We start from the raw sequence: 72,089 nt of genomic DNA on the forward strand, positions 1-72,089 counted from the left end.
GTTTTCATACCTTGGCACAGGACAAAGCTCTGGAGGGATGTTTGAGGGTTTATTAGGGGAGGTGGCAACTGGTACCAGGGGCAGGTGTAGCCATAGGGATCTTCTGGTCCAAGGGCCAGGCTTGCCAGGAGGCTGTGGCACTTAGGTCCTCTCCATCTTTTCTCTAACTGTCCCTTGTGTTAGGTAGAAACTCACTTGTGGAACTCAGATTTTCTGTTCAGCAAAATAAATTAATTTTAGCTCACCAACTGCCACTCTTCTGCTTATTATACTATTGATTTTAGTGCTGCTTCAATGCTTTGGGATCCTGAACAGCTTCCAAATCTATATTTGAAACTTGTCTCTTTGTTTGAGTAGTGTCCCAGGTAATGTGATCAATATAGTTAGCATTAAAGCTTGCTAAATGATGGCAGTGCCTTTTTGTAATGACTTGCGAGGTTTCAAATTCTGCTTCAGGAAATAAGACTCCTCAGACAATTTTGTAAAAATAGACTTTGGTTGAGACAGTTTGTCTTCAGATTTTTCAAAATCATTCCACTCTCTCCTCTGCCTTTTACCCTCACCTGTTTCTACTGCTTCAGGAATAACCAGAAAAATGGTGATTCTTGAAGAAATCTTCCAGGTGAAAAAAACTTATAAAAACAGTTACATCTGTGCAAAACATTTTGTCTTTGGTGGAGCAGGATATTTAAAAAAATGACATTTTGTCTAAACTCTTTTAACCAGCCTTCACTAACAAGCTTTCCACAGATAGGAAATGTATATCTTGGTTTTTCTTCATCAAGCTGGTACACTACATGCATTTTGCCAAGCCTCTTGGCAGCTAATATTTTTGTTAAATTGGCTAGTACATCTGTCAGCCCTGGGACAAAGCTAGGTTTCCCACCCTGAACCTTTCAAGCAGAACCTTTTGTAAAAGACAAAATGCTGTATCTACCTTGAAACATAAAGGATCCTCAGGGCATTGGAAACTAATGTGCTGCTTTAATGCAAACATCCCTTGTGAGGGCTCTCAGTCCTTGTATGCTCTGAACAGCAGGAGGAAGAATACATGAATATAAATGAGCTGCACAGCAGTATTCAGAAAATGGAGCTATAAGAGTTAATGAGATGGTGTCCTGCTGCTGGACGCTTGCATGTGAAAAATCCTGATGGTTTTATCCAGCAGCAAGTTTGAAAAACCCATGCAAAGCTAGTGATTGTGGAGCACCCGTGACTACGCAACGGTGCCTCTTTCCGTATGGCCTTGCTACAGGCAAAGAGGCTTTGATACATCTAAATCTAACAAGGGAGAAAGCAGAGGGATTACTAGAAATCATTGACCATGGAGGAACCAAGTAATTATTAATAGCATTATACACCAAACTGCACACGGCTGGTGTGTATATGACACTCTGTGTGTTTAGCTGCACACAGCAACTGGCACAGGACCGTGTAACTAAAAGCCATAGAAAATAGCACTTAGTTGTGTGTCTCTAAGACTCACTCTGAAGCAACTGAATTCAAAGTGGAGGTTCCCATTTAGGTCACCATTGGCCACAGAAGTGCTGCCCCGCTCCAGAGAGACAATTCAGTGCATCTCCTTCTTGCAACCAATAGTACTTTCACAAAAATAGACACCACCCTGTAAGAACTCCCTTTGAGCTACTGCTCAGTGTATGTCTATCACAGATCAGAATGGCTTACTGCTCCTGTGCTACCCTGTTAATTTACAGAATTAACAGGATACATTACAAGGCAGAAATACATTTTATGTGCAACGAGATGACTCTGTACACCACAGAGAGTCTCCTCTCATTGTGCTTGGGTGAGATTCAAAGCTGCTTGGCACAGGTGCTGGTGTGATGGATTTGCTCTGCACAGTCATGCACATCCCTACTCTTTCCAGGGTCTCCCAAACCCAAGAGAGTACTTTGCTCAGGTCATCCTCCTGTTCAGGAACACATGAGCAGTGAGAGTCATGTATGTGAATGCCCCAAGGAGTCTGACCCTGAAGATCTTAAGAAGAACTCTATGGTCTATGGTCATGCAGAATGTCCAAGTGCATTGCACAAGGTTTGACAGGGAGAGCGTTGCCTAAAGCAGTTTCACACTCTTGTTTGCCTACAGGAGCAATCTGGTCTATTAAACACTATTTTAAAAGCTTGGGGCCCATAACCAGCATCAGAGTGAAGATTAGCTAAGCATGGGGCTTGTTTATACATGTTCAGTGATTATCACCCAGCTGGTGCATTTTTCACTCTTGGTATTTGAGAATTAATAAACTTGCTGAGTGACAATTCCAACCTCATCTCTAATGAAATTAGCTTTCCTGGCAGGAAGTGATGAGCACAGTTTTGACGGGAGCTACCAGGTGTCACTGATATGTTTCTTGCAAGTTCTTTTTCTAAGGACTTGTTGACATGCAGGAATAGTCTAGAATAGTTATTAAAAAAAAAAAAAAAAAAAAAAAAAAAAAAAAAAACAACCAACCAAAACAAAACAAAACACCAAATCAACCCAAACAACAAAAAAAGAAAACCCACCAAACCAAACCAAACCAAAACCCTGTAGGGGTACTTTTCTTTTTTGAAAAAAATATGCCTATGCAGATACTAAAAGTCACATGCAGGCCAGGGTTTGCCAGCCATCTCTCCTGGGAGCACCTAAACTCAGCATGCTGTAAGTCTTCAACCACAGGTCCAATTGCTAGCTGAACACCAGGGTCTATGAAGAAACTTATAACATCATACTGTCACATATTCATGGAGCTCCTCTGTACAGTGCAGATGACAAACAGATACCCAACAGCTGCAACCTCGCGATTCTTTGTTTCTGCCACTCTGCAGTTTGTTTCTTGTTTCTGTTGTTAGAGACAGCCTGATTCTTAAATGGGACTCAGAGATCAAGCACTGAGACAAGTGGCGTCAGTGCAGGTTTTAAGATATTGTGCATTTCTTAGTGAAGAATAACAGTGTAAATTAGTATTTAATAGCTATTGGTCTTTAAATTTGTATGTTTGCTTATTTCATAATGGTTTCCCCATGGAGAAAAATCCTAAGGGTATAAGCTTGTTCAGTGTTGGAAGAAATGATATGTTGCAATTAGTTTTGAGATTTGAGTATTTTTCTTAGATGAGATCTGTAATCTTCCCAAACAGAAACATTCTGATAACATTCTGGCCAAAATGCCTGAAATAAATGATTATCTAAAATGTTGTTTGTGACTACTTTTTTTCAAAGACTGATTTCCCTTCTCAACAAGTCACCTGTCCCAGTGCAGTTCTAAATTGTGTACTATTTGGGAATCTCCACTTTTCTTGTTGGAGAGATTTGAGTGATGATGTGAATGTGATGATCAGCTTTCATAGTGGACTAAAGAAAAAATCAAAAGTTGTCAATATCAAATTCTTTCTAGCTGAAAGAATAGGCTTCCTATTTTTAATTTGAATCTAAAAAAAAAAAAAAAGTTTAAAGGAAAGTGTCTTGGACTTTAAGCAGCTTGTTGCATAGAAATTTCTTCAGGGAAGAAAGATTTTTGAGAGAAAAGGGATGGTGATTGTTTTAAAAGAAAAGTGCTCTTCTAATCAAAGAGCCAACAACACTCCCATGGCATGCAGGCACTCAAAGCCAGGAGCAGCAGGAAAGGTTGCTAGGCCAAGCAATGCTGACCAAATCCAACAGATGCAAGAGGAATAAGACTAGACTTTGGAGGCTGAGGTCAGAGTCTTGTAGTGCAGCAGGTTTGTTAAGAGTAAACTCTGCACAATTAAGACAGTTTCTTGCTAAACCTCTGCTCTTTGGGTTTGTTTTTTTTGTTGTTGTTGTTAGTGAAGAGGATAACTGGAGACCAGAGCTGCAGGAATCAGAGGAATGCTGTAGTGATGAGGCTCTGCAAGAGCTGTGGCACTGATTTAAGAGTCTGATGCACCTGGTTTATCAACTCTCATGCACTAAAGCACAGAGGGGTGCAAGTCAGTTGACTATATGCAGGCATTTTTTTAACATTTGATATATCATAGAATGATTCACCTTAGGCTGCCAGTCTAGAAGAGGGCGTGTCTTCTATGGGTCCTGTGTCATAACAGTCAGCATTGTTCAAATGCCAGATGTCCATCTGGAAAAAAAAGTAAAAAATGAAGAGAGAGAGGAAAGGGAGAGGGAGAGGGAGAGGGAGAGGGAGAGGGAGAGGGAGAGGGAGAGGGAGAGGGAGAGGGAGAGGGAGAGGGAGAGGGAGAGGGAGAGGGAGAGGGAGAGGGAGAGGAGAGGGTGAATGGACAAAAAGGGAGAAGGGAGAGGAAGGGCAAGATGAGGTGAGGAAAAAGCATCTCTTCCATAAAGTAGGACCCTGCCATACTTTGAATCCTACTCCGAAATCCACTGGAATTAATCTGTTTGCAGGTAAATGTATGTGAGCTAAACACTTCAGGTTCCCCTTATAGCCCACAGGGAGATGTAAGCAATGTCACCTGACTTCAAATGGCTAATGCAGGATGAGTTACTCCCCAAGAATACCTCTTTCCTTCCACTGAGTGAAAAGGGATTGCAGACACATCTGTCTGTGGAAAAAATGTTTGCATTTGGTGAAATGAAGTGCACCTACACTTCTAAAATAAGTATATATTCAGGCCCCAAACCACTGATTTCTTTTAGGGGGGGAAAAAAAAAAGAAAGACAAACCCAATCTCTTCCTTCCCAGATCAGTGGAAAGGTTCTATTTAACCAAACGAAAGCCCTACACATTTAAGACCAACAAAAGATCATGTTGTAAATCCAGAATATTCATTATACAGGAAAAACCCACCAATTAATATAGGTAAAAAAAAAGCATGTGGACAGGCTGGAGAGGGTCCAGACCACAAAGATGATCAAGGGACAGGGAAGCATGCCGTATGAGGAAAGATTGAGAGAATTGAGTTTGTTCAGTCTTGAGAAAAGAAGGCTTAGGGAGGACCTTATCACCATGTTCCAGTATTTAAAGGGTGGTTACAAAGAAGATGAAGACTTCCTTTTGTCAAGGAGTCACATGGAAAAGACAAGGGGTAATGTTAACAAGTTACTCCTGGGGATGTTCCGACTGGACACAAGAGGATAATTTTTCCCAATGAGAACTATCAGCCACTGGAATAATCTCCCCAGGGAAGTGGTGGATTCCCCAGAATTGGACACTTGTAAGATTCAGATGGACAGGGTGCTGGGCTATCTTGTCTAGACTGTGGTTTTGCCAGGAAAGGTTCTACCAGATGATCCTTGAGGTCCCTTCCCACCCGGTATTCTATGATTCTATGAAATGTAGTTACTTTAGATTTAGAATAGTGTTTCAACAGTGATTTCAGAGAACATAGCTATTCGGTTGAGAGCAAAAATAAGCATAAACTTATCTCCTCTGAACCTACGCTATTCTAGTGAAATCCAGCTAATGTGACTTAGTATTTGAGATTCAGCATTCAAAGTTGCTCACCCAGGTTTTAACATAGAAAAACAACCTGAAGAGTGTATTGAAAATGCAAGGATAGAAAGAGGTCATGAGAAGCAGCTCTAAATGGTGTGGTCCCTTTTTTTCTCAGTATGCCTTCTGTCAGCATGCAGGTAAGGAGGGGGAAACAGAACTAAGGGAAAATAAAATGTATGATTTTTTTTTTTTTTTTTTAGCCATTAGTTATTAAAAAAACCTCCAAAGCTTCAGACAAATTAAAGGAAAAAAAGATTAATTTTGAAAAATCTTCAAACACAAAAATTATTTAGTGGTTTTGGTGGTTAAAAGGGGGATTCAATTAATTGAGAGTGTTACATGACAAGGACAGAGGCGTAACTTATACACCAAACTGTCCTGGTTTCATCGGAGATAGAGTTAATTTTCTTCCTAGTAGCTGATATAGTGCTGTGGTTTTGATTTAGGATGAGAATAATGTTGATAACACACTGATGTTTTAGTTGTTGCTGAGTTGTGCTTCCACTAAGTCAAAGACTTTCCAGCTTCTCACGATGTCCCATCAGCGAATAGGCTGGGGCTGCACAAGAAGTTGGGAGGGGACACAGCCAGGACAGCTGACCCCAACTGGCCCCAGGGATACCCCACACCATATGATGTCATGCTGAACAATAAAACTGGAGGAGTTGGCTGGGGGAGGTGGCAGCCTGCTGCTTGAGTACTGGCTGGGCATCGGTCTGTGGGTGGTGAGCAACTGCATTGTGCATCACTTGTTTAGTATATTCTTTTATCATCATTATTATTTTTCCTTCCTCTTCTATCCTATTAAACTGTCTTTATCTCAACCCACACGTTTTACCTTTTTTTCTGTTCTCTCCCTCATCCCACTCAGGGGGAGTGAACAAATGGCTGTGGTGTTCAGCTGCCTGCTGGGTTAAACCACAACAGAAGCCAAAAAAAGTGATAAAAGATTAGGCCATTTCAAATTGTTTCAAGTAAGAGCTGTAATGATGACATCAAGAAAAGAAAAAATGTCACATTTAAAATCACAAATTTCCAAGGATAGAAGTCTATTAAAAGGAACAGTCTTCAAAGAGATACAGAACACATTATTTGGAACCAAAATTAGATTATGAACTTTAAAAATATTATCTAAATACATCTTTTGTGAATAACTACACTGCAATGTAGGAGATCAAATTCACACAATAATTTTTTTTTTTTTTTTTTGCTCATTGATATTCAGACCTCTGCACAGGAAACCTTCTGCCTTATGAATCTCAGACATTTCAGGTATGAAGACTAGTCCAAAAATTCTTACTGGAATTATATTATCTGTAGTTTGCTTTTCAGTCATCTGGATCAGAGAACAATATCAATTTGTCCTTTATATTAAGTAAATATGTATATGACAAATATATAGTAGCAAGGGAAAATTGATGAACAAGTCATCGTTTTCAAAGAAATTCATCTAAACTATTCAACAAGCAACCATCTGAGATGAGGAGCCCTAAGAGCAGTTCACAAATGAGATCTCCAAACTGCTGAGTAGCTTTACAGCTGGCATTGGCTTAGTTCTGACCAGCACTATCATGATCTGACACAAGTTTACTGCAGGTTGGCACAACTGGGCTTGGTAAGATTGTACCCATTAGAGCTCCCCTTAGCACAACAGATCCAGAATCTCTGCCACTGCCAGGAGCAGGTAGATAGAGGGGAGTGAGAGGGGTGATAATACATGACGTGTCCTGCTCAGACTCACCGATGGGATATTGAAAAGGAAAGAGGCTAAAGGGAGTCCTCAGGACACAGTCTCCTCTCTGGAGTTTCTAGAGGTTGTGCTGGGCTCATGCTGCCCTTTTCTTATTGCTGGGTGTCAGCTCTTCCCTGATAATTATGTATTAACTTCTGATCAGAAGGATTTAAAATTAAGCACTGGAACATATAAATGTGATACCAGAAGAGGATAAAGACCTTGTCATCTTGGAGCCTTGATATCTTTGTTATCTAAGGCACATTATTTTCAGCTGCTTTGCTTGTCTAAGAAAAAACACATGAGCCAGGCAATCTTTGTCACTCATGCCCTCTGAAGACAAGACTGTCTTTTAACGTGTAATATCCAGGGCAATGACAAAAGTAGCACTGAGATAAAGAAGATTTATTTCATTTTTATAGCTCTTGATTAAGTTTAAAAGCAGAAAATAAGAAGAAAGAGGAAGGTGGGCCAGTGTCCTACAAGCAGTCAGATATTCACAAAGCAGAGCCAGTGCTCTGCAAACTGGTCATGCTGTTTCGAGAACAACCATGGCAGCAGTCGTCCCTCTCAGACAGCTTTGGATGTACAAAAGTTTTCAATAATGGGTCCCTGTACTTTCCAATCCAAGCAAAAACATTTTTCCTATGTTTCAGACACCTTTCTCAGGGAAAAATTAATTGTATCTGGAAGTGCCTAATTCTCTCCCTTACCTGTGAAGAGACCGAGGGGTGTTTTGCCTCATTTCCTTCTCCCCTCCCCCAAATAAAGAAAAATCAGATTATTCTCATTCAGGAACCAAAATCAGGTAAAATTAATCCAATCTCTGTGAACTGATGATTTAAAAACATTATTTATGCCAGTCTTTCTAACGAGGCATGGCGTAGTCAGAGGCAAATGTATTCCAACTCTATCTGAACATTTTTGATTATTTTAATTAAAAAATTTATTTTCAAAAAAAACCAATATTTTGTTGAAAAAAGGTTTTGGTGATGCAAATTCTGTTTATAAATCTAGCAAGGAGTCAGTGCCCTCTGCCTTGATACATTATAGTCTAGTAGAAAGAATGTTTGCTAGGCATGCTGAACAGAGTGGATGTAATTACTGCTCTGAGTCAGAGAACTGAACTTGATCCTTTCTCATAATAAAACAGATTTTTGTAAAAGAATATACATACTACTTCATGTGACTCAAGATCCTTTGTTTTATTTAAAATATTTTTAAGAATACTAATTCAGACTGTAACAAGTTTTTATCTTCAGACAAAAACTTTATTTGCCAGAAATTGTGCACACAAAGACCTTTTCATGACAACCTGAACTAAAACACTCTTGTATGTTTTTTTCAAAACTCATGCCTGAGAATCAATCCTTGCTTTTTCTAATGTATGTTGTATTATAGCAGTTCTTTTCAGAGTGATGGCCTAAATTCATAATGTAATTAACTCACAAAGAATAGTAAGATTCGAGTAAGGGAAAGTACAAAAGACATCCCCCTGTCCCTTCAGTCCTACTGATAATTTTTGTCTCTCACTGTGTGGTTACTTTCATTAGAAGAAAGCATCGTGTTCATAATACACCTTGAATTAAAACAACTGTAAGTAGAAAATAATAATGTGCTAGACTAGCAAAAAAACCCGACCCTTTTTTCAGCAGTAATATTCACCTTCTGGTGTAGCAGATTATATGGACAGCACGTGGACGATAGATGTAGAACATGTGCTACTTCTGTATCTTCCATTAGCCTAACAGCACTGTCACAGCAGAACAAATTTCAAGAGTTCTTGAGAACAAAGTTGAGTAAAAGCAACAGAAAACTACTTTTCCTGCTGCTAGAAAATTTTCTTGGTGTTCCAGATACTCCAGTCCAAAAGATGCACAAACATTATGCTGCCCATCTTTTCAAACACGGTGACAACTGAGATGAAGCATACCTGCTGTTTCAGCAGAGTGCAGCAGACATCCTTTTTAAGTGCCCATGGGGCATAAGAGTCAGAAGATATTCGAGGTATTAAGAAAACTTTTTTTTTTATTTTATTATTATTTTATTATTGTTACCTGCAAGGGAGACTTATAAAACATTATATATATATATTTCTAATAAATCATTGGAAACAGTTGCTAATGAAACATAATATGCAGAATTAATTCAGATTTGCTTGGATATGAACCCTGCCTCCTGGATGTGAAACATGGTTTAGAGCAGTCATCATACTACTGATAAGCAGTAGTAATGTGTTGAAATGAAAGCAAGAGGGCTGCTGGCCTGCCTGGAGATACTGGCATTAGGATCTGTCTTGTTTTGTCATATTCATTAAGAATAGAAAGGAGAATGACTAAATGGACCTCAATGGGATTCTCATATTTCAGAAGGATTGATAGAGTGGGGCCAGCTATGAGAAATGTATATAACCTGTGTAATGAAGGATTACTCTGACATCACTGAGACATGAGCTCTGCTCCCCTCTCTGGCTGTGAGAGTCTAGGTCCATCAGTAATTACTGGAAGATTGGTTCCCCCCGTCCCTGCACCCTGGGGGTTGGCTCCTGTGACTGAGTGTAAGGACACAGAAAAGGACTTTTTTCAGAAAGTTAGTTTTCATCAGAACTGATTTTTAATTATCAAAAATAATTATTAACAAGGAAAATAAGATAACAGATATCTATATTATTTAATTGTTTTAATTTTCTGTGTAGAATTAACATACAATTTAAGACTACAGTGTTTTATTAAAAATTTTTGGGCAGGTTCCACAGATCTAGAGAGGACTCCTGGGTAGGCCTAGAAGTGAGCATAAAACCCAGATACCTTCATCATTTAGATAATGGTGGCTACATATAAGCATCTAGATGAATACCAAATTTACCTAAATTTTTGAATTCCTACTTCAATTATGAATCTTTCACTGAATTAGTTTATGGGTTTGGTAGTTGCTTGTCAGCTGATATTTTGCTCCCTTAAACCTTCAGACATATATAATTCATGAATATATTTTCACCATTTATATTCACATTGCATACATGTAAATTGCTAGCTCTGGTAAGATCTATTGTAAAATAATGGCTTAGGTTTCACTTTCTATACCTGCAAAGTGGAACCATTAATTTTAATATAAAAGAAGGTATGATTGTTCACTAAATAATACATACAAATCTCTTGATGTTTCTTAAATAGTTTTTAATGGGAAAGACGCATTGTTTACATCCTCTCCACAAATACAAAGTAGCAGAACAATTTAATTTAAATATTTCAAGTACATCAACATGAGATAAAAAGTCTCGGTGAGTGAAAAACAGTATATGTAATTTAGAATTATTTTTTAGTGGTAAGCTGTCCTTTCTATTCAGAGGAAAAGTGTTTACTGAGAAATTAAAATAATATTGCTCTCATAAAACTGCAAACTTCCACTTTTGACATCTACCATAAATCCAAGTTTGAGACTGATGCCAAGAAAAGTAGTGTTTGTCTTGATCAAATGGAAATGATCAAAATATCACATCCGATTCTGAATCTTCATAAAATGATCATAAAAATCTCATTTCAACTCATGAAATCGAGGCTGGCAATTTCATACTGTTCAGCAACCCCAGTACAGCAAGGTGAATGCTCAGGTACCCAACTTAAAACATTTCAAGATATTTAAGCAGGTGTATGCTTTAACAGAAATAAAGCCAGGGACTCTGTGTCGTATTACTACAAAGAACTCTGGTGCAGATGAGCTTCCACGGTTATTGATAGTTGATGGCCAGGCGCTGACTTTGCAGGTCCCTCTGGCAGAATTGAGCTACAGACAATTCTTTCTCCGTGACCAAGCCCCCGGGGGGGGCTCAGTGTGAAGCCAGGGAGCACCAAGGTAATGCCGCTTTGCACACCGGCGCGGTGTCCTGGGAGAACACGCGCTGGTTTACACACCGACAGGGAATTCCTGCTGGCTTAAATCCTCTCCGCAGCATTAGTGACTAGCTATGCAGAAACTGCCAACCGAGGCCCTATATATCAAGCTATCCATTCTGACAGCCAGGTTAGGTTAATCATTAAAACTCTGCCTCTCTCTCTCTGAGAGTCTCCAGGGCTTTGTTTAATGCAGCAGACAGATGGCACTGAGGAAATTCAGGTGGTGCGTGATGAGATTTGGGGTTTTTTAATGCGGTTGCTAGAATTTTTCAAATAGATTAAGTTCAATTGTAAATCACTCCTGTTCCCAGGGTTGGAGTCTTTATTAGCCCCCCAGTGCTTGCACCAAAGAATTGATCCTTCAGCAGCAAGCATGTTTGATGGGGGAAGGTAACAATTTTTGTTCTTACAGCACTGTACACCATCTGTTAATGCCCCATTAGAAGGAGGCAATACAGTCAAGTGTAACTAGCTATTTACCTAACAAAATCTAACAGTTCATTTCACCACCCATATATAAATTCTTCAGTTTCTCTTGATTTTCATTAATCAAGGACATAACCCACATCGTTACTGCTCACCACCATGGCTGCTTAAGTCTTAAAAGCCATCCTGGCCTATCTGGATCTCTTCACCTAGCTTTGTTTCTTTTTTTCCCTCTGATAGTCAGGCATTTCTGTTGGTCTATGATTCTGATACTCTACCAAATTAAACATAATTTTAAAACAGAATAAAAGACAAGAAACAGAATATGAGTTCTCTCTTCTCCTACTCATTGTGTGAAGGACGGGTTCCTCCACTCTAGTCCAAAAGGGACAAGAAATACAAAATGCATCCTACAGGTACAAATCCTTCCTGCAGCTTCCAGCTCTTGTCATAGATGAATCCCTGCTGCCACTCATCAGCCTGTCACAGCATGGCTATTTACACTGACTGAGGCAGACAACTTTGTTTTAGGAGTTAGATGCAACAGTAAATTAATTCCATGGAGAAAACCTGGCAGAAAAGTTGTTCTCAAAGAACAAGATAAAAAGTAACCTATTATGGGGAATAAAAAATTAAGTGTGAACATGAGCAAGTGTTATTTACAGACCAAAGGTGCCCTGAAAAGTCAAGAGAAAATGATGAACTAGAAGATTTCTGAGATAAAAATTAATTCCCTCCCAAAGACACCAGATGAAACAAGATTTCATCCCTCCATGTGAACAAGGTCTTGTTTTCGGAAGAATTTTACTGATCAGTGACGTCACATTACGTGGATGGTTTAAAAATTTCTATTCTCATTTTAAAAGTAATTTATAACCTTTTGCATTTGTGCAAATAATGTCTCTGTTTCAAATCACAATAATTCAATCTAAACCACACCATATCAGTGTAAAATAAGCCTCATCAGTGTATTGCATCTGAGTAAGTGCATTTATAAGAGAAAACCAGTGGCTAAAATCCCAATGTAGAACTAAAGTTCACTATGGGCAAGCACTATTAGAAATTCCATTTGAGTTGAACAGCTCAATGACAATAAAAATAGTGTTTGTTTTCTGGGCAGGCTAGTTTCTTCAGGGAAGTGTTAGAGACAGATATTAGCTTCTGTAATGTATGTTTTGAATTTCAGTATGCCTTTTTTTTTTTTTTTCCTGGTGTGAAGTTTATATCCAAGTTACCAGCTTCTTCAGTGTATGTTTTAACTCCAGGATACCATATTACACAGAGCAGTTTTAACTATAGGGCAAATTTTAGATTTGAAACTGGTTGTTTTGGATATTACACGGTTGGATTGTGTCCTTCATTACCTTTTATATTTTAAACTCTCCTTTCATGTTCCTATTTTCTCCTGTAGGTATTTGCAAGATATATTCCTATTTTCTGTCTTTGATGACATCCTGAGAAAAAGGAAAACAAAATTTAAATTTGTGCCATTTGAGGTTTTCTTACATAGCCTAAGGAAAACTGTCTTCTCCAGAAAGATTTTTGTGCTTTTTATGTTTTTTCTTTATTTTCACTTTTTAAAAGAAAAGCATAATTATCAATGTAGTTGTTACCAACTGACTGAGAAATATCTAATTATTTCTGAAAAAATACATTTTTTCTGTAAAGATATAAAGATACAGCAGCCTGTATCTTTACAACATGGAAAGAGATACAGGGTTATCATCTACCTTATTTATTCAAGTTTAGTGAACTTTAGACCTTTGTAGGTTTTAGATAAAGATTCTGCACTCTCTTTAAGAACCTTATGTGTAATGAGTATTTCTTCCTCAGTTCCTGACTAATTCCACTGCTATTTTTTTTTCTGTCTTCCTCATCCCTTTGCCTCTGTTTCAGTATTGTTAAAAGGCTGGCAATTTATTGGAGGAATTTATGTATCTTGAGAATAAACAAGTTTAACAAACCTAAGGGAAGACATGCAAACAGCCTTCAAACACATAGAAGCCTGATGGGAATAAAAAAGGAAGGAATTAACCTCTCTTCAAACACAGAGCAAACAGGACAAGAGGTATTAGGAATAAATTTAATGAGGAGATATTTGGATCAGAAATTATATTTAAAAAAAAAAAAAAAAAAAGGCACAAAACCAAACCCCAACAATCTTTGTAACTTTTGTAACTGTAGAACAGTTAAATGTTGGAGTGAATTATTGCCAAAGAAGGTGTTTTATGACAGGTTAAACAAACAGCCCCAGGGAACAGCTAGATATTTCTGATGCTACCATGGAGCAGAAGGAAGGATTAGGTGATCTCTTTAGACACTTCAGACTGTTCAAATAAACAAACAAAAAAAACCACATAAAAAGCATAGGAGAATTAACAGTATCTATAATCAGCCAAATGTTCAGAGTATTTCCTTGGATAAACTTATTTATTTTTGCAGTAGACTCCTTCTTTAGGGTAAAAGCAACTAAAATTTCATAGTCAGCCTGTCAGTAGTAGAAGGCAGTCAGGTACCAGGAAAAGTTGGACTGGCAGACACGGGACACAATTAGGTAATGTCTGATGAGGTTATAAATCAGGTCCTTTATATACAGAAGATTCACTAGCAAATGCCACATGACAATTGCATTTCTGAAATAGTGGTCTTTTACAGAAGTTTGAGACATATTAAATAGCAACTCTTTGTTAAAAGTGTTTTTCCTTATCCCTCAGATGTTACTAGGCCTCCAGCTGCTCTTTTTCACTGACAAATCACATGGCTTATATGCAGACAGGACAGGTCACGTGCAAAAAGTAAATTGGCTTTTTGTCAGGTTCCTGTAGAATCATCGTAAGCAACACTCTACAGTTTCTGCAAAGTCTTTATAAATAAATAAATAAATAGTCACATAGCTACATTGCACTTCTGTCTTTAAAAATTTTCTTTAATTTTCTGCTTTTATTCATAAAAGAACAATGAAGCATGGGAAAATGCAGAAAAATTAGCCAAAACATCTCACAAATGTCAAGCTAGATTTACTTTGCTGTCATTTTAGACTGTCCCTCGCTGGCATGACTAGAGGTCAGTGGCCAAAGTCTCATCCACTTGGGAATCATGATGTGCTTTACGCTGTAAGAAATATTACTGAAAATGTTATTGCAAGGCATTTTTCTGTGCAAGGCTTCACCAGATTGTCCCTTACTACATACAGCAAGGCCAGCAAGGCATTCTGTCCAATTTAATGGGATCTGATTTTGCAAGAGCTTTGAGCTGGAATTAGTGATGGCTTTTTATTTTCCTGACTTTTACCCTACAAAGCTTTATTTGTTTCATGAGAAGAAAATGAGAAGGTGGAAAAGACAAACCAAATAGAACAGACTGAATACAGCACATGTTCCTCTCTTGCTCCACCATAGCCAACACTGATGAGCTACAACAGAGAGGAGAAAAGAAGAGAATCACTGCAGTATCCACCACAGACCGTCACAACTACCTACTATTTCCTACCCTGTACTATGGTATCTGTGAGATGATGCAGAGAAATCTGTCCCTGCATAGAGTATAGATAATACCACATTGAATATACATCTGTATACATATGAGTATACACCTGTATCCATGTCTTCAGAGGAGTGGATGACAAGAGCAATTCTTCAGGTATTGGAAGTAGGTGGCCACTGGCTGGGAAGCAAGGCAACTAGGATTTATTTGTATCCTGCATTGAAGTAAGGAAGTAAGGAAAAGACTGAAGTAGGAAAGTAGAGGTTGCAGCTTTGTGAAGTTGAAGTCCTGGTCTGAAGAGGCGTGAAGGAAGAGAGGGATGGTAAGAGAGAAGTACAGAACATATGGTGCTGAGGTTCTAACTTGGGAAAGTGGCAGGTACAGTGAGAACTATGCATGCCATGGCTCAGGAGTGATAATTAATGATGTGTCTACCTGTACCACTATGTTCTAATCCCACATCATGATTTTCTTCAGTGGAAAACATTCTAGAGGAATATCAGCATTTACCCAGCAACATATGACCTCCTCCTTCACAGCTATAAAATCTCAGATCCATATTCCTGTTCATTGTCTCTGAGATTATTTTTTTCCCAGATATCAATAGAATTTCTGATGTTCAAGTTTTATCTATTTCAAGATTTATAAAATTACAGAATGATTTTTTCATTCTTTGAGCTTCTCCTCTATAGCAGAGTGGTGTTTCCTCATATTGCTCCTGCTCCTAGCAGTACTTCCTTGTTCATCCTCTCCTCCCAGTTCATCCTCTTTGTTCAGGACTTAAAGTTTCTTGATTCTCTTCCTGTATAGGCTAAATAAATTTCTCCTTCTCAGTGTTCACTAAATAGCAGTTTGTCCTTACTAATTGACTTAATGTTTCTACTAAAATGGTCATAAACGACATAGATAGACTCATCATCATTACACCACAGAATAAACAAAAGTATTGAGAACTCATAAAATTTTAAAAAACAAATCCTTTGTCTTCTTACATAAAATCTAAGTGAAATCAAATTGATAGGAGCAGTACATGGCCATCACAAATACTTGAAGGATGTGCTTGATATGTCGAAGTATGTAAATTTTATAATGTTCACAAGTTATTTACAATGTGAGGTTTAGAGCAAAATTAGTCAGTCTGGCTTCTAGGTTTCCTTTCTAGACTGCCAGTTTAGACTGGCTGCAGGTTGGGAACAAAGTATACATATAATGCATGGGAAAACCTGAACTCATGTCATTTGCCTGTGGACCAAAGTGTACATATTTGGTCCACCAGCACTTGTTCCATCCAGACTGTCAATCCATGCTAAGTGGATTTGAGATTTCTGTCTAGGAGGACAGGTGAGGTCTTTACCTGAGCAATTGCTTGTATGTAAGCAATATGAATTGAAAACAAGCTTTAAAAACAGGCAGGCAAATAGATGTTCTTTCCTGACTGTTTAGACATGCCTAGTACGTTCTTGGGTGAACTTATAGGCTCTTTATGTCGAAAAAATATGAATAATGCATATGTAGACAGAGTTATTAATCTCTTTTCCAAGTTGATTAAGACATAAATTCTATAAGGTAGTCTTTTCCCTCTTTAAAGGTCATGTTACTTTTAAATGTTTTGGGTTTTTAAGAGTTACTTCCTTTTAACAATTATTTGAAACATTAATAACAAAAAACATTGCAAGATAGTGCAGATGTTTATTTCAATTTAACTGTAGTGATTTACAAAAAGTAGAGTCAAATACGTATATTTTTAAAAATTTACAGAAAGTTTAATAGTTAGTTTTTCATACTTTCTTAGACATATTAGCTGCAATGACTAGAATTTTATGTTATCCTGAACGGAATAGTGTCTACACTGACAAAACTAACAAACAGTGCAAACACTAGCAAATAATGGAAGGAAAATCTGGTCACTGAAATAATTCATTGGTTTTAAGTCTAAAAGAGGAGATGAAGGAGGGATACAGTCATTGCTTCTGTAAATCAAGAAAATATATCGAAATCTATAGTCAGTCTTAAGACATGATCCAGCAGCACTTAGAAGAAGGAAAATATGACATTATTTATATAAAGAAGTCACTGGGGTTAGTCACAGAATGGCTGCAGTAATTAATACTAATCACAAGATGAGTTAAAACAATATTACCTTTTAATAAATTATAGAGAGTTATTATCACAGTATTTGAGTGCCATTTGTGTCTTCAGTTTGTAAATTCAGAAAGTTTTGACATCACCTTATAACAGATGAGAAAACTTAGGCAGTTGAAGATAAGGTGCCAAAAGAGTTCAACACTGGACAAAAACAGTAGGTGCTGGTCCCTAAAAGTCTGGACTCAGCAGATATGCAAAACAATTCAGCCTCTGGCCAGACTTCTTCCAAAAGCATGGTTATAGAATCATAGAATCATAAAATGGTGTGGATTGGAAGGGACCTTAAAGATCCTCTAGTTCCAACCCTCTTGCCATGGGCAGGGACACCTTCCACCAGCCCAGGTTTCTCAAAGCCCCGTCCAACCTGGCCTTGAACCCTTCCAGGGAGGGGGCAGCCACAGCTTCTCTGGGCACCCTGTGCCAGTGTCTCACCAACCTCACAGTAAAGAATTTCTTCCTTATATCTCATCTAAATCTGCCCTCTTTCAGTTTAAACCCATTACCCCTTGACTTATCCCTACCCTCCCTGATAAAGAGTTCCTCCCCATCTGTCCTGTAGCCCCCTTTAAGCACTGGAAGGCCACTATAAGGTCTCCCTGAAACCTTCTTTTCTCCAGGCTATCAAGCTCAACTCTCTCATCCTGTCCTCATAAGGGAGGTGCTCCAGTCCCCTGATCATCTCTGTGGCCCTCCTTGGATCTGCTTGAGCAGCTCCACATCCTTCTGAAGTTGGGGGACTCAGAGATGGACACAGCACTGCAGGTGGGGTCTCATGAGAGCAGAGTGGAGGGGGAGACTCACCTCTCAGCCTGCTGGCCATGGTCCCACATGGCTCCATGGGAATTCATTGCTACTGACAGGGACCATGCTCAAAATTCCAGGGCTTGCTTTCATCTACACCCCTATAAAATAGGGTTTTCTCAAGGGGCCGTGGGAGTGGCAGGAGTGCACGCTGCCTGCCCACTGCCCGCTGTTCAGCATCACGGCCAGGCTGAAGTCACCGCAGAGGTGAGTGTGGCTGCTGGTACACCCAGCCTGTATACTGACACATAAAACTCTCCTTACAGAACAAGCTGGGTCAGGACAGTAATTCAGAACTGCCTTCCTCTTTATTAATATGTAAACTTCAACTTGCTCAGCTTATTTTGTCTATGACACCTCAAGATGCCAAGTGGATTTTTGTCTATTAATATAAAGAGGACTCTCTGTAGGGGGGGAGGCTGTGCAGAGCCTCTCATCTTTTGTGGCTGGTTGTGGCCATGCATTGATAAGTCCTGTCGGTTTTAGTGCCAGTCACATCAATCTCTTTATCTTTGTTCACCTGCTCAGGTTCCTCCTCACTCCATCACTCATGTTCTCGGATCACTTGTTTTCTTAACATTCACAAGCATATGCACTGCTGAACTCTGTGTATGAATTAGAGAAAGGGATTCTTTTTAATGTAATGATTTTGTGTGATGCTTTGGTGAAAAACATTAGCATAAAACTCCCTCCCTCCAGTCTGTTGTGCAAAGTAGGATGGTTTAGCTGTAGTTTTGGAGTAGTAACATTTAAACACAGAACAGTAACAGGACAGTTTAGCTTTCTGAAATCTTCCCATATTGTAGAAGATTTCCCAGAGATATGTTCTGACAAAAATATCCAGAGTTTTTAAAATGAACTGGATGAGCTCTCTTTTGTAAATAGGTCTGGTGCCATCTAATTTGCAACATTATTTCACTGTCTGTTTATCTATCCATCCATCCATCCATCCATCCATCCATCCATCCATCCATCCATCCATCCATCCATCCATCTATTTGTATGTGTATAAAGCAGTCACAGAATCTGGTGACTGTTGATAGATCATAAATCAGTGTCAGTTCTCAACAACATGTGAATACAAATGTGATTAAATTTGATACCGTGCCCATTTTTCATTTATCAGATTTCAAAATACAGTTCTTTGAATTCTGTTATGCTTTCACATTTAGTACCTTAACTTCCTGTGTATCTGCTGTCTAAAAAGCAAGCAAGCAAGCAAGCAAGCAAGCAAGCAAGAAAGAAAGCAAGAAAACAAGAAAGCAAGAAAGAAAGCAAGAAAGAAAGCAAGAAAGTAAGCAAGCAAGCAAGCAAGCAAGCAAGCAAGCAAGAAAGCAAGAAAGCAAGAAAGAAAGAAAGAAAGAAAGAAAGAAAGAAAGAAAGAAAGAAAGAAAGAAAGAAAGAAAGAAAGAAAGAAAGAAAGAAAGAAAGAAAGAAAGAAAGAAAGAAAGAAAGAAAAGAAAGAAAGAAAGAAAGAAAGAAAGAAAAGAATAGCAAACAAAAAAAATCAAGAAAGAAAAAAAAAGACATTTCAAATATTTTTAGAATGTTTTCAGGCTATGATCTAACCATATAACAGATACTTTTATCTTTTAAAACAGCTCAGGTAATTTGAGAAATGTCATTAATAAAGTATCTGTAGAAAAATCAGCCAAAATGATCTGTATACACTACTGTCCCATTAGTAGGGAATTGACAGTGACAGAGCCTAGGGAACTGAGACTGCAGATGTGGATATTCACTCTCAAACTTGATTCAACTGGAAGTGCATAGATAACTTCATTTATAGACTGAAAGTGGCATAGGAAACTCACAGTCAAAAAATGCAAAAAAAAAATGTTGCAACCCACCTGCCCAAAATAATCTGTACATATTTACCTCTTTTGTACATTATCAGATGTAATCTTTAAATGCATGCTACTTTTGAGGGTTTATGAACTCTGGTCTTATTTTAAATACAGGTTGCATCACACATAATATGCCTCAGCCGTTAAAAGCTGACTATTTTGATTATCTGGCACTCTCCCTTTCATTCATTTACTGTTCATCATCTAGCTTTCAAGACAGAATTAATAGTGGACAGCCTTTGTTTTTATTTTATCTTCCTTTTACTCTCAATTCCACTGTGCATTTGTCCTGTAGGATTTTTTATTTGCTTAAATTTTATTACTTTCTGTATGAGAAATAGAAAACAAGTGAGAGCAAGAGGAAAATGGCATGATCCTGAACACCTGCAGAGGCAGAGGAGTGGAAATTCACTGGGTAAAAATGCCCTGCTGAGAATCTGAATTGTAGGAGCAGCAAGAGCTTTTACCATACCATCTATTTTGCTTCTCTGTTTTGGATTCTCTCTAGCTGGTACTTCAGAGGCTTACAGAAATATAATACCTAAATATTTCACACATATTAATGTATTTTATCCTTCCATAAGCAGAGTGAAATAAGAAAACATCTCCACCTTACACTTATGGGAAACTGAATGCATGCTAGATTGTGGAATGGTTATAGCTTAGGTGCCAATTAAAGTCTGAGTCCCAGGTCTCTTCTTATTGGCCTACAATAGGAAGACAGAGTCTTCTGAAATATTAATATTAACTGAACCTGCTGAATAAAGCTCCCCTATTCCACTTGAATTTCTCTGTTCACAGCTTTACTTTTTAGGCTGGAAGGAGAACAGATGGTCTACTACCCTCAAAATGCTACTTATAGCTTTGGTTTTCTATTAAAACTATGACTCTAAGCAAATCTCCAGCTTTAGATCCTAAGCCTGTCAACAAGAGTGGCAGAAAAAGGTTTCCACTTCTCTCCCAGTTCAATTCCAATGCAAGCTGGCTAAGCATGTCCAAGATAGCTAGTTTTCTTCTTACTTTGAAGAATCAGATTGCCCAAATCAGTCAAACAAGCTGCACCAGTGCTTTAGCATGGAGCAGAAAATGCTTTAAAAGCCTGAGGGCATTTCTGGCTCACAAAGTCACAAACTTTTTCTTATGTTTGGGAACTGGCAGGGACACTGGTGATCTCTGCCAGTCTGTGAAGCATGTGCCTCCTACCACCTGCTGGGATGGTGGGCTTATCTCACCTGATCAGCATCATGCCATCTCTTGGCTGCTGTTGGCAGCAGTGTTGCTCTTACTCTCTCTGAGACTCAGAGTTTTCAAGGTTGAGTTTAATTAATGTAACGAGTAATTGGGATCAGTACAGAATCAATGAGATTAAATGCTGTGACAGCTATGTATAGGAAGACAGACTGGATGAACTACTCAACCTTTTGCTGTTAGATGTTAGATCTGTTGGCCACCTGGTCTTGAGCCTAAATTCACCAGAGCCATGTTTCTGGAGCACAATCCCATGGTGAGGGGCCTCATCATGGGAGAAGAAAATTTAAGTCTTGAATTTGGCACATGCACACCCTTCAATTTATGATGTCAATGCTCCAGGCTTTAATAAGGATGTGCCCATGGGCTTGAAACATGCACGTTGCAGCAGAAGACTGAAATAATCAGTCAGTAACTTGCTCTTGTCTGCAGTATGGCAACTTGGGACTTTTTTAGGGTGCTTGACCTTATGCAGAGCTCACGGTGAACAATAACAAAGTCATACTGAAGCCCAGACATCCTAGAGTCAGCAATAGGGACTCTCACAGGTAGTCACAGAATGTGGCCTCCTTTAGTTCGATCTTGGTATCAGCTCCTCTGGACACCGTCTCATACATTTATACAGATGATAATATGTTTTAGAGAAATTTTGGCTTAAGCTTTTTCAACTACATGTGTACAAAATACTTGAGAAGTCTTTTGCTGAGTATACAACTACACTTAATTCATGTAGATAAAATGACACAGTAAAAACTTCCATCTCATCATAAAGTAAATACCTAAAACAGATCTCATGAATAACATCCTCAAATCGCTGGTTTCTTCCCAGTGTCCATAAAGGAAGTCTAGAGTGATTTGCTCAGATAGAAGCCTCTACCCTGTATACATATACATTTAATCAGACGAAGCCATCTGATTGATATATTTCCTCTCAATCTTCCAGCATGCTTTGAACTTCATGCTTACATTGACTGCATTCATGTTAGAAATGTATAGAGTAAAATAAAACCTACTCTGTTATTTTAAGAAGGGAAAATGTATGTACAAAATAAGTTTATAAATTCCTGAAACTCACCTAGATCAGAAGAGAATTTCAGCAATGCGCCAACATGAAGTCAAAGTATTATATTCAGATGGCCCAGTTTAGGTGTCTAATGTAGCCATTACAGTTTCTCTCAGCTGATACTTATAGAACTGACATATAAAAGGTCTGGCAGTGCTGCACCAAAAGAGCTGAAGGAGTGTTAACTTCTAAGACATCAAAGTCACATTGTTTAAATTAGGCATCTATAGGTAGAACAGAGTGCATGTTACACCATGCCTTCAATGGAATAGTCTACCTTTATTTAGAGCAGTGTGTAGATATGTGTACTTTAAGCATACATGTGAAACAACATCAGGATTTCAGCACATCTAAATAGTTTTTTGAATAAATGTAGGACAAAATATGATTTATTGAACTGGTGTTTATATACATGTCAAATTTCAAGTTTTCAACAAAAGTTGCCTAAGAAATAACATTATTTAAAAATAAATAAATAAGCCTCCAAAAGTAGTAATGGGAGAAATGCTTTCTCAGCCCCTTTTCTAGTATGCCACTCACTGAAGTGTTTTCCTGACACTACCCATAGCTGTTATTTTTTAGGTTTCTTGTTTCTTTTTTTTTCTGGTTGACTTCAGATATGAAAAAAAAATCAAGCTGAAAGATTATAATTTAGGAAAAGTATAAACTACTCAAAAGAGCCCACAGAATGAAAAGGAAATCTTAACCTGTCTTTCTGTACAGTTTAATCCTAGCACTTACTTGAAAGCATTCATTTTGCTGGTCCATTCTTCTAATAGTTAACCACTTCTGGCAAGGAGTTTTCAGCGTTGTACATATTAAGAGATGCAGGGGGTTAATAGCATGAATCCTGAATTACTACGCAAAGAAAGCTGTGATTATCCAAACAGCAATTTCAATTCCTAGCCAACCTCCAAACACAAAAGACTTATAACCAAAGATACGCAACAAGGAGACATTTCTCTGCATTTAAACATTACATTTAGAGTACAAGCATCTTTTAGCAATGTGTGGCATTTTTCTCCCAAGAAGACAGCACCTGCTGGCAGGGATTTAGCTTTGCTCTAGTGTGACTGTATTTATGTGCTAAAGAAAACACACAAAGCTGCAAATTAGTTGCCTGGTCACTCACATAGACATTAAAATACACACGTACTTGCATTAACAACCTACAGTCTTTTGCTCAGTGCACACTGGCTCAAAGAAACTTGCACCCATATGTCACAATTATTGATTTGCTGTTAAGCTCCAGATGATCTGTTAAATGGCAGAAAAAATTGTGGGAGGACAGTTGGTGGGCTAACACTTCTTGTTATCCTATATCTTTTGTTCCTTATAAATCTTTTGCCTTTGTTTGCAGTGTTTAACAAGGAAAACTACTCTGATCCCTGTTTTTAGTGAAGAACTGGGTTGATATTTCCTATGACTTATAAATTGCTTTTTAATAACTTGTTTCCTCATAAAGTGAATATAGCTTGGGGTCTTCCTGTCAGTCTATTTATGAGTAAGAATTAAAATTTGCATTTTCTTTCTGTTTCTCTTACTCTGTTTTATATAAACTTTCAAAGAGGTATAGCTGTTTTTAGGTCTGAAATTCTTATTTCCAAAACATCTAAGGAAGGGACGGATGGTGGGAACACAAAAGAAACTGACATACTTTTAGGCAGTGAGTTGTTTCCTACGAAAAAGCCACAGATTTAATCTATCTATCTGAACTGCTTCTGAGCAGGACATGAAGAACCAAGTGTGGAGATCACAGCGTAGTCAGCATATGTCTTGAGAAATCAGTGCTCTGTCTGTGTCTCACTTTTCCCCTTTTAACATAGCAAGTCCAACTTCTCCTTTCAGGTAAAAAATTTCACAGCTTCAGGATTACACTCAAAAGGTGCATGGGAGGAGCAGCAAAGATAAGTCTTGATAAGAAATATCCTCCACTTTAATACCACAGGCCAATGCCTTCATGAAAGACTACTAGAATCCACCAAGCTGTGTAGACAGACAATGAATTGGTTACAAAAAGATGGAGGAACCATATCACTAACAAAGGAGATGTAGAAGTTTCCCTTTGTGGCCTAATGATGTCTCCTTCATTTACTGGCACAGTATGAGACCAAAACACTAGACTGTACTTTTGAACACTATGGTCAGCTGAGCCCTTGAAGCATCTCACAGACAGTTGTAATAGGTCTATCGCAGATCTTCTGCAAGCCCCATCTATATAATCTGCTCCAGTCAAGACTATTAGCTACTACTGGAAAGAGGACACTGGCTGAAATCAATCTTTGGATTGGAATGATACAGCCATTCTTATGTTCTTGTCTCACTAGAGACCGGTGTCTGGATCAGTCCAATTTGGGACATTTGCCTGGTCTGTTTCTGGATAGTATTTTTGTCAATCTCTGTAAGAATATTAATTACTGAAAGATTAATATAAAAAATACTGATTATTTAATTTACTGCAAGAGGGGCAATACGTAACACACTGTACAGAAGGGCTTTAATGTATGGAGACCCAGGTTCTGGCCTTGTTTTTAAGAAAGATTTTGTGTTGGCCTTAGGTCCAAGAAAATTTCTTATGAATATGCTAGTCTATCTGTATCATGAAATGTATTGAGGATGATGTAGACATTCCCAACCTGATGCAAATCCAACTTCATAACTTCCTGTGGTGAAGAAAAGAACCATTCAGATAAATCAAATTGAATCCAGAATCAGGGTAGCCGTGTGCTGTCAGCTCTGCCAAAAGGCAGATTAACTTGGGCACTGCATCAAACTGTGCTGCTTCTAGGCTCAAGCTGGCTTGCACAGTATCAGCCGTAAGAGGGAAACGTTGAATTTCTGTTTATGGCACCAATATGGCTTAGTCTTATAATATCTGCCTTTTTTAACAACTTTTGCTTAATGTAGCTCTTTCCAAGTGCCAAGAGACTGCATTTTGCTCACAATACGAAATAAACTGGCAACTAAGCCTCAGGAAGTAATTTACAGCAAGGCTAACAAACTCTTTCTGCCATCAGCAATTGTAGTAATTGCAGGTACTTTCATCAGCAGTAGTGTTAAATGTGAATACCATCATCAGCAATGATGGGTAGCAGCAGCAGCAGTTAGGAATACCACCAAGCAACACCCGGTGCTGCTGGCTCGCTGCCACAGTGGTTTTGCATAGCTGGGATCACACTAATGATGCACATAGTAGTTTGGGAACCTTTGGCTTGCAGTGCCATCATCAGAACTTAACTCTAGCTTCACGGCTTCTATAAAACAGCTTTTTCATGAACAATGGTTAAAGGTTCAAAGTCTGATAAAGAAGAGAGATAACAGTATACCTTATGCAGAGAATTTCACTCTTTTAATCATAAACAGTTAAACTAATGAATCACTGCTCTTCAGGACCTATATTTTCCAAAAAAAAAAAAAAAAAAAAAAAATTGTTCATTAAACTCTAATATGGAAAATCAGCACTCCTACCCTGAATTACAGTGAGGCTAAAAAATATAAGGCAGCTACATACATCTGTCGTACCCTCTTCCTGTCATGTTTGAGGAGGTAAAGGAGTTGATATGGCTAGTGGGGATTGGGCCTCTGCCTGACCCTGCGGCTCATGAGTGTAGCACAGTTCTGGTTTGATTCTAAAAAGGAACATGCAAACAAATTAGTCTTGAGTAACCAGTTCCTCAAATTTTCTAATAAGTTCCCAGCTGTATATTCATGCACAACAGTGTGCAATAAATGCTGTGCATTTGTTTTTACTGGATACTTGATGCATTGTAAATTTGTTCTCAGTTTTATACTGGAGTTGGGACTGCAAGGCCAAACCTTCAACCTCCCTAAAGTAGAGCAGAGAGATGTGAATTGAGACTGCTGGGTCTCAATGTCAGTCTCTTTTTTTTTTTTTTTTTCCCAGTAAAAAGTCTTCCTGCTTGTCCAAAAGGGAAAAAGAACTGGGCATGTGGACATGGGAGGTGGGGGGGTACATAAAAATCTGCCAGAAATGTGGGGGAGACATTAGGATTCAATTAAAATAACACTGGTTCAAATAAAGAGGTCAATCAGCTTCCAGTTCCTCCTTTTGTCTCCTCAAGAAGAATAATTGTGGAGAGGCAACAGAAGTAAGATGCAGGCCTGGGCTGTGGCAGAGCAGGATTCCTGGTCCAATTCCTTAGGTTCAGCAGAATGCTGTCTAATAAGGCTTTCTCATTTGCTTTTTTCTGTAACCAGTTAACAAGATACAGAATTTGCTTCCTTCTATCTCTTTTGTGATCTCATTCCCTTTTCCCTGGTAGAGTCCTCAACAGACACACTGCTCTGGAGCACCGAACCCTGGACCTGCTGGGTGCAATTGGTCTCAGATTGTCCAACTTGTCTTCCACTCCTACACAAATCATCCCTGGAAGTTTTCTATACAACCTGTTCTGATGGAAAAGTCTATTGTCTCCATTTGTAAGTTGTTCTAGCATTTTATTATCCCTTTACAGAGGCAATTTTTACTAAAATGTAACTCAAATTTGCAGTGCTGCACTTATCCTATTTTTTTTGCCCATTAGCTGACATGATTAGCTGACCAATATTTTATACAGCAGAAAATTGTAAATATGTCCTGCCATAGTCTTTCTCTTTATGAATTAAGCAATCCCAGTTTATCCAACCTTCCTTTATAGGTCACATTCTTAAATGTCTTATAGCATTTGCTTTCCTTTAGACTTTTTTCAGTTCCCTTATATCACTTTTTAAACATGATTCTTTAGCACACTGGTGTACTCCAACAGACAACTGATCAGTGCTGAGCAGACAGATAGCTGTCTCCCATGTCTTGCATTAAATATTCCTGTTAATTTTCTCTAAGTGACATTTGCCTTTGTTGGTTTTGGAAGGATACCACATTGACAAGTCCAAAAGTTCAGCTTCTGATCCATCATGACCTCTTCCACATGTAAGACCCTCTGCTTTCATCTTTATCATTGCATCATATTTCTGCACACCACTGAATGTCTCTCGCTGCATGAAGTCTCAGACTTTACACTTCATCACAGCAGAAAATGGTAATCTGGCATGGGCAGAAGTTGCAACTTTTCAACTTTTCTCTTCAACTGGATCAAATTGAGACAATGAAATTTAAAAACCCAAAGCCCCATCTCCTAATAAACCAAAAAAACCCCACATTTTCTTCCCAATACTTTAGCAGAAAAATAATTTGATTGGACTGAAATAATTTATGCATCCAATCTAACATCTTATAGATCTATTCGACATTGGGCTTGATCAGACTGATGTTGTCATTATAGAACACCATTATAATGAAAAATAGTACTTTAAAGTGGTGTTTCAATTATGAGCCTTTTCTTGTAGTAGTTGACCGTAAAACAGAGACATCCAAATTCATCTATGTGACAGGAATTGACACATTAGAAGATGAGGCTTGAGCCAGGTCTCCCAAATTATTTAGGTTTTCACCCCTTTCAGTCCAACACTAACATGTAAAAAGTGCACAACTACCATATGGCAGAGAAAGCTGCATATGCACTTTCCTAGATCTCTCACAGCACACTGAAAAAATCTGATAACACTTTTTCCTCTGGATTTTGCTTTTTTGTTAAAAGCAAAACTGTCTAGGAGTATTCCCCCGTTTCAATGACTCTTGAGCCCTGGTTTTGCCAGGCAGGTTTGAAAGTTTTGCAGTTGACTTTTCAGATCCTTGGCTGTGCAGCTGAAGTACTATCTCTGGACTGGGATTCCAGGACAACCAGGACCCACAGATCTACTGTGAAAACTGGATGTGGTAGGTAAACCCAGCAGTTCCCAGTATCCAGGACAGCCAGCTCTCCAGGTGGTGGGACAAGCCTTGGAGAGACCTGATGGCCTCCATCCTGGCACCCCAAATGCTAAACAGGTTTGACACCATGAGCACAGAAGACCTTGCAAATTAAGACAGTCTTCCCAATATTATACAAAGGTAGACAGCACTGCAGCTCTCAGAAAATACAAACATTTCATCCAGAAAGTGTGACTGGGGAGAATGCTGTTTGTTCTGGAAGGAACAAGAGTCTGAAAATGTCAAGTAAGTCTTGGCTTCATGAACACTCTAGGGACAACTTTCAGTCAAAACTATGATTTTTTTTTTTTTTTCTCCTCTTCAAAACCAGAAATATTACAGCAAACCATATTTCTTATATGATTCGGAAGGTTAGAAAAGTGAAAGGAATACAGAGAAGATCAGCCAAAATTACACAGGTACAAAACCCTCACCTCTCTGTGTTGGTCACTAGAGAATCACATCTGCAGGGAACTGGAGATGATGCAGGGAAAGGAGTAAGAAATGTTTTCTCCAGCAAAACAAATCCCTCATGCACATCCCTGTATCTCTTGCTCTGGGATCCATGCAGGATTCTCTATTCTCTCAATTCCTTTGTGTTTATTGCCAGTGCTGAAGTTGCTGCTAAGGAGAAAACAAGATTTGTTCCTTCAGCAAAGACAGACTGAGTGATGAAAGTTTATTATATGATTAAAAGAGCTAAGCATTTCTTACTCCTTGGCTGAGAAATGAAGAGGGAACATTTATGGAAGAGGAATTATAGAGATGGGAGTCTGACTGCAGGTAATGAGACTTTTTCTTGCTGTTATTATGTTGCTAAAAATAGAGAAATGTAGGACAAATATTAGAAAGAAAACTTACAATGGAAGAAAAGGAGAAAAGAGACATCCCTTGGGATGCTGCAAATAAGCACAAGATATTGCAAAAAATCAATCCTGCAGCAGCAAAACTTTTGACTAGAGGACATACCACCGCATGTATTGTAAGCAGCTCTGAGCATCTGTGCTGTGTTTATTATAACAATGTCTTTATTATTGTGCTGGGGCCTCTTGGGGCTACTGTTTATGGCTATGACTCTATGGCACTGAAGTGCCACCAAGAAGTCAACTCTGCTGTAATATGTTTCTAATATTCTTCACAGACCCAGAAATTTCTATGCAGCAAACTCCCGGTGCTCTTGCTCAGTCTGAGTGACACATCACCTTTCAAAATGTCCAGGTGGTTTTGGGGTCCTGCATAGTGGAAAGGAGCACTGGGTTATTTGTCCAACTATGATTTCCATGTATTCCATAAGTACTCATTTGCTAAAGATTCAGTTTCCCATTTGGAAATAAACTAATTTCTACAGATGCCAGACTTCTGGCCAACCATCTGATACTTGTATCCCACCATACGGTTACCCATATGTAACCATGTTAATGGCAATAAAAATAAAGATGAAAACAAAACAAAAAAAAAAACCAGATTGTTGAGCTGTTTGACACTAAGGTAGTTCAGTTTCCTCTTCAAAGGCGAATGAAATAGAGAGCCATACACTTCCCATGGAAATCACAGGAAAAGCATGAACAACATTTCAGCTAAAAATTGAACCTTGAGTCTCTAATGACTCCTTTTTTTATGAAAAGTCCTTGTAGAATATTAGCTCTGCTTAAAAAGTCAGTTTCAAGAACAAAGGAAAACAGAGGAAAAAACTCTCCCAAAGTATCACCTCTTATGTATTTCAGCATCTGGGGCAAAGTTTTTAAAAACATCTGAAAAAGGTCACAGCAACTGCCACTCAGAGAGACTTCCACTGCTTTGAGCCCTACTATCGTGCAAAAGGCACTTCAGGGCACTTCTCCTCACTCTCCCTTCTATTGTTGCTGAGAAGAAGTACTGAGAAGAGAGCAGTGACCTGGAAAATCAGCAGGGGTGTCCACCTGCAAACATTCACCACTATCGGAAAATTATGCTAGAAAAGGAGTGCAGCTTGGCAGATGAGGAGAGTCTGTATCTCCCAACCCAAGACATGCTCACCCTAGGCATCACAAGGATGTCCTGCAAAAGGTTTGGATTTGGTGTCTCAGCCTCAGTGGTGCTCACAAAGCAAATGTCCCATCAGCTTAGTGAGTGTATCCATGAGGGGCAAATGTGGACGATAACCCCCAAGAAACTAGCAGGTAATGTCCAGTACAGCAAGGAGGTACTAGGTGGGAGCAAGAGCACTTTTTACTCAGGAATGACTCAGGTTTTGTTTTGCTTCTAGAGAGAAACTGCTTCAGTGATCTCCCATATCATTTGTCCTATTGGAGCACAAGGATTTCACCTGCAATTCTACATCTAATGAAACTCTGCCTATAGGGTTAAATTTGCCACCCCCCATGGTCACTGTTGGCAATGTCAATATGAGTCTTCTACTCTCTGATGTTCTTGTATTTCATACAAAATCTATGACATATGAACAAAAAAACAGCCTTCCAAAGGACTGTCCTCCAATATCCTGACTTCTGTAAAGATTCATTGGATTTTCCAGGGTTTGATACACATGGCAAGACATTTTGGAAAAAAAAAAATAAATATACACTGATCATTCTGGAAGTACATAAGCACTAATGCTTTACATTTAAACTGTCTTTGGTAAATAAATTATCAAAAGCAAATTGTAACAAATAAATAATACTACCACTAATAAATAACAGTAAGGAGGAATCATTTCTGCATGCACTACATGGTTACATTTTCATATTGACTAGACTAGTTTATGAGCTACATGTCAACTATTTACAGTTAGGGCTGCTTCTGTATTTAAGGGGTGTACACTATAAAATTCAAGGGATTTAAAATGCTATCTGTGTTCTGTCTCATGTAAGGGGTGATAGACACCCTTAATTTGTAAGCATTATCAAAATGAGATGCAGTTGCACAGAATGTAATTGGATCATCTTTGTATTTTATGTCAGCATGTCTAAGTGCTGTTAAAAGATGCACAATGCATACAATGTGATCTGACAGCAAATAGAGTAGCTGTTCTAGGCATGACAAATAATAGCAGGATTCACTTTTCATTGTCATTTTTTCATAGGCAATATCCAATAAGCAAGAAAGCTGTAAGACTGCCTAGAAACTTAATGGTTTTAAAACCTTTCTTACATTATGTCCACAATCACAGTTCCATTTGGAAAACATGGAGGCTGGCTGCTTCCAACTAGAGAAACTCTATTTTAATCACAATCTCATCTTGATATATTTTTACCTTGAAACTTTGAAACATATATGATGAAATGATGTGAAAGACTCAGAGTATGTTATATTTTTGAACTCAATATTAGTCTGTCAATAACACAAGCTCATTATTACCTGAGTTGCTATCTGCATTTTTAGAGAGCTCATTAGTGTCATCACTAGATACAGTTGTATAATTTGAAGATTACTTCACTATTCCTTCTGACGACAGCATGCAGTGTCCTCCCTTCATTCACATGGTCTTCTTGCTTCAAAATAATTGGTTCGAGGTAAATCAATCCTAGGAGCATCTTCCCAGGATCATGCTTCCAACTTAGCTGTTAAAGAACAGACCATGGAAAATGATGGATCTTGTGTCACAATCTGTGCAGGTGAAAAATCCTTCAAGTTCCAAGGATGAGGCTTCTTTACAAAAAGGTGAAGAGCTGCTACTGACTGTGGAGTGTAACAATCATCTTCCCAGACCACTCTCTTAGTACCTTTAGCCACAAGGAAAAATGAAGGTGTTTTAATTACAATGCTGTTTCTCATTACAATTCTATGGATTGGTTTGTTTGTTTTTTTTTTTTTTTTTTTTTTTTTGTTTTGTTTTGTTTTGTTTTGTTTTGTTTTGGTTTTGGTTTTTTTTTATATTTCTCATCAAACAGATGCAAAACCCACATAAACTGGGTTTGAGAGGGCTTTTGGGGTTCCCCCTTCCATTGCATTACAATATCTCATTCCTCTCTTTAAAACATGAATCAAATGAAAGTCATTCCTCTGTAGAGAATGAGGGCTGGAATGCAGAAAAAGCAGAGGGGACCCAGGGATAAGTAAACTGAAAAGAACACAGGGATCAACAGACCAGCTGAAGTTTGTTTTGTTAAATTAGCACCTATTTTTTTTGATTGAGGATGGTCTCCCTCAAAGTACCCAGCACAACTGGAGTCCTAAATTTTCCAGCTGATTCATGAATGCAAGTGTGTGATAAGATCTATACAAGACCTTTATGCCAGTGACAGCTCAGTGGAAATATCTGCAAAACCATTCTTCCTCTATGTTCATCACATACAGATACTATTTGCTATAAGGCGCACACAGCCAAACATCCCCAATGAACACAGAGCCAAAGATTCCCCTCGTTTCAATGTAGTAAGGTGTGGTTTCACAGAAGAGGGTATCTGTGCAGAATGCTGACTGCACAGCAATAACTAAAATATATATAAAAAAATCCAAATAAACATTTACCCAATTTACTGTATTTAATTTATGAGCCTGACAAATTTAAGAGCACCTAAAGCAGTTTGTGAGCATACTTCTCTTTTGAGAAGGTACATGAAAATTATACTAATTAAAACACTTGTTCTACCACAATTTTATGAGATCTTGAATGACAAACAGAAAAGCAAGCAGGTAGGGAAAAATTACAAAACATTTTACCTGTATACTTTCCATGTGCACAATGCTTATAAATGACAAATTTTATTTCTGGATGCCCTTAAGGATTCAAAAAGTTCCAAGCCTCGCAGAACTGAGGCAGTCTTTATAAATTGTCTGGTGGAAGGTAGCTCCCAGAAGATCGGGCAGCTGCTTTCTATTTCAGATGCCACCAAAAACAGACCTTTTTCATTCTGCTGATAAGTTACTAAATATTTAGATATAAAGAACTTACAGCAGGAATTCCAATCACCCAACCTAGTACTTACAGCTAGAGTATACAACCCCTCAGTTCAGACTAGTTAAAATTGCCTATAAGAGAATTCATTGCATTCTGTGCATTAACCTCCTTCTGCCTGTTATGATTCTCTCTTATCTGATGTGTCTGATAGCTATCAGTTTATTATCTTTTACCTGAGAATCAAGTTATTTTCCTCTGCTTGCAGTATGTACTTATTGCAGGGAGTAACTGTGCAAAAAGGTAGAAATTTAGCACGAGTTTAAACATTCTTTATTATACAAAAGTAAGAAATGCAGGCCTGAATTACCATCTATTTTATTTTTGTTAAACTACAAAGAGGCAGAGAAGGACGCTGCAGAGGTCTGCAAAATAGATAACAATCTTGGGTTAAAAAGGAGACAATAATTTTTCTATGGATAAACATACTCAAAATCAGGTAAGAGCAGGAACTGGAGTTCTCCTTCCTTGCAGAAGTCTGAAACTTGAAAGCAAGTTCCTTTCTAAAATGGAATTTTAAAAAATGTTGACATTTCTCATGAAATGAGGACTTGGATTCTTTAATGGAAAAAATCAGGAACTGCATTTATTTTCTTCATTTTCAAAAGGTGGTCAACTACCCTGGGCTCTCGAGTCTGTCAACCTACCAAATAGGGATATTTTTAGAGAAAAGAAGACAAATTCCCTGGCAGACAGGAAAGCTCTAACCACACAGTAGCCCTCCAACATGCTTCATCTACAAGGACTGAAGGTACCAGGACTTCATTTCTTGTGCATGTGGGGTTAGAAGAGAATGTCTAGAGGGCACTGGTCTATTTTATCAGTTATGGAACAACTGAGTTAACTTTCTTACCAGGTGTTGAAAATCTCTGAAATAATGAAAATTGGGCTTGAAACAGGAACTACAGATCCATTACAAGATGAGAGTAAGGACAATCTAATGATGCTGGGATATACTGATTGATCAGCAAGTTGCTTTTAAACTGATTTCTAAAATAATTCAATTGGTTATTCCTTTTTTCATTGCAGTATCATTACCAGGATCTAGGTTTAACCATAAGACTTTAAGGCTTCTCTTGAAATGACCAAGTCAAACTGTCAAAGTGTGCAAAAAACTGTCCAAAAAGTGAGTCATTTCATAAAAATTCTGAAATTGTTTTAATCAATATGTAAAATGAATGACAAAAATATATATGATTTTATGAAATTATTTCATATACTCTTGACAACAGCAATGGCTTTCTTAATTCATAAATTACATCAACACAAAATTATGCTCATGTAAAAATGTATATGGAAATGAATTCTGTTAATAAATCATCAGAAAATAATAAATAAACTTGGACATCACATGTGGCATAACCACTATAAAATCTTTCTGAACATTATGCAAGCATCACAAAAGAGTAGGCTTTTGAGAAAAAAAATAAGGAAGACATTCTGCTGGACAGGCACTGGGAAAGAAGAGTACCACGGAAAGAGAGAAAACACCAGAATAATTCTGCTAAAAGTTCAGATCCATTGGATCATACATGAAAATGTGAATGCTCATTCCTTACTCCTCAGTACTGGCAGAAAAGTCCAAATATGATGAACTGTGATTGCATTTACCTGTGCATCAAGAGGACAGTCAGTGTGTGGCAAGCAGCAGAAAATACCGGGGACAAGGAAAACAGTGCCAAGAAACATGCAATATCCCATTCAGCAATCATGTTCAGATGTATCCAGATGTTAATGCAGTTTGAAACTAAAGACTGCATTTATTTTTGCATTGACTTTTCTCCTGATGGAAGATTCTTTTCCAGAACCCTCTCAGGCACAGAAATGGCCAGGGGAAGGGGAGTTCAGCTGCCTGGGGGTGGAGGAGCTGGAAGCCACAAGAGCAGCCTTTCCCATCAGTGCCTCTGCTCCCCTGGGAGTTCTGAGACCAAAGTCCTTAACATCCCCTTTTGTATGAATCCCACGTCTGCTCCAACAGAGTGATCTGAGGAAAACTCTGGCCAGTTACAACTACTAGCACATCTGCTCCAGTAATGGTTTTTGCAGGAAATAGTATAAAATCTTTCTTCCCCTTGCTCTGCCCTCTATTTACACACAAAAATGTTCATGTCAGTGTTAGCATTTCTTTCCTGACTGACAACAGAGAAGGAAAAATAAAAAAAAGGAAAAAAAGAGAGACAAGGTCACACCACTTACCATTTCTTTATAAATTTTTATTAGAAATCCTCTCCTCAAGGTAATTGGATCATTTCTCTTATCCACAGAGCTGAGACAAAGAAATGACAAAGAAATATAAAACTATGACTGTGACAGAGTGTAGAAAATGAACTGAAGGATTTGGAGGTACTCTGGAGAAGGAAAGAAAAGATAGATTTAGTTATTTTTACAGCTCAGAGCTTTTCATGTTTCATAATGCTGAGAAATAAGGTAGAATTAGTGTTTATGTTGGTTTGAAAATTATGATAATGAAGGCTTTCAGACTCATTATTAATAATACCTTCTTGAGCTCTTTCCTACAGCCAATTTATGGGTCTTAAAAGTCTACTATACCTTCAGGGCTTTGGAGCTTTTTCTTCCTGGATCACCCAGACTGACATGAGTATCCAGAGGTTCAACACAACCCAGACTATACTGGTGCAAAGCCTTTATGGCCAAATAAAGATTCTGGGTCTCAGTGACAGGGGCTGGAATAGATTCCAAATGAAAAGAAACTGGAGGAACTGAGTGAACCATGAAACTGCCTAAATGTATACATTAGATTATGTGAAACGCTAACATCTCTTTTGGCCAGTAACTTGACAGCTTTAAGTCTGATACTTCAGCCTGATGCTTTTATTGTTTGGATATGAAAAATATTCATTGAGATGGATGTCTGCAGGGTTGGGGTTTTTTTCTTCTGGAAACAGACTTCCACTGCAAGTCATTTGGCTGATTCTCAAGAATAAGGTAAAAACGAAGGATCCCAACCAACTGCTAGCTCCTGATTTCATTGCAAGTGAAAGGGATTCAGTGCTTTGTGGAATCAAACCTTCCTGGGGTAATCAAATGCAAATATATTCAGACTTCCAGATGTTCAGAATAACAATCTGGATTCAAATGTAGTAGTTCCACCTATTTCTGATTAACTGTGAACCTTGAAATAGTTAGAAAATTCAGTGCTATGGTATACACACACCTTCTACATCCACAGTATTGCTTATGCTTCCACATTATTTTAAATAAGGCCTAGCACATTGGGGCCAAGGTAGAATTGTACTGATATGCAGGAGAAGAAGGTGTTCCTAAATAAAACATAAACAAAATGGATAGACGTCAGTGGTCCAAAATGGTTTGTCTTAGTCCCTGTGTATCTTATTCAAACAGATGGGTTTTTTATGTAAATAAAGTGTAATACTGTGTGATAATGGCATGAAAAAAGACCTTGAGGTTTTTCTTTCACTCCATAAACAAATAAAAAATTACATAGATTTCTAATTTTTAAGGAAATTAAGGCATTCACTCCACTAGTTTCACATAGACCTCACTGGGTATAAAATCAGTGCCTTTGATATCATTGAGACTGGCAGGGTATGCAGGAAACACCTATTTCCTCTGACTTTTCCTGAAAGGGGGCAGATATAAGTTAGAAGGAAGAGTTGTACTTGGCAATGAAAACATAGGTTTGGTTAGCCATTCTGACTGGAAAGCATAGTTAAAAGAATTCATTTTGAAGTTCTTACATGTTATCTTGTTTGGATACCCTATGTGAAATAAATTTTGCTTAAGCAGTGAAATATAATTAGGGTTAAAAGAGATGTAGAGTATGCATTTGCATTAAAAGCAACAACTTCTTTATCACACCATCTGCTTACTGTTATTTTTCTAGAGCAATTGAAAATGGCCAGAAAACTAAAGTCATTAGAAATTTATGCTACTGTCTGAAAATGTACATAGTTTAATAATCAATAAAATGTTAATTAAAGTCCAGTTTTTAGACATGCTGAGCAGGCAAAGTTCCCACTAACTTCAGCAGGCACTGCAGTTCTCAACACCTTTGAAAACACAGAAAAAATTTGTCAGGTAACTAAATACATCCTAGCTAAATAGGTCAGCATATTTTAAAATTTTGCCCCAATTACTTGCATATAGTACACAATGGACTGCTAGCTAGAAACCATATGTCTGTATAAAATTTGTATGCAATAAATTCAAAATAATCACATTGAAAGACTAGAATAGAACAACAAAAATTTCTAGAGAATGAATAAACCAATAAAAAAGCAAGTGATGCACAGTGGAAAAATAGAAGCTGATATGTTCTAACAGTCTTACCTAGAATATGTTCTTCCCATCCCTAAGCATGAACTATCTGGGCAAAAAGTGGCCCTTTCATTCATCAGAAGTATTACCATAGTGTCTGTGTGATATATGCAACTATCTGGAATCGCAGTAACAATAAAACTGATAGCTGTGTGGTTTAAAATGTAAGAATCTGGAACTAGTACAAGATAGAGACGTATACCCAGCCGTTAACTCTGTTAGATACCAATTCCTTCTCAAAGCCTGTTGGGGCTTTCCTAAGATATAACCTTACCAGTAAAGTATGCTATAATGTGATTTGGACTTTCTCCAGCCTGAAACAAAGAAGCCATAGTTTTGCTTAGGTCTATAGGTTAATCTGACTTCACTTTCTTCTACAAAATTAATTCTGAAAACATAAGAAATGAATTTTCCTGATCAGTTGTGCAAATATGATTAATAAAAGACATATTTTTTCTGTTTAAACATCACAGTGCCTTAAATATCTCTCCTAGTAGCCTGGAGACAAACTTTTGGCACCAGTACACAATGTGTATCTGAGAGGTTCTGAACCATTGCAGAGATCAAACTGTACTCGCATAATCCGAGTTCCCATGGAAAGCTGTTTGACATTATCTGTCAGCCTCTTGCTCTTTATGATCAGTGGAGGATGGATGTGTCAGGAAAGACATCAGCATCATAGCCCTGAACTCTGCAAGGAAGGGAACTCAGGAGAGGTGGGGGGGGGGGAGGGGGGGGGGTGGGAAAGAAGCTATTCAGTGGTAAAAGGAATGCTACAGAAAACAGGAATTGAATTTCATTGAATACCTGGGTCTTGTTAGAGCTGTCTATAGTATGGTTTTTCCTTCCATGTAATGTCTATGCACACACAAAAAATATGTTGCACGGCAGGAAGTCATTGCCACAAGTTAAATGATGTGATTCCAGCTAGTAAAATGTCTCATTCTGTTGTATACTCTTTAAATACATAGACATATATTGTATGTTACACTCTATGCCATGGAGTTCGCATAAATGTGTTTTGTTCAGGTCAAATTTTAAAGGGCCAGCTAACCTCTGTATCCATGCAGAGTATCTGTAAAACAGCACCTGGAAAGCTGAGTAGAGCCACCTAAGGACAAAATTTTCTAAAATGAGTTGCACTGGTATGGGGTTGCGTACACTGATGTCAAACATGATGCAGAAATGCACCTCGAGGGTTAAAAAAACAAAATAAAGGAGAAACATATCTAACAAAGTCAGGCTTCATTAGTATTCAGTGCTAAATGACAGAAGTATTAGGAAAAGAGCTTGGTCAAGAGAGCATAAAAGTGATTAGAAGCATAGCTTCTCATAGGTTGGATGCTTAATAATTTCTGAAAGTGTGGAAGGGATTTAAACTACAGTTTGCTCATGTTTCTGAATATTATGTTTTCTGTGGGGGAGGACAAAAGAAGGAAAATGCATCTTTGCCTCAAAGAAGATGAATGAGATGGTGAAATTGTGTAGAAGAAAGGGTAAGAAATGTCCTGAAGGCGGGCATTTTTTCAAGGTAGCTGCAGAGCTTACATATGCTTTATGTAAGGCATGATTATTACTTTTCTTTTGGTGTAAAGCCTCAGTGTTGGCAGTTTTTCATCCCAGATGATCTAATCTCTTTCCAGTCCAGGTTTTTCTTCCCTTAGCTCATTTGTCATGTACTGTAAATATGACAAATAATGATACAGTTGAAACACTGAAAGTCCACAGGAGGCCCACATCATTCCTTATAATGGGTTCATCTCACTCCTCTGCAGAAAATTGTTCAAGATCTTGTTAACTTGTGTTCAGTAGGTCATCTGTGTCTGACATTTTGCTCTGTGTGTCCTGTTACCTGGGAGAAGAAAATATTGCACTTTATAAAGTATATGAATCGCTTCATTCTCCCCCAGGCAAAATGCATCCACACATGTAAGCCCCTAGACTTCAAAGGTTTGTATGAAAGCTGCCCTTGAATTAGAATGCTGCCCACAGAGCCCAGTTTGGGCAGGAGGCATCTGGAAGGTGGTCTGTACTGTTCATGCTGCAAATATGGATCAGCAAGAATATCTAGTAGACATTAGATCTGCATATTCACCAGGAATTAGTAAGATTGTGGGTTTGAATTCTTGTTTTGACAAACTGCTTTGGTTTAAGTGAATTCTTCCCAGTTTTCCAGCATGAAGCCCTGTGGTGTTGGTTGTCAAACTGAATTCCTCAAAGCAGTTCCTTGCTCCAGTCCGCATACTCTTCATCCTTATGTTATTCAAACTGAACCACCACATGATTTTCATCCAGTTACCAAATCTCTAACAGCAAAAGAGAGCACTTAGTTCTTGAAAATATACTTTTGCTTGAGGGAGGCAGAAGTAAGTAATAACTCTATTTACACTCAGAGAAATAACTGAAGTATCCAGGCACTTCCTTCAGGAACTCAACAGGTTTCAGTAATCCGTCATGTCAAATGCAGCACACAGGTCCAACAATGTGAATGGGAATAAAGGCACCTTGTGAAGAGCCCCTCCGAAAAGATGATCTCAGTGTCATCATTTTCACATGAATCCAATCCAAATCCTGACACTAGTTCAGATGTCCAGGCTGTAGCACTGTGTCATGAACTGCTTTGTATTATGTACACACCTTTTTCCCTTTGAAGTCCTAGGATATGACTTTCTTTTTTTTTTTTTTTTTCTACCAACTGTAAGTTAAACTCTTAAAGCAGTTTAAATTCTTACGTCATTTAAAGAGTTTAATGCCACAAAGTAGTTCAAATTACTTTAAGGATTCAAATCAGCTTTCAATTGTAAAGTAGCTTAGAACCACCCCTTAAAAAGGTTCAAATCCTTCATCAGCTGCCTGTCTCCCATGAAGGCTTGCAAGGGTACCCCAAACATCACCCAGTTTTACATGAATTTAGGGTCCGCCCCTGTTAAGCTCACACCCCTGGTCACAGTCATAATTTTAAATGTCTTCAGGTCAGAGAAGAAGACAGTGTCAGCAGCAGCTTTCTGTAGTTGCAGCATTGTTAATTCTCGGTACTTGGAGCATGAGTTTGACATCAAGAATATCTACTTACTTTCCATCATTTACTAAAGCTTGAATACAGTTTTCATATGGACAACACTTTGGCTGGTCAAAACATTTTCTAAAGAATTTTTTTCAGTAGAGAAGTAGCTTTTTGACTGGTAAGAATTAAAGATCAAAAACTTGACAAAAAGCTTTTCAGTTTTTGATTAAGAGGAATCCAAATGTTAGGGGGGAGATCTGTGTGTGTGTGTGAGTGGGTGGTTACTGAAACTTTCATGGAAAAAAATAATCATTGCCAAACACATTCTTCCTAACACTTTCTGGTTGGTGAATGAAATGTCATAAAAATATTTCCTGATCCTCCCCTTTTCAGTAACATAGACAATTCCCCTTCCCACTGAACTTTTAAGGTTTTTTGTGCCAATTTTGATAATATTTAGAATAAAACTTTTGCATTTTCATTGTTTGCATAACTATACTAAAATCACACAAAGACTGTAGTCATAAAATTATACATAGTTACAAAAATTCCACTTCAGTTTCTCTCAGTGCACTCATTACTGCTTGACTTTGATATGTATGAACAGTTGAGGTCCATCTGAAGGTTTGCCAAGCTGCTTATTTATAACATTTCTTTCATGAATGGATTGTCTGGTATCAAAGAAGTTGAGGTTCATGTTGTAACCTATCATCTAGGTGAAAAAGTTACAGCATCTCTTTTTCTGTCCACGTGCTTTCATACAAAAATGTTCATAAAAAAACATGTGAGGACTGTATAATGTCCGAGTTCTCAACCCTTTTGTCAGATACAGAAACTGGGTAAGAGATTCACAATTTATTGAGAAACTGCAAATGAGAAAGCACAGGCAAGAAGGTTGGCACATACAGAGTGTGAGCATACAAGCTGTCTTTGCATAGAGAATGAATTTAAATGTAAAAGGAGGAAGATCATATAGATGGAAGTGAGTTTACACCCAAATACATTCTTACAAAGACTTCCTCTTGACTACCATTGTCCAGTTCTTGATCTGGATTCAACCTTTCTACCTTTAATTACTGTTCTTATCATATAGTACTTCAACAACTTGTGAGATATATAAAGGTAGGTGGGCACATGCAGAGAATGTGCATACTTCCCTTGACACTGAGGTATCTGAGGTATTTATTCTCCTATCTTAGATGCCTCACTTAAGTGTCTAAAATTAGGCGGAATAAGTCCATGTTAGTGTCCACATGCAAAGAATATGGAAATTTTGGTAGAATTTCACTAGACGGATGAATGTAAGGTTTATGAGACTCAGGTCCTCAGCTAACTGAAGAGAAGTTGCTATGTTGATTGGACCATAGTGTTTAGAGGAAAACACATCTGACAATTTCAGGCATTGTTCAGTCTTTCTCACAATGCTGTAATGATGGCTAAGGACTGGATCTTGAATAAGATACGTTTAGATCAAGCTGGATGATCAGGGTAGTCCATCTGTCTCACCATCCAATAGTATGTACATATTCTTATTCATCCCTTTTTATTTGGCCTTGGGGAGAATGGGTTTACTAGCACTGTAGCTGGCTTTCATAGCATATGGAAAAGCCATCTTTTAAGACTCAAAGAGTCACCTTAAACTGTTATAGATCATTTTTTTGTGAACATACCGTTGCCTGGCTTGCATTCAAGGGATTGTGTTTTTTTCTGCCTTCTTCTAAGAAATCTTTACATTTGAATAGGTGACTCAAGACAAATTATATCCATTCAGATTAAAAAAAAAAAAAAAGAATAAAAATAATTCTGTTTCTTAGATGCCCAGCTGGTGTGTGCCTGTGTGCCTTGGTCTTGTGCTGTGTTGATTTCAATGGCCATGTGGATTTATTGATTTTGAATCAGGAAAGAATCTTCTTCTAAATCCATGATTATTCTCCTCCACATGCACTGTGACTTGTCTGTTGGGTTCCCCTATGTCTGTTGTACATACTCAGTTTCCTGCATTAGTAACAATTCAGAAATGAGTAACATCCCAGATTATCCTCTTCTGTGTGTGTAATATACAGCTTATTTTCCCTGGCACAGAAATGTTTGATTTTATGTAAAATCTATGGCTCTAGAATAAGTAAAAATTAGTGCCATACAAGAAGATCAGATGGTCAGTAGTCTTCTCAAATTAATATAGTGAAAGTATAGAGACAGTTTTTAATGTGGGTTCTCTAGCAACAAGTTTAGATTAGGAGAACTGTTAAAGGTTACACTATAAGCTGTACCTCAAAACTTTGCCAAAAAATTTCATCAGGGATCAAATACAAAAATTCCAGACAAAAATCCTACTCTTAACATAACCACTCAGAATTATGGCAAGTGTTTCAGGATAATTATTCTTTTGGGGATGGTTTTACACTTTTATGAATAACCTATATGGATCTTTCTGTCACCTTTGACATTAAGTGGGTGTTCAGTCTAGAGTCCATAAAGTGAAATGCCTTTACATATGGATTGAGTTTCCATGAAGGAGACTGAGGAAAAGAAGCTTCAGGATGTTAAGACTCACTTTGAAAATTAGGATTTCAGTCCCTCAGAACCTTGAAAATCATTCACTAACCTGACTACGCAATCTACTTCTTACATAGTGCTGTAAGTCAAAAGACTTACTTGCTACTAATCTGCAGCTCATTTTTTACAATAGTCTTGAGTTTCCCTCTTTCCTTGGGGAATATCCTTTTTTATTCTAAACCAAGCTCCCTTGCCAAACCCAGATACCAGGTCCCTCTGGATTCTTCATGATCAGACTCAAACCCCTGTTTTCCTCAAGTCATGTCCTTTCTATACCTCCTGAGACTATCGATCCTCACCTACATATACAGTGGCACTGATATGCCCCAATACTGTAGCTGATTGGAGTTAAACCGTATGGGGTGAATTAGCTTCTGCTTCAGGTTGGCAGGTAGTAGACAGAAAATAAATGGGTTTGGGAGCTCTGGGGACATTAGTGGTGCTGCTTTAAAGGAGCCAATGAAAAATAAATATATCTAAATGAAATAAAATATATTTACTTTAGTTCATATAAGCTTTGCTTTCAGGCAGAAAAAGAAGTGGGATTAGAGAAGGGGAGGAATCCAGGTCAGCAAATGATGCCCCCAGAGTCACACAAGATATGAAGTTGAGCCTGAGTATAATTTGGCTTCTGCATTTAACTACATTAGTCCAATAAACCATTTTTATTACTACATACAAAGCAGAGTTGCCAGCCATCTCTACATTTACTGAAGGTCATTAATTTCTTTTTAAAATATAATGCATTCCTCCCTGAAAAAAAACCCACAAAACATAAATTTTAAGTTTAGAGAGATGTAGTTACAGATGAACATTTAAAAATAATATCCACTATTATTCACTTTTTTGGCACTATGTCATGCAGCATTTCAGCATATATTTTTAAATGTTTAAATAAAGCCAAGGAATTAGTTTAGAAAATCACTTTTTTAAGCAGATGACTTTCCCTAAAGATTTCTAAAAGCCAGCATTTGGAAAAATGTGGGGTCATGTCAGCAAAATGTATGCTTTGTTTCAATAAATTCATTAGCAGGTGGGTCATTTATTCTGATGCAAAGTGCCAAGTTATAGAGGTCAATGGATTTATAAGGTTAAAAGAGGAGAATTTACAACCCCAAAGGGGGGTGGCTGGCATGAGGAATTGCTCGTACAATTGTGAGCTGTTAGAGTCAGAGCGGGACTCCTGACCAACAAAAACTTCTCTGGCACCAAGAAACTTTGTTCATGAAAGGTTTACTCGATAGCTATAGCTCACATAAATCGTGTGAGAGGCTATTATTATTGTTGCCATTTATTTACATTGTGGAGTTGCCCTGAGGCCCCACACAGGATCATGGTCCAGCTGTGTTTTGGACTGCACAAATGCAAGGATATAGCCTACCTTGAAGTCACTTTTAGATGCCAGAAGAAGTGATATATGAAGAGATAAAGGTAAGATACAAAAATTAAAAGAAAACAATTTTATAGTGAGATTTATACACATGAGACTTTTAAAAAACTGTCCTCACAATTTGTTCTTTTTATGGAGACTAGTCTAGGGGAAATATCTAAGGGTGAAGTAGGTAGTTTTATGCTAACTTCAATAAGGGTTTTTCTTGCTTCAGAATCAGTACAGGAGACATGCACAGGAAAGCAAAGACTTGCCTTGAATGCAACTTCAGGGTGATGAGAACTCTGTAAAACCTTTGCTAGGAAAAGAAAATCAATTTCGAAGGTTTGAGGTTTGGTCACAAGCCAAGAAACTGGATTCTTCTCAAGGTTTGCTGAGCTTTCTAAATCCTCTCACAATGCTCGGAGAGGTTTGAAGGGAAAGTAGGCTGACGTATAGTTTACAATGGATTATGCATAGTCTTGATCCAGTTCTTAAGATTTGAGATTAAATTCCCATTGGGCTTTGAGGTTTATTCAAATCAAAATGATGGGCTGTAAACCCACTCAAGCCTGTTAAAATGATGCACATGAACCTCTGCAAGCTGAAATCAGAGAGTTGCTCTAAGAAATGTTTGAACCATTGAAAACTATAGGAGTTTTGATACTGACTTGAATTAGAGCAGTAGTAGATGTAAATTTGGGCCTTTAAAATTTATAACAAGTAGAAAGTGCAAGAATCACCCAAAGAACAATGATTATGCAACGGCAAGGAAAACGTCTATCAGCAGCTGTTGTCAGAGCTGGAGTTTCCACCAGCAGCACAGCTATTTTCAAAAGTTTGAAAATAGTGTCAAAAGTTTAAGATTCCCTTCTATTCCCTTCAAACGCTTTTGCTCCATTCACCACTATGATGCCTATACTTCTCAAAGATAAACTTTACCATAACAATTGAACTTTCAAATGGCTATCACTGATCTGCCACAAAATAAAAATCCAATCTTATGAAAAGGTAACCACATAACCATTTAGAAAAAAAAAAAAAAAAAAGGAAAAAAAAAAATATATATTTATACATATCTGCAGGTTTTTCTTGAAATTTATTATCATCGGTGTAAATGAAATCAGAGTCACTATATATTAAATTATTGACTGCTTAGAAATAAGTCAAAGTAGAATTAGAGACACTCTGCAAAATGAAATATCTTATGCTCACAGGAGTCACTTTTTTTTTTTTTTTTAATTTCCAAAAATTAAATTAATACCCCCTATTGAATCCTTTCCAGGTGAAAAAATACATTTTATATATTCTGTCACATATTTGATATGTCTATTGCACTTTTGTAACATAACGGGAGTGCATCTGTCACAGGTTTCTGAAATATACAAAAATTAGTAGGTTTCTGATTGCAAACAATATACAGCATGAAACCAAAAAAATTAAAGTAGTTTATATAGTAAGGAGGAAGTTTTGTCATTTCAGTTTCTTCATGATTTATACAGCTATTATGTCACAATACAACTAAGAACTGCCCATAGAGTCTGTTTTTTCTTAATAATAATTGTTATTACTATGAGGTAGGAGATTCTGTATTGGCTAAATGTTGGAATAGTCCCATCTCCCACTCTGTCCATTAAGAAAGCTCACACCTCATAAATAAATGCAGCTAATAATACAAAACTTCTTTTTTTAAAAAAAGAAACTTAGCAAAACCAGACAAATACAGAAAAGTTACATTTGCTGTTAACACATGGATCGTGATGAAGTGTTTGACAAAAACAACAGTACAACAGCAGAGATAGAAACTTTGAAGGTAAAGCTTTGATTGCACTGTGTGGTTTCTGCTGGATATTCCCCTCCTGTGCCAGCTGGCTACTGGCTGCCTCCCTCAAGACGTTCACTGGCCACAGCCACATCTGGATCCCTGACTGCTCCTGCTCTGCTGGCTCTGCTTCCTTTCTTTCAGTGACTCTTCCTATTTGCTTAATTGTTTCCTACCCCGCTAACCTCCTTTCTCCAACTGCAACACAAATGTGATATTTGTCACACTAAAATGAATTTCAAAATGATTTTGAACTATTTAAAATTTTAACTTATACTATTCCATATACTTCTCTGTATCCCTAGGTTTTTGCTTGTTTTTTTTTTTTTTTATATGTAGCTGCCGACTGATTTAAATGCTAGGGCACAGTGATTTTTTTTCCAAGTCAGCTGTTTTTTCTATTCTAACAGTTTCTTGGTGTATATTAATGGTGCCCTCTACAGAGTCATTAACAAAAAATAACATAGATTGAAAAACACCTCTTCAATGATGATGGTATTTCAGTATTACAGTTTTATCACAGGATAAAATGGATTTCCTCATGAAATTTTGAAATAAAATTTTGAAGGTTTTATTTTGGTTTGAAATTGGGAAATAAACACCATTTAAAAAATGTTTCACCATCAGCAACAATAGTAATGATGAAAAGACACATGATATAAGACAGGGAAAAAAAATTTTCTAATGGGGATGAGATGTATAGTTCCATTTTACATCAAATACAGATCTTCAAGGCAAAACTTGAATTTGGAATTTGTCCACTAAGAAATGACACAGAATCAAGAGCAGTCCAAATAAGCAATATTTAATGAAAAGCTATTTAAAAGTCAACAGTTCTCATTTCCAGCCACTCTAAGGGGTGACAGCCTGTTAGTCCATACCACAGGCCACTGGGAGAGTCTTAATGGTTTGCAAAGCCTTAATCCACAAGTGTGGATTGCCACATGCCTTTTTTACAGCCCACATCCAACCCTGAGTAACAGCTGCATGTGTGTCTAGAGCTGATGCTTTCGTACAGAGAGCACGGGCAGTTGCCTATGACAATGTACTATTAGGGGCAATAAGGTGTTTAGTAACTGTTTATGATACAGATGTGAGAACGTAGTAGCATTTGAGGTTTTCCAAATGTCTCAGACTGTTTCAGAGTGTGTGAGGGGAATATGCAAAGCTCCATTTCTGAACAACTTTCCCCTGTAACTTAAAGCCATGTTCCTCCCCCACCTCACTCCTCTTTTTTCTTACATCCTCTGAGTATAATTCAATTAAAAATAAAGACATGTTTTTCTACTAGCTACAGGGAAGCATGTGTTATTCGTTAAAAAATTGGCTGGCACAAATGGGTGGCCTGTAGATAACATGCCAGTTTATACTGCATTCCTTTTTTTTTTTTTTTTTAATTAGACTTTCCCTCTTCTCCAAGTATCTTTCCTACCCCATTGTTTATGAATTTCTTCTGTCTAGCTGTCTTTCCACATTTATGTTGAAGTGGGACATGAACCCAGAGCAATAAGTATCCCACATGGTTCAAGTTAGGTTCAGAAATGGGTGATTGTTTGGCCCACACATTTCTAGTTTATTTGTTAAGAATGACTTTCACTGTCAGGGCAGACCCAAGGCAACATGGAAGAAGTCTGAGGAACACTGTCTATTTTCTCAGGGGTCTCCTCCATCTCCAAGCTCCTGGGAGACCTTAGTTGGGATTCCCACCACCTGTTTTGCTCTGTTTTCCATCAGTATCACATCTGATTTCTTCTGGGTGGCATAAGTAGACAGCACTGAAAACAGGGCCCCTGGATGGTCTTCATGTTTTGCTAGAAATGAACACCCAAATTTCTTCATTCAGCTCCTTTGTCACATTAAAAAAAGCTTTATGATAAACGGGTATCCTTTGATGTCTATGTGGTGGGTTGACACTGGCTGGACACCAGGTGCCCACCAAAGCTGCCCTATCACTCCCCCTGCTCAGCTGGACAGGGGAGAGAAAATATAATGAAAGGCTCATGGATTGAGATAAGGACAGTGACATATCACTCACCAATTATTGTTGTGGGTAAACCAGACTCAACTTGGGGAAATTAGTTTAATTTATAACCAATCAAATCAGAATAGGGTAATGAGAAATAAAAACTGTATCTTAAAACACCTCCCCCCCACAGCCCTCCCTTCTTCTCAGGCTCAACTTTACTTACAATTTCTCTACCTACTTCCCCTGAGTGGCGTATGGAGACAGAGAATGGAGGTTGTGGTCAGTTCATCATGCACTGTCTCTGCTGCTCCTTCCTCCTCAGAGGGAGGACTCATCACGCTCTTCTCCTGCTCCAGCATGGAGTCCCTCTCATGGGAGACAGTTCTCCATGAACTTCTCCAACATAAGTCCTTCCCATGGGCTGCAGATTTTCACAAACTGCTCCAGCGTGGGTCCCTCCTATGGGATGCAGTCCTTCAGGAACAGACTGCTCCAGCATGGGTCCCCTATGGGGTCACAATTCCTGCCAGCAAACCTGCTCCAGCGTGGGCTCCTCTCTCCATGGGGCCACAGGTCCTGCCAGGAACCTGTTCCAGTTGTGGGCTCTCCATGGGGTCACAGCCTCCTTTGGGCATCCACCTGCTCTTATGTGGGGTCCTCCATGCGCTGCAGGTGGGCATCTGTTCCACTGTTTACCTCTATAGGCTGCAGGGACAACTCTTCCATTGTCTTTCCCATGGGCTACAGGGGAATCTCTGCTCCAGTGGCTGGAGCACATCCTCCTCTTTCTTCTTCCCTGGCCTTGGTGTCTGCAGAGTTGTTTCTCTCACATATTCTCACGCCTCTCTCTGACTGCCATTGCACAGGGTTTTTTTTTCCCATTTCTTAAATATGTTATCACAGAGGTGCTACCACCATTGCTGATGGGCTCAGACTTGGCCAGCAGTGGGTCCGTCTTAGAGCTATATGGCATTGTCTCTGTCAGACATGGGGGAAGCTTCTGGCAGCTTCTCACAGAACCCACTCCTGTATGACCCCACTACCCAAACCTTGACACACAAACCCAATACAGTCCTATAGGAGGTCCCTTGACTTGTATGCACAGGTTCCCACAGCCTAATGTTTCAAACTGTGGTAAAGACAAAAAACACCACTGTTACCTTTATCCTGGTAAAAGTCTCTGTCCACACAGGTAGAAATGTTAAATCTTATGTATAGTAAGCAAAGTACAGACACATTTCAGACTTGACGAATTTTAGTCTCTGAAAAGTTGAAAATTTCCTTAGAGAAAGTGGAGTTAAAAGGACACAATAAAAATGCTAGACTATCTTAAATAGAGTTGGTCGGGACCTTATTGACTGAATGGCTCTCCCCAGAGTTCTAGGTAGAATAGATAGAAATTTTCCTAATAGAGCTGTGATGCTGTATGCCAGTAGCAGAGCAGTCCATCTACTGATCCCCAGTGCCTTGCAGTCGTGCATTCCCCAAACCTGGCTGCTATCCTTCACATGACGGTAAGCCTTACCCTGTAGAAGATCAGTTTTCCAGTGCCAGTCAAAAAATACGAGGTAAGAAGAAAGATCGGGACTTTGTAAGGAAAAATTTGCAACAGAGAAGCAAAATGCTGTTTTCAACTTTCTCTATTTAAGATATTTGAAATCTCTATTTTTTACTCAGCGTATTGATTTTAACAAACAAATGTATTAATGGTGTTGGTTTCTTGTTAAGCTGGCCAACTTTTCCATGGCGATCAATGTTGCTAAACACAGGTGGAAAAAAATTATAAATGCTCATCTTACAGAATATGTTGGCACTTTAATTTTAACTTCTAGAATGAAATATGTTATCAAAATATTTTATTTCTAATGAATTGTAAGTTTTAAATTATTTCAGTATGTGTTTAGTAGAAAAAAAAAAAAAAGGATAATGTTGAATTCAAAATTGGTATTTTACTTTTGATGTTTCTTTGAATGTTACTTTTTGTTATTATCTCATGACAGATAATAGTCCTTACTATGATGTTATATATCAAAGTATTATGGTGTCTCCAGTTTGCAGAGTAAGTTTAATCGTGTCTTTAACATTTTTAATACAAAACAGAAAATAAATATTTTTGCTACTGCATGGTTAAAGAGCATGTTAAGTACAAGTAGCAAGGTAATGAAATATTGTAAAGATACCTCTTATAAAATGAAAAATACTACTTCAAACACATGATTTTAAAACAGTTTTTAAACCACTTATCATAAGAAATACTCTGGAACATGGTTCTTTATGCATGAAATGCCAACAAAATTAATATTTTGGGGGATAAAACAAATTGATTTTTTCAAATAGTACTTTCCCAAGGACACCTATTCCACTGAAGAATTTCCAGTCAAGCATACATTGATTCATTTACCAGACACATTTTTTTTCCTTCAGTAACCACAAACCCACCTAGCCTACCTTTTAGACAATTAAATGACCAACTAAGTAGAGGATGCTAATGAAGAAATTCAGACCAATTCCTTCACCAAAGCATGAAGAATAGATAAAGCAGAGCATCTTTCTTAAAATACATGCGTGTTTCAAGTGCACAAACAGGAGAGGGCCATCTGTCAGTAAACTGAGAACCTTACAAAGAACTAGGTAAACATATACATATACACATACATATGCGTATACATATACATATACACTGGCCTGAAGAAGAAATTATGTGCCTGAAAGCATGTCTATTTCTTCCACGTACATGAAGCAATCTAATAAAATATATTGCTTCTGCCTACAATCCTTGACCATCTGGACAAAATCAGGCATTTCACAATTAGGAGATATGGGAAACAAATAAATATACTATTAAATTACAGAAAACTCTTAGAATATAAAAAGTGTCGTGCTGGAAGTTTAAAACACAAAAACTGTGAAGAGTGATCCTGTACACTCACTTTATATTCAAACCTGCAATTTGCCAAAGGAACAGTAAGTATAATTCAACGGCATAAATATTAAGCAGTCTAACCCAGCAGGTTGTTGGATTTCATACAGGACACGACTGACTGATGAACCCTTCTGCTGCGTGTCGGTGCCAGCAGCGCAGCTCTCATCCCCTGACTCGCATGCCTGATCTGCCGGGAGGTTTCATGTGCTCTCGTTGCTGTGCTTTGGCCTCTCTCTTTGCTTTCAAGGAATTCCAGATCACACCAACAAAGCACAAGAGTTAAAACTTGCCTTCTGAGAGCATTATGAAAGTTTCTACTCCAGTCAATTTTTCTTCATTTTCTAACAGTGAGATTTCATTAATGATACAAACCAGAGAGACTGTTGCAGGTGACTAAGACCACATGAGGCAGGAGAGATGATTGCTCTCACCAGTTCTTTCCACAGTGATTAAAATAATGTGTTTAGAGCAGGAGGATTGGAATTACATCATAGGTATACTGACAGGAAGAAAAGATAAAGAACTATGCAAGTAGGATCTAAACAGGTTTACACTATCGCATAAATGATCCTGTTACTTTTTATTTTAGCATCTATAATGCTTCCTTGCAACACATGAGAAAGGAGATTGAAAATGGGATGTGATACAGCTCATTGCTTTTTAAATCTTCTGCTCCTGCTCATCTGCAACAAAAGTTATTATTTGATCAGCTTGTAAGGGATTCACCTCTTTTCCCAGGCTTAAAATGTCTTGTTACGTGAAAATCTGATGATGTTTTTCATTCTCACTTAATCCTATAACAAGAAAGCAGTGCATCTGAAATGAGCTGGAAATTGTACATACAATGTTAAACACCCACCTAACAGTCTTTAACAATGTCTTCCATCCCCAAGAAACAACTGTTGATGTACTTACACAAGCTAATAATGTTTAAAGAAATGCAACTTATAATATTAGTCCCTCAACAAAATTCAGGATCTCTTCAAATAAGAAGCTGGTGAGAAGAGACAAATATATTCTCTGAGTAAGTCATCTTATTTGTACACAGTTTTACTCAGTCCTGTTTCTCTGGATAAAACAAAAATAAATAGCACCTGGCAGCTTCCTTTCTCAGAAATCCCCACTGTAACCCCTGCAGCTTGCTCTAGGCCCTAAGAATCTCTTGCCCCTCCTTTCTCTGATGGTTGCACTCATACTTCTTCAGGGTCCCTGCATCCAAAACAGAATTCTTGCTACTAATTTTGTAACCCCTCTGCATGTCTCCCCTACAGCTGGGGAATCCTTGGTTAGATCTGCTTAAGTCAACCTTTGCATGCCAAGCAGCTGGTTGTTTTCCAAAGTTAACCCTCTAGGAAAATCAAATCATTTTTACTATAAAACCTTAAGCTCCTCAGAGCCCCAGAAACTCCAGACAGGAGCTGTTTGAGGAGGCACATATTTGGGGATCAAGAGATTTTCATGGCAGAGGCTGTGCCTCATTTACCTATCAGTTATGATTCAGTATGGGACAATTTATAAAAATAATAAACTAAACCTTCTTTTTTTCTAAAGCTGAGCGAATAAGCCTTTTGTATTCCTATTCTGTAGAATAAAGAGAAAGTAAATACAAATGGTGCTTTGCCCCTTTAGCTATAGTCAGTAGAGTCAGTGCTTCAGTCTGTCTTGGGAAGGAGAAGTACCACTGAGGCAGTGGTCAAAGATTCAGAAGGCTCCATAGGAGCTGGAGCACTGCACCGGGCATCACAACACCAGAGGGATGGTCACCAGTACCCGTCTGGGCTGGAGTTTTTCAATTCAGGGTCCAGCTGGTGCTTTTCCTGATAGCCACACGTGTTCAGCAAGGCGTACCCCTGTAAGTGTGCTGCAGAGATCCCAGCTGTGCCGTGACAGGGAAGCTCAGAAACAATGGTCTAGTGATCTGGGCTGCAGACGGGGGTCTACCATTCAGTAACCCTGAAACGGCTGAATGACTTTGATGTCAGAAACCTGGAGTCAAAGCCACTTTATTTCCCATTCAGAAATGAATCAGCCCTGAGATAGGCAGCAGAGCTTCCGCAAAATATCCATGCTTCAGGAATGAGAGAACGGACTGCCCAGCCTGCCACTTCCACACCACGAGGACAATTAACTCACATTATAATTGTCTAGCAGAGCCAAGCTACCTCCATTGATAATCCAGCACTACTGACAGTGCATTCTAAGCAATCATGCCTGTTCATGTGAAGTTTCTAAAGCTAACATTTTACTGTTTTCTGCACAATAAAATTTATGCTTGATTTAATCCTGCTGTTTAAAATCTTTGCTTGTAATTGCAAATGTATTGCTAATGCACCATGATTCAGGCAGTGTAACAGAGTTTGCCAAGACTGGAGGTGGATGCTAAAACTGGTGTCAACTAAAATTTGAGAATGGTTGTTTTTCTGTTGGACTTTTTGCAGGCAGCCCCAGAAATTGAACCCAGCTGCCTTTATTGCCTAACAGTGTCTGACAGAAGAGTTATGTATATGACAGAGATATGAGAGTTAAGTAAGAATACAGTTATAGTTGTTTAGTGCATTTAAGCAGTCCATGGTAAAAGCAAACCACTATATTAATGCTTTGTGGTGGACCAATTACTTTAGCCTTAATATATTTAATTGTGTTCTAGGTCAGGCTCTCAACTGATTTAATATTAGCATAGTTCAATTATATTTATATTCAGTGAGTTATAACAGTATATAACAGCTGAGGATCTGGTACAGTCTCTGTGTCTCACAAATACAGACACTGAAAGCTGCTGTTAGCCCTTTTTCTATTCCTATTTCCCTTATGAGTGATGGCAGAATTTTTGTCAATCACTTCAGAGACATTACATTTCGATGTGGTAATTTAATTCAGTAGGACAGACAGATCTATAGCAGCTGGCAGCAGACAAAGGATAGGCTGAAGGAGGTTTTCTAAAGTTAATACTATTCTTGGTGGAGATAATTACAGACTCTTAAAAGCCAACCAATGAGCTCACAGAGTGGCAGTAAACTGTGCGCATCCAAGGGAGTGGGGAAGAGGCAGCATTGTCTTCTGCTAGAGCTCTGCATTCGGAGGTATGTGACTCATATGGGAAACTGGTCGGAGAAGTTTCAATGGAGCCATCAGTTCCCTGTCAGAACTGAAATGCTCCACAGAATCAAATCATTCCTGCTAATGCTTCACTTCTGAACAAAACTGGAGGAAAATAATGAATTAAAACTTCTTACCCAGTGCCAATACTACGTTGCACATGATACAAGTTTGGATGGGTTGTGAACACTGGAGAAGAGGGTTATAATTATATCTAGACAAATTGGGGAATGCTTGAAAAACAGTCAATAAGACAAAAATAAATAAAATGCAAAATGTTTTCTTAAGAGAGAGAAATGCCTAACAGTAAGTGAAAAATGGCAGAGTAGACAGGGCACTGTGGACAAGAATCTACATGTTAGAAACTTAACACTAAGTCAACTGGCTGGTGCTGTTACAATAATTAAGTTAAACTTGGATGTATTGACTGGCATGTGATGCTTAAAAAACAGGAGATAAACTGTTCTATGCATCATTTGTGGAGCCATGTCTAGAGAACTGTGTCATCATTTGAGCTTCCCACATTCTGAGAGCTATAAAAAGTTATATCTAGAGAAAAGAATGAGGAAAGCCTGAAAAATCCAATTAGTCCAGAAAATATAATATATACTCTTTTTCTACATGCTTTTTCTTAGCAGAAGTGCTACCTTTTCCAGGTCCAATCCTTTAATTCCTCTCACTTGTACCTTTCCTATTGGTTTAATTCTTTGTGAGAGGTTTTGGGTTTTTTGTTTTGTTTTGGTTTGGTTTGGGGTTTTTTTTTTGTTTGTTTTGTTTTTTTTTTTTTTTGGGGGGGGGGCATTTCTTTTCAGTTCTATAAGTTCCTAACCTGATTCGCAGCACAACCATACAAACAGTATGTCAGCACTGAACAGATAGGAGTGGCTGGCTAGTCACAGGTGAGAATACCTGAAGTAGGGATTTTTTCTGAAATTAAATAGCATTCTGAGGCTGGACAGGGTGTAAGTCTTCCAATATGCATAAAGATATTTTAAAGATGATCGACTGTTCACATTTCCACCAGAACTGGCTATGATCCAAATAGGTTAATATTTAATAAATGAGATACAGGATGTTAGACAAACTTCTGACCGTACTGACAGATTAGCACTGGAACAAGTTATACAGAAAGGATGTGAAATCCTCAGTCTCTAAAGGCTGGTTAAACTATGTGGATTTGTAGTACCTGTACACGTAGTTAAATTACATGTAGACTGTACAGTTGACTGACATATGTATGAGTCAGCCTCAGGGCAGAATGTGATGTAGGTGACGTGTAAAGGCAATTTAACTAACCCATGTCATAACATGGTCCAAAGCCAGGCATCGCAATATAACGCAGTATAAAAGAAAACTTTTGAACATCATAAAGTACTATGCAGTGTTCATCTCCCCTCATCTCAGAGTAGTCTGTAGTTCAGGCGTTGCCAGGCTTTTTTTTGGCTGAATAAAACCACTATTAGCAGTGGCAACTGGTTTTACTACCAACATTAGCACCATCACTGACAGTGTGGGCCCTCCTAACTTGAAACAGCTCATAAATCACTAATGGTTCATATACCACAGTACCCCATTATCTGGTCAAACAGATCTGAGGTATCTCTGTTTGAGACTGGAAAGATGTTCAGGAACATTTAGAAGCAATAGGAACTACTGCCAGTGATAAAGTGTATGGCATTCTTTCTTCAGGCAATACAGAGTCAACCTCTCTTGCAAGATAGTCAGAGCTTTGTGCTTCTGGAGACACTGTCTTTTGGATAAAGTACAGAATTGTACTGCAGTCTTGTCCATTTGTCATTTTAAACTTCACAGCACTTTCCTGGAGGAATTACAAAGCATGTGCATAAAAAGGGGTAATAATAGCAGCTCATCCTCATGACTTCTTGTGATTAGTTGTTGTTTTCAATCCAGCTGTCAAAATGGCTATCCAATCACATTGGTTATTTCTGTTAATTTGGATCTACATACACTGCTCTAACTTTAGTGAAATGAATCTAGAACTTGGCCCAATAACCCTGGCTTAAAATACTAACAATGTAATTCAAATATTCTGCAGAAAAGAAAATGAAACCATTGTTAGAAGGTATAACATTATTGTGAATGAGACTGTAACTCCCTGAACTATAGCCTGAGAAGGTCTATATAGCTCAAATATGAGCACTTGGAATAGGAGAGTCAGACTTCACTTTAGAGTTATTCTGGTACTAGGAGGACCCTTAATTAACAATATGGTTATATTTTCTATTAATAACCTTTACAAAAATAGCCCTGTCTTTAGAGGTTCCCAATGTAATATTCGTCTACTTATTTTTAAATGAGAAATAGTTCAACAGACAAACTTTTGAGCTAGACATTTTTTAAGATATTGATGTAGTTTTGCAATATCACTATCACTGTATCATTATCATTGTAATTTAAAATCAGCTATGTCCCTAATTTCTGAGAATCCAGCAGTCCTATCAGTAATAATGCCCTAAAATGGAAGTAGGAAATGTCTTGATGCCATCTCCCCAGATGAGAGATGGTTTCATCAGAGAAAATATTCTTTGGGGACAGGACTTCTTGTTCTTCTTCAGCCTTACACACCTGCAGAGTAAGACAAATGCAACTAGATGACCCAGCTAAAGGTACTATAATTCTTCTGTGTGTAGAAAAAATAAAAATTAAGCACCCTAGAAAACCTGGGTCATCAGCACTAACATTTTCAGAAATATTATGTACTGTTTAATTATTCCAATAGCAACTTAAAGCTTTCTGAAGCAATTTGCTGTTGCAGTTTTCAGTAGTTGCTTTGTTGGAAGGCTGACAACGATAAACCCGGAGCTGTTACAAATTTAATATTTTAAGTTAAGGGAGCAAAAAATTATTTCAACTGTGACACATTTATCGGCACAAGATCCTATATTATTGCATCCAACTTGTCTGTAGTGGAATAAGTACCTTCTTCATCCACACAGGAACCTAAATAGATTACCTGGCTGAACAAAAAAGTTTTATTTAGAGGTCTGTAACCTCAGGCGATACTTTGGCAATCATTCTAACAAAGACTCTATATTCTGGAATTGCTCTTGGTCGGTTTTCCAACTGATTAAAGTGCCAGCTGGGGTGACAAATGACTTTTCTATACTCTGCTATTTGACTCATTAATCTCAGATATATATTGATGACATAAACCATATCATGTGATCAAATATGAATTTGAACTTTCAGCTGACATAATCTTCTGACAAATTTGTGTTTTAAATTAAGATTGCAAACAGACCTGGTATAAGTATGATCACAACTAAGTATGGGTCACTGCTTGAACAACCAGAAATGAATACATATACAAAAATGTTCATTTACTTGATGCAATCTTTCAAACACAGCAAGTATCTGAGACACAGAAAAAAACTGTGCCCACAGGGACTATTTACTGCCATGGCCAGACTTTTTCCTATGTCTGGTTTAAACCAATCTTAGCTATCTTTACATCTTACTTTTCAGTCTGAACTGTTGACTAGAAAGGAGAGTTCTCAAGGCATAGACAAATTAGACAGCTAAGCAGAAGCTGTCTAATAGAAGAGAGGAAGACAGGATGTTCTAGACTTCTTCCTCCCTGATGCTCTCTGTTCTTGCTCTGGTATTGCAAAAGGATGGGTTGGAGTATCCAGGGGATGACAGTGGGGTTGTAAACTGCTATAGAGAGCATCAGCAACCACCACCCTATACCCTGCACTCTTGCAGCCCAGGAGACACAGAGGATGAGTAAGAATGGCTCCAGGAAGAGGGAAGAAAGAGGAGAAAATGATTGCTGCATCCAGGATAAGCATGTCGAAGCTGGGCAACTCATAGAAGAAGGTGCATACTGTGAGATCTGCAGCCTCCACCTTCCTTTGGAAGTCCTTTTCAACTGCACTTCAGCTGGAGCTCTAGTCTCTGCCTGTCTCCTAACCTTAACTTTAAAACTAAGCTGTGGGCTAGGCCTTTGCCACAGGTCCCCATTGGGATGACAAACAGATGACAAACTTCTCCAGGGAGAATTCTTTTTTGCAACTTAGCCATTCCTTTGAGGATCCTTCTCACTCCCACCTAGCAGAAGCTTTGTCTCTGTCATAACCATAACACTGACCTTAACACTACATCTGGGTGATCCTTAGCCAGATGAAGCCAAGTGTCTCCATCCATCGCATTCTTATACACTTCCTCCAAAATTCCACCAACTCTTCCATGACTTTATTCTTCCTTCAGAAACTATTTTATCAGCCTCAATAGCAGAGCTGAAACTTGTCTAAATATCTGAGAAACTTTGAACCATTTCATGATGGACATGTTACCTGTAATCTATCCTTGAAAAACACAGCTGTCAGGGTGGAAATATGTACCTAGATATTTTGTAAGCTTGTTGCCATGTGCCTTGTAGCTAGTGGATGGACACAATCACAAATCATACTCATTGCAAATGTGAGACCACTTCAGTCTTCTCAATTTATGGACAATTATCAGTCTTCGTAGTCACATTTTTCATACTTTGTAAACCGTAGGTTTATCTGTAAACTCCAAGGTGACAGTCAGCTGGCTCATGCAGCCTCTTCAAATCAAATTAGCAGATTTTTATGAGGAGGAACATTCCCCTAAGAGGAAATGAATCCAGGAAAAAAATCCCCATTTTGTGTCAAGGGGAAATTCTGACCTGCCCAAAGTGACATGTTCTGTATGTGCATCTCATTGGATCCAGAATTTGGCTTCCATGCTCTGTTTCCCTGCAACAGGTATGCATTTCAGATATTTGAAGTGTAGCAACAAGGCATCTCTGCCTCCATGACCACCACTACCCATGCCATATACTTCCAGTTTGCTTTATCTAACTAATCACTGATCTCAGTTTTATATGGTTTGGGATCTCTAAACAGTAGAGGGCATAAGAGTGCATTGGCTGAGAGCCCAAGCCCAAATACAGAGTCCTCCACTTTGTAACATGCCTCCTCCTACTTCATATGGCTGTCATAGAGCTATCAAATGCTGGAGAAAAAGTGTAGAGGCTTCTACTCTGCCACACCACAAACTTCCCTACGTGTACATACAGTTATCTAAATGTCATGAGTACTGGTACTATTACTAAATTGGAGGTTTCTCCTGGTAAATTGCTCCCTGTGACCCATTATTTTCAACAAAATAAACCCTCTTTCCTCTCTCTTTGTTCTACAAAGTGTCATGATCACAGGTAACAAAAAGGGACAGTACTGTACATCCAACACTATTTACTCCCCAGAATGTCACTTGCTTAACTATTCTATATATCTTTATAATAGGTTTGCAATAGAGTTGCTATAATAGTTGATATGACCCTTGCCCTCACAGGTTTTTTATGAAACACTCTGATGGATGCCTGCCTTGTCTAAAGCTTCACAAAATCTAGGAGCTGTCTATCTGCAGGCAAATAGCTGTATATTTAAAATAAATAATTATTTCTATTGAAGATAAATTTAATTTCAGCAAGAAGTTTACCTAGACTGAGTTGTGGGGCAAGATTTTCCCCAGTAACACAGCTCTCAGTCTACAACTTGCTTCACAGCATCATTTTGGTTTTCTAAAATTGCTTGTAAACACTGAACTGTTTTATAGACCCTTAAGCTTACAACTTATCACAACACACTGCCAGGATCTCTCTGGCCCTGTGTATATCTTTTCTAATAACCCATTCCTGAATGTTCTCTCTTGAAACAGAAGGATCGTTAGTTTGCAGGTACTTATCATAAGGTTTCAAAGTGTACCTAAAAATATGTCATACTGATAAGTTTCGTTTGACAAATGTCAGGCTCTTCTAATACTTCCCTTTGTAAGACAAAGGGCAAGCCAACATTTTCACAGCTGTCAAGTAACACTGCACTGAAACACAGTAGAACAAAACCTGACAGTGAACCATCGCTGCATCTAAGTTCTGGTTACATAAGGTAGTATAGGAAAATTAGTGTTTTTCAGATTAACTTTAATGTCAAGGCTGGTAGCATGAATGTAATTATGGCTGATATTTTTATGCTGCAGTCTGACAGATAGTTAGTAATAAATACACCACCTCATGCAGAAAATGAGCAGACTTTCAATAATGGAAAAAGGAGAGTGTCAAGCACTTGCACAACTTCTGTGCATTTGCTTTCTCTTGGGTTTTATTATCTCTTTGGAAATGCTCCAGATCGCTGTTTAGGTTCTCAGTCTTTTCACCTTTTGAGAGCAGATCTGCTTTCCATTGCCCAGCAATGCTTGTGGCGTACAGCTTTCATCTGAGAAAGTAAGACCCGTGATCTTCAGGACAAAAAGCATTAATGAATCATGAAAAAGGAGGTGAGTTTAAAGTGGTATGACTACTACCCACATTGCTAAACAGTGAAGTCAGTGGGGCCACGCCAAAGAATTGGCACAAATACTGTGTCAAACTACAGGCTGTGGATACTGGCTGGGCAGGCTGGAGGATGGCACAGGAGTGCGTGTCGGGGGAAACAGCACATGCAATGCTGTGGCTCAGGCAAGGGAGGAGCATGCAAAACCTTCCTCCCTTTGAAGGGGCAAATATGCGTTCTCTGTTCAGCCAAAGGGGCACAAATCATGCCAGTGGAGGGGAAGGCTACAAGGATCTGATGACATTAACTTATTCCTGCCATTTTTGTAGTGTTCTATATCATGGCATTTATAGGCGATTGGAATCTATTAAAAAATAGGGAAATAATTTTTTCCATGTAATTGTCCATTTTTGTTTTTCCACCACAGACATGACAAAACTTTTCAGCTTCGCCATGATAAGATGAGAGTTTAAGAGTTTTTAAACAGGAGGAAAAGCAGTTCAGAGCAACAGCACAAGATTATCCAATAGTGATACAATTCTCAAGCTTCCCTATCTTTGGGCTATACACATTTTTACACTCACCTCTCACACAATGTGGATTTATATTTTTAAAAGTGCTACCTAGAACCATCAGTATTCAATTCAAGGACTCTTGTAGTCAAGTTTCTAGCAGAAAAGACAGGGTTCAAGTATTATATTTGTTCAACTTCAATGGTTGTTTTAATCAAGCCATTTCACATAAATGTACTACGTCTATCATTATAGGGGTTGCTTCCATGTGGTGATTTTATAATTTCTCCATTTGGTGAATGTGTACACTTCCTCCATATCCATCAGGAAATTAAAATTTAATATCATATCAAAGAATCTGCTTTCATTCTCTGGTTCAATAGCAACCTATTCTAGATTAATATTTATCAATAATATTGTTGAAGCAGACTGTAATTCCCAAAGAAGCCATTGGTCATTCTTCAGTAGAGAAAATCATACAGCTAAAATAAACTGTAGTCATTTTCAGGTTGACCTGGAGAGTCAAAAATTAATTAGTGTACATTATAAGAACATTTATATAAGATTTATTTATTTAAATGAGCTATTAGCTCTTAAGTATTCATATCTGTTCAGTTTCAACAAGCAGTAACAACCACCATGCTAGATCTTCACCAAGTTTCTGAACTGCCGACACTACTTTTCCGGACTGCACATTTTAAAAGCACGGAACAGTGGTATTCACTTCTGTGTGAATAAAGGCTTAGAAATGAGAAATAATAGAATATTCTTGTGGTTTTATAACACCAGTGATTACTATAAAGTAGGAGAAATAGAATATTTGAAGGATCTAGTCTGCAGTGCCATCTTCTGTGCTTTAATGCAACACAACCATTGATTTCTATTTCTGCTTTTTAATAAATTATTGCTGTGGTAAGTCACATTCTCTCAGTGTTAACACTGGTTTGGGGTCTTAATTTCAGATAATATCTTTAGATCTCTCTGTTGCAAGTAGCAACAAGAATGCTGCAAGTAGAATACTTCTGTAAAATTTCATGTCAAGAAAATCATCCTGATAATTTTCTTTGACCTCTAACTAAGAAATTTCCATCCAGTTCAACAAGGTCCTTCTAAAATCAGCAAAACTATTTCTCTGATTTCAGTGGGATACAGTAGTTAACAGAGTACCAACAATCCACTCCACAATTGCAGTTCATCCTACCAGAAGTCCTGTATGAAGATCTATCTGTTGAAGTGGCAGTGTTCTTGATTCCAATTGTGAAATGGAGAACCATAGATGCACAATGTTTCACAGCATTATGCATCAACAGAGTCAGATGCTATATATAGTCTAGAATGATAGTAGTGCCTTCCAAGTCTATTTGCACAGACATAAGTTAATTTCTAAGAGTTACTCCAATAAAAGTGAAAATGCACTGAAGAGAAGTATAATCCTTAGCCATGAAAAAAATAAATCTGTTTTGGAATAGAGTGAAGCACTCAGAAAGGAAACAGCGGAAATCCTGGCCCATATAGTGGATCCTGGTTTTGAAGGCAAAGTCCTTAGCCTGGCAGCAGGAAAAACATAGGAATTTCATCCTTAGGGCTGGCTTTTAAAATTATTTAACATATAGACAATGAGGAAACTCCTTCTGTGATCTTGTTTTCAGATATTTTCAACACTAAAGCAAGCAGGATGGGCACAATAGAGAACAAAGTACATGACCCAGATGCCTAATTTTCAGCACTCTGCAGCATGTATAGAAGCAAATATATATTCAACAACTGCTTGGAAGCCGTTACAACTGACTCCGTGTAAGACATGGATACACAACAAGAGAATTAGAAACATTCAAAGATGAAGAAGAAATTTTATGTAACTGGCATTGTCACAACTTGTTGAGATGCATCAGATAACTGGCACATGAAAACTGTTATAATTTATTTTATAATGGTAGAATTGATAATGGAATGGTAGAATCTGAACTCTCCATTAAATGTACTGCTATCTGTTTAAGTTTTATTGGTGATTCAAAACCCAAGGATCATGAAGGCACATAGATCAATGTGCTAGTTAACATAGCTTAACAGAGAGAACACGTCACTGCCTGTAGCTGTCATCTAAATTATGAGAATTAATTTCTTCCTAAGTATCTGTTGATTATGAACAAGAAGAGAAATCATGCTGTTACAGGGACTTGAATTTTAGAAATTCAGACTGGTGATCTTATGTAACTAATAGTGAAACTTCTTCAGAATCCCTAGAATTACGCATGATGATTTTATATTGTACAAGGAATTACAGCAAGAAAAGATGAATCACTTTTAGACATTTTCATTGTGCCAGATAAAGATGAATAACCATGGTATTTGGAGTTAACAGTTGCATAGAAACTGGGGATCATGACCTCATATTCAATAAGAACAAACACTTCCCCAAACACTGATATATAAAGAAAATACATAATGTTCAAAATTAGTTTATACTCAAAATCTGAAGAAACTATGGAAAAAAATGATTAGAAGGAAAAATGTTGACAGGAAAAATAAAATAATAAAAGCCTTCAGAGTTTCCCAGTACCAGCATTAAGAATGGAAACAGCCTCAGCTAAAAGTTTGTCTTTGTTCACTGGCAAGGACAAGAACACAAAATTTTAAGGAAAGTATAATTGGTGGAGAAAAGTGAAATAGTTAACAACATAAGAGCTGTGAATTGCCAAAAATAGCTGAGAGCAACAGTGGAATATATAGACTAGCAGAGCTAAAGACATTTAAAAAAAATAATAATTTGAAAGTGTATTTGGAACAAAATAAATTATATAAAGGCCAATTACCAAACGAAGATTGTAAAATTGTCAATGATGAATAGGAAAGAACAGAAGTTTTTAATAAATACTGTGTCTCTATATTTGGAAAGAAGTGGAGTGCTGCATTCATACCATATGAGGACAGGGAAGCGATTTCTAGGCTATTAATAAGCCTTAGGAATAAGTTAGACAACGTCTACTTAGGGTAAACATTTCTGAATCAGGAGGTCTAGATAACTTGTATCAGAGGGTCAGAGCTGGTTAAGGGAATTTGTGGCTCACTGATATTAATTTATAATAAAAATAGTATATACATATATTCATACGTGCATTAAGAAAATGCCAGGAAGCCTCAAAATAGCTAAGATTATGTCAGTATATCTAATGGTGAGGCAGAATGACACCGCTAAAAACAGGTTAGTTGGTTGGTCTTACATCTCAGCAGAAGTCCTAGAAAATCTGGTTTAGGATTTAATCAACTAAAGTGGCTGTGTGAAAAAAATTGCTCTTTCTAATTTATCTAACTTTGCTAGTATTAAAAGTTTGGTTGATAAAGATCATGTGCTGATATTACATTCTTACATATCCCTAGTTCCAGATGAGTTGATATCGTGTCATCCAAAGGTACTCCAGTACCAGAGTTGCACAGATGTATCTGTACAACTTCACATCCATGCTGATCAGCTTCCCTTTCAGAAGGACTAAATAGCCAAGGTACAGTAACATACTGATTTTTCTTCTGAAGCCAGATTGTTCAGTGCTGGTTTAAGGACATCCTCAGTCCATCACACTGCATTAGCACTCCCTTAGAATTTTGTAACAGTTTTGGACTGCATGTCATTCTGTCAAAATATTAGCATCATGCAGTACAACACCAGTAACACCTGCTAAATGTTTTAACATTTAATTCATTTAACACTAATGATTGACAGGCCTCAGCACACAGTTGCCAGTGAGCAATAGGTACCAAAGAGATTTGGTTTTAGTGGGGTTCCACCTGGATCCAGAATGTGGAGGACACCAATCATCCTCTTCAGTAAGGGTCTCAAAGTCACTGTGAAGTAATTGTTTATAAAAATACCTTAAAAATTTCCATATGATTTTTGGAATGGCAGTGAATGAGATGGACAGGATGCTGAAGTCAGAGCTAGCTGAATTATTTGTGTAACTGCCTTCATCATTTTTTTTCTTTACATAGAATTCAGTCTCACCAAGGAACAGGGAAAAGAACTACGCATTTTACAGAATGAAGTGTTCTAATCTGGTAACCAGTGACTCAGAAAATAATTCAGATAAATAATCTAACATGAGTTCCCATTAAAATGTTATCATAAATGGATGACATGGTTCTTGGTTGGGAAAAAAAGGAAACATGAAACACTTTAATCGTGTGAGGGAGCTATTTTAATTCTGCAAACACATGATAGTGTGTGGAGCAAAACTTGTAGTGGGATAAAACTACTAGATGATATGACGTTATATTCATAAACAAAGGATTTTAAAGTTGAAGAGCGTTTAAAAAGAGCTACAAAATTTTTTGAGAACTGTAGAAATAGTCGTCTATTGAAAGACTTAAAGAAAGAAGATTGAGAAAATACTTGAAAAAATACCTTCAGAAGATGACAATTACGAATGTTATCAAGCTCTTTAATGTAACAGGCATAAAAGAATCAGTGTTGTAAAGCTAAAGCTAGGCAAATTGAAATTTGAAGTTCAAGTGTAGATTATAAAAATGAGGATGGTTAACTACAGGAACAAGCTGACCATTGTGATGCATTTCCTCATATTTTTCCTAATATTTTCAAATGAATATCAGATGTCATTCTAAAAAAAAACATTTTATGTGAAGAAAACTGCCAATAGCAGTTCAAAAGACTTGATCTGATAGCTCGCTCTGGCCTTAAATCTATGAAAGCACATCAAATTATTCACTGATGCTCAGGGCTTACATAACAGCATCCACCAGTAAAGCTTTCTTTCCAGCTGGCTAAAAGACTGTTTCCTGGAAGGCAGTGACCTGGCCTCAGTTATTCATGCATTTGTCATTTCTCATTTAGACTGCAGTGATTCAACGTTCAATATAAATGGTCATACTGTTTCAGTGATTACAGAAATTCAGCTACTAAAGAACACTACATCTCATTTCAACAGTGCAGGCCACTGGAAACATATCAGAGATGTCCCTCCAGGCTTTTCCTCACCTTTCCATAAACTGCCTAAATAAGTTCAAGGTTTTGGTTACTTTCTTTAGGATACACCATAGCTGAAAGTCAGGAATGTAAAGGTCTACGCAATGTTTTATGATGAAAACCAAATTTGATAACTTGTTAACTCTTTGCTCTAATATAATGGACTCCCTACTCCTTGCTCATAACTATACCTAAATGTCATTTTACAGGCCAAACCAAGCTTGTTCTGTACATGCTCCAACCCCATAAAAACTTCAGCCAGTTGGGATTCAAAAAGCTTATGATTATGTTTGGACACTGTTTCACTTAGAATTGTAGAATCATTTAAGCTGGAAGAGACCTCAGGAGGTCATCTGGTGCAGGTTCAAGTCAAAGCTCATCCAGCTCCAAAGTTAGATCAGTTGCTCAACCGTTGTCCAGTCAAATTTTATATATCTCCAAGGACAGAGATTTCAAAATCATTCTGATCTGCCTAGTTGAGTCTTTGACCACCCTCATGATAATTTTTATTTTTCTTATCACTAGATAGTGTTTCTCTTTTTGCGGTTTTTAACTGTCTCCCCCTTTCACTGTATGAACCTCTTTGAGAAACTTGACTCCACCTTCTCCATAACCACCCACTTAGTTTAGCTAAACAGAGCAGTTATGTTCTCCCTATAGTCTTCCCTTCTCTAAGTGGTTCAAATTCAGCTGCCTCAGCCTCTTGCTCCTTCAACTTCTTTCTTGTAACAGGCAGCCCCAACCTGGACATAGTACTCCAGGTGCAACCTCACAAATACTGGATAGACAACAGAAAATAATCACCTCCCCAGACTGGCTGGACGTGTTCTTTCTAGTGCAGCCCCATACACTGTTAGCCTTCAGCTCCACAAGGCTCACCTCTGACTTATGTTCAACTTCTTGTCCACAGGTCCTTTTCTGCAAAGGTGTTTTGGTCGAATATGTCCCATCTAATCTAATGTATCCCACTCGTACCTGGTCACAATTTATTATGTAGGCAATCCTGTAGCAGGGACAAGTTTTCTTGGGAAGGGAGTAATTCAAGATGATGGAATTTAAGGCCAAAACCTAAGCTTTTATAAACTCAAATACCTTCTTCAGTATGTGCAACATAAACCTCAAACTATTCCTAACACCAGTGTTAAGCAACATAAATGCTAAAAGATAATCAAAAAAACCTCAAAACAACTCCTCATTAAGAAACTTCCTCTTGTCCCCTTTTCAACTAATAAATAAATAAATAAACAATTACTTAGCAAAACAAGACACTGAACATGCTTCTCCTGGTAGGGAGAGAAAATAAATAGATACTGCTCAGAACAGATGTTCAAAGGCTGACAACCATGTTTTTCACTACACTGGGAAACACACGAATATTTTAGTGCTGAGCACAGTATAACAAAGAAAAGGAGATGAAAGAAATAGAATTCTTGCTACTTATCTTTTTTCTGTTTGGCAACTGAAATTATGTCATTATGAAGCTATAAGAATATGACAATCATTATGCAAATGATCTAAATATGACTAATGTTATCATCCAGATTATGAAAAAAGCTTCTTCTCAGAGTATTGGTGTTAAGGGCAAAAAGCACAACAGGATCTGCCATTCTGTGTATAACAACCCATAAAACCTCATTCAGTAATTTCCATGTTCAGTGCCAGCTATATGCAACTTGAATTAGCATGCATGTTTGGACATGTGCCATCTTACTTGACAACATGAAGAAAGAAAAAAATCTACATGTCCATTGGCAATCTGCCCTGATAGTTAAGCACATTCTTGATTTAAAAATATGCACATTATTTTCAGCTTAAATTGCTCTACCTTCGATTTTCATCTGTTGAGAGTACATTTTACTGCCTGTGTCTGCAGGGTCAAACAGTCTTCTACTAACAGATATCCTACTCTTGTGTAGGCACTTTGTATTTGTAATTAAGTTGTGTCTTAAATACATCTTGAGCAAGCTAAATACATGAAGGGTTTCTTACTGTAAAATATATTTTCTAGTACTCAAACCATTTTTGTAGGTCTTTTCTTGAAAACACAAATTGTTTCTTTGTCAACGTATTTCCTTTCCAGCAACAAAATGAAAGCAGGATGTAGCAGCAAGGTGTGTTATACTCATCAGTATTTTGCTTAGCTCCCAACACTTTACCATGTCCTGGCACTTACATAAAGCTTTTCTCATTATGCATCCAAGGATGATACTAACTCTTGCAATGAAAAAATAAAAGACCATCAGTTCTCTCTGTGCTGCTAGAGTTGTCATTTTCTCCAGGCCCCCCCAAAAAACATGCATGAACACCAGCCGTTTGGGGGCCACTGAGTACTTTCACTCACATGCTACAGCTTCACTTCACTGTGATGTAGAAGTCACCAAGACTAATGTCCTAGACTTAATTTTTGAGGTGATAAGAAAACTGAGATTTTCTCCAGATCCTAGTTACATTGTCCATAGCTTTGGACTGAGACCCTTGTGACAGTAACCAAGAAATTCAGCACGTTGGTATTTTTTTCTTAAGCTTTGATACCCATAGATGCAGTAGGCCTAGGCATGCTGTCATAGACCATGTCACATATAAGCTACTAAAGACATCATGGAGTTAAACAGTAACTCAGAAGGCATAAAAACAACTATGGAGCCTCATTCAGATAGATCAGATAGTTCTAGTATTTCTTAACATTAGTGGGAACATTTCCATTGGCTTCAGTGAGTTCAGAATTGCCCAAAAACAATAGATTTTTTGTGGCTGTTTTTACATTTCAACAAGCTGGATTTAAATTCATTAACATTCCAAATGAGATCAATAATGAATAGTTCAGTAATAATTACCAGGACTCTACAGAAAACTCTATAAATTATGTCATGAGCTATATACTGCATGTGCCAATTTTCCATAAACAAGGGATTCATTCAATCTCTGTTTTCTAACAATAAGCATGTTTGGTAATTATGACTAGAACTATACGTTGTTCATTCGAATTTGAAACTGTTCATTTATTCCTTTGCTAAAATTGTCTTTCCATTCCAATACCAGGTCTGTAAGAAATATATTCAACTGAGGTTTCCTCCAAGGCAAAGAGGTTCTCTTGAACCTCATGACTTTGATCTCAGTTTGAGCTGAAAATTCATCTGTTCTAATAAATTTGCCAAGGCTAAATGTGAGCTACCAATAGCTAATTCAAATGACTTCAAGACAAGTGGGCTTCCTGACATAAGAATTTTTTTGCACATCTCATAGTGTTATAGTGTTTATCCTAAGGTTAAAATAAATTATCTCCATAATTTATTTTAAAAATAAATAAATTATTGGTCTTCCTGGTCATGGACAAAGTTTGAAAACCTGAGGGTAAAGGTCATGGTAAAGACTTTTATTTTAAGAATTACTTTTAATCCCATTTCATTAATGCATAATCCCTGGTCACAGTGTTTGACCACATTGTAGATCAAAATCAATGGTAGGTCAAAAATCAGAACTGAAAGGGAAGAGATTTTTAGAAAGTTGCTTTTATGTTGTGTAGAGAAATTACCCGTTTTGAACTTATTGGTGTACTGTACTTGGTGAACACTGAACTCTCAGCAGTTGGTATAACAAGGAAAGAATTTATCCTGAAGCAGAATTTACAGAAGTTGCAACTGTATTTCCAAAATTATTAAAAGGAACTATGAATTTTACAATAGTCAAAATTCAAACTGACAGTTGAGTCTAAATGTGGAAGAAGATTATTTGACATTTTGCCCCAAAAATTAGCCTTAAAAATTCATATGTTGACCAATTGTTTGAATATCCAATAACACAGAACTGTGAACTGAAAGGGATCACTCCATTAATTTAATCCAGACACTTCTTCCAAGTACAAATCAAACTGTGTAATCTTATCCATGATTTTACCATTTAGAACCTGAAGTTCACCTTCTGCCCATTATTATAAATGGAAATCTGCTTCAAATGTGTGTTCTCTCCTGCAGAGTAGAAAAAAACCTTATAATTTTCACCTTGTGTGAAAATTATATTAATGGCCACTATCACTTATTTGTTCTTATGCCAATATAATTCTTCACTGAAAATATCTTTACTTCTCTGATGTGTGCTATTTTTAGGAAAACTTCTTGTGAAGTTAAACAAGCCAAGTTCTTCTAATCTCCTTTGTAAACTAAATTCTCAACTTCCTTGGTCATCCCAGTGTCTTTTCTCTGTAGACTGTTTGAATGCATCTTTACTAACTGTGGATGATCAGAAGCATTCCATTAAAATTAATGAATTAATTTAATTGAGATGGCGACACCTGTATGGGTAAATACACCATATGTAAAGGAGGTTATCTGATGTACATGGTCGCTTCTACACAGGTAAATGTACTTCCCTGGTTTTCATCACTGTCTCGAGAATGGTTCCCAGTGCTTAACAGCCCCTAAGCCATCTCCAGGCACTACCTGGGAAAGTGCTAATTAGCCTAAACCAAAAATATGAAAGGACTACACTAGCAATTTAAAGTAGGGATGATCATGAATCACTGACTGGCCCATGTTTTGGTCCTGTTTAATTTATTTGCATAGTTGTAGCATATGATGAATGTTACAGTGGTACTACTCAGTTTCTCCTCGAAATACTTTTCACAACATAGCCTAGATCTCATTTTGCCTTCCTTATGACTGTGCCATCTTCATAGCTCACAGCCACCCTGGGGACAGCTGCTGTACTTGTATCTTTCTTCATCCAACTGCTGTAATCCCCCAGTCTTCTACCAAGTCAAGCCATTTGGGGGTGTCTGTGACATTTACAATTTTGTTCAGTTCTCCAACGGGTCTCCAGAATTTTCAAGACTGAAATTTTTACATTTCTACATCATAATATAGTAAATCAGGCTTGTAAATTATAATAGATGCATTCTTTATATGGAGCAAGTAAGGAAGATGGGCAACATAATACAGTGAACAAGAGGTTTTATGTACACAAAAACGACCATGTAGATTACCATATTTACGTGTTGGTTTTTCTTTTTTTTTTTTTCAGGTACTGTGATTCATCAATAGTCATATACCAATAACTTCCTACATTTCCTCAATTTCATTCCAAGGTTGCATCTGTTAATAAAACACTCTGAGGGATTTCTTGTGAATCTGTTAAAACAATAACCAGAGAAATTTTGTGTGCATTATATGACACTAAAATCTCAGTCTATGCATGTTTATCAAACTTGCATTCAGAGACCACACTTGAACATTTGTATTATTCATCCCCAGGAAGTATATAGCCAAATCAGCTTTAGTATTCCGTTCACTTGAATCTTTGATAAAAAGCCCCAAAGCATTCTGGTCAAATTTAAATGCAATACAAATAAAAGCAACACTGACTTTGACTCTTTATTTCTTAAATGTCTTATCTCTTAGCCACCAGAGGAAGCTTATTGAGGCTATGAATAGTTGAAATAAGTGATTGATAATGAAGAGGGGAAAAAGTTAATTAAAGATTTCAAATGAGAATTTTGATACCCTATGTGTTCAAACAAAGTGCCTTTCTTAGATCCTACAAAGCCTTACCCATATGCTAATTTCATGGAAATGAGGTTTATTATACTCTGTGGATTTTTCATTAAACAAGCAGAGACATAATCATATATACTCTTCTCTCCCTATACTGTTCTCTCTCTACCTCAAGCTCTCCCACATCCTGTGAAAGGTGTGATAGCTAGTTGCTTTTTATCCATTTTTATCGCTTGTCAACTTGTCTTTGTTGAATCAATATAAAAGAGAGTATACTGTACAAGATGGATCCCCAGCCTGACTGAACTCAGCACTTCTTATGATCTACCTCAGCACTGTTCATTTCTGCTGGTCTCTAAAATGCACACTCTCCACATGCAAACTACTTACTGGGAATGGTGTCTGGCTCATCCTAACTCACAAACCATGCCAGAGACTGGGCCAACATCTTATATTGAATTCAAAGCTGAATCCATTTCCCAAGAATTGCCCCAATGCTTTAGAATTTGCTAATTTGGACATATCTTCAGCCTGTATCCACACTTTAAATTCAGAAGATTTTGTGAGATCTTTTTCTTGGGCTCTTCTCCTGAAGCAATTACCTCCTCTTCCCACCTTCACAGGCTTCCACTTTGCCCAGAGTGCAGATGCTAGGACAGGAATATACAGACTTTTATTTTCTTTTGCTCCTAGCCACAGCCCTTTAAACAGAGTATATTACATACTGTATTTATGCCTGTAGTTCTTTTGCTAAGGAGGAAAAAGACACAGCTCAGTTTTTAGATATGAGCAATAAACATGATCTCAAGCCTATCCAGAGACCTCAGAAAGTTAAACTAAACTGCCTGGAAACTTCTTTCAGACTTAATGGTGATGCAACTGCTTGGGGAGCACCTATATGCTATTTTCTATAGCAGCCTTCTATTCATAATACCATTTCTCTGAACACACTTTACAGCTAAAAGCAAGCAAAAGCTGCTGAAATTCTGTAGTCTTCTCTGCTGCATTTAC

This window comes from Tyto alba, unplaced genomic scaffold (assembly GCF_018691265.1).
Source record: "Tyto alba isolate M040663 unplaced genomic scaffold, T.alba_DEE_v4.0 Super-Scaffold_40, whole genome shotgun sequence".
NCBI lineage: Eukaryota > Metazoa > Chordata > Aves > Strigiformes > Tytonidae > Tyto > Tyto alba.